The sequence below is a fragment of the Corvus moneduloides genome, chromosome 1 (assembly GCF_009650955.1).
Source record: "Corvus moneduloides isolate bCorMon1 chromosome 1, bCorMon1.pri, whole genome shotgun sequence".
NCBI classification, from domain to species: Eukaryota; Metazoa; Chordata; class Aves; order Passeriformes; family Corvidae; genus Corvus; species Corvus moneduloides.
The window spans coordinates 113,101,204-113,173,292 of NC_045476.1; the positions used below are offsets into that span (position 1 = coordinate 113,101,204).

Sequence of the window (72,089 nt, forward strand, 5' to 3'; positions counted from 1 at the left end):
CATAGTTTTGCTACATTAAAAGAACATTGCTTTAGGTAACAAAAATGTTAAAGAGAGCACAAAAGCAAAAAACTTCTGAAGAGAAGGAATGTAGTAAAGACTAGTTTGTTACAGAAAACAAAAGGAAGAGCCTGTAAAGATAAAAGAGGACAACAAAAGAAAGCATAAAAACTTCCCACCTGTCAGAAAACTTTTCTAGCTGTCAAATCAAAATTCTGGAGTATGAAAAAAGAACAGAAAACTAGAAGCTTAAATAATGTCATCATTATCATAATATCTGGAACAAAATACTCATAAACAGAACCATAAGATTCACACACTATATTAAGGACAACTGAGTTTTAACTCATTCTGCAAAAATAGCCTAGAATTAGACAATTCAGTTTTTAATTGCAGTCTGTGTTTAGGTGGTCTAACTTGGGTTTTATCGTATATCCTAGGGATCTGTGTTTCATTCAAATATTGTAGAATTAAGGAGCAACTTCCATTATCTATCAGCTGTTAAAATCTTCTAAGCAACTGCAAAATTGTTTTTCTCTTTATATATTTAAATGTCTGAACTCTAAAAACAACACTCCAATACTTCAATGATTTTATTAGGATACACCATCATAAACTATCCAAGACACAAATGCTGGGTTTTATTTATTTTTTTAAACACAAAATTATAGACAGAGTAGATAACAAGATACTACTTTCACATAGCATTGAAAACCTTTCTTCAAAGTATTTAGATCAGAGCTCCCCGTACACTAATTTTACTGTTACTTTCCTGAGGAAGAAAAATAAAACAGCGTCTGTCCAACTGGCCTATCAAGAAGAATACAGACATTTTAGACCATTTTGATGTATCTAACATGAACCAAACCTACAACTGATTATATACACAGCCAGTATTCATCTGATGTCCTACTTAGAGCTTTCTCTGGTACACATATTCAAGAATATGTGAAGCTTCATCTGGGATTACAAGCACCTAAAGACAAAACTTTTTTTCAAACTACTATCTTTCTTTTTCTGGGCTATTTACAAGACTACTTTCTAAGGACTAATCATCTTTTTCAAAGAGGTTTTAATTTTAAAAAGAATTGCTTACTCATGTGAGGGGGGTCTCTGGGCAGTTTCATAGGTAACTAAAGAAGCAGGAGACAGACATTTACATTTAGTCTTGCTAGTGAAACAAAGGCTTGGGGAGGATGTGAACTGTCTGTCATGCATGTGCCCTAAATGCATACATATGCTATGAAATGCACAATCTATACTCTAGAAATGAAAGCATAGCTGTTATCATTTAGGAATCTTGCATGTTTACAAAAACCATAGCAGTATTTCAGTTGTCAGTAACCTCTGCATTTGTGTTATCACTTGCTGTTCCATCTTGATGTTCACTCTGCCTTATTTTAGCAGTTTAACTGTACGCCTGTTTGACTGATGTTCCTGGAAAGTGATTTGATTATAAAGAAGGAATAAAATGCAGTTGTTCCACAGTCGTCCTGTCACACTTGTTTGTAAGCATGTATAAGATATTGAAAGTATGAATGTAAGCAAAGCCTTTTTTTAAGAAAATGCAAATATATTGCTTAATTCGTTAATGTATTTGTATCAATGAAACAAAGAAAGTTCATAAATACTTCCTTACACTTAAAACCAGTTTCAGTGCTAAACACAGGTAGTACCCATCCTTTTAGAAGGCATCATACCAGAGCTTCCAAAATGCAAAATTTTCATCTTCACCTTTCTAGTAATTAGAGACTTTCAGCCTTCTTTTTATAACTGTCTAGGATGCTGGTCAAGTCTGACAATAGATCTTCAGACATGAATTCTTCATAATCTCTGTAAATTTTCACATTCTGTTCATCAAGGTATTTCTAGAAAAGAGGTATAGAAAGCTCTATTAGCTCTATCATGGTCTGTATTGTACTGATTCTGCTAAAGCATTTTAACCATTCATTGCACAGGTTAACTGATTTCAGTTAAACACTTTCCTGAAAGACATCTACCAGAAGCAGGTTTAACCTGACAGGATGTTACTGCTGAAACTTAATGATCAGTTCTAATTATTTATACCAAAGGTTTTGTCAACAAATTTAACTAGAATCTATGGATTCAGTGCAGCAGCTAAATAACTGATACTTCCTTAGAAAGAGTAAGTTCTAATTTCCAACTGCAAACGTCTCTAGAGAGATTTAACTCTGAATATGAAATTTTAGCTTACCGCTATGGATGCTATATGAGTAGCAATCGTTTCTATAAGACGACTCAAGTTACCACCAACTTTTCTGTTCTCTTCTGTTGTTGCTTGCAAAACAACTTGATATCTAAAAGGTAAAGATACTCAGAAGATCATATCCATAATTAGAGAATTCCTGGCATTTAAAACAATCACCTAAAGTCTGATTTATCATCATGTTTGCCATACTTTTTTCTCTATAAGTATTAATTTGAACCAAGTTAAAGTATATTAATATTCAACTTAAAAAAAAAAAGACAGTGTTGTGCTAACTGATAAGAAACAATGCATCTTAGAGTCAGAATACTCTTTCCAGACTTTGAGGTATAAAATGCAGTTGTCATGTAAGTTGGAAACAAACTAATTTTCTTGCTACAACCATATGTATATATTAAAAAAAAAATTACATGGAAAACAGGAGTTCTGATATAGCAGACAAATATTCTGGCAAAATACTGTTGAGGAAAAACATCTTTCAGTTGCTAACTTGTGAAATTAATATGCTGAGACAGATACATGCTGAAACAACTCTATGTTAGGTTCAAGAGAATATCTTTAAAAACCAAAATCAACAGGGCAAACATTGAAGTTGCGAGTCTTACTGTCGTTGGAGATCATGCAATTCATTTGTGGCTTCACTGAGACCTTCGTTGACACCACTCTCAAGTAATTGTTTATGCCTTTTTAAGGATTCCAGTTCATTTGCACATTTTTGCTCTTCCTCTTCTGTCTCCTATAGTCACAAGGAAAGAGGGGGAAAAAGTTGCATAGCTCAGGAATAGTTTGGATTTTTTTTCTTCTTTCTATTACCTGATTACATCCTAATGCTTAAATTCAAAATTAACACAAGTAACTCCAAGTTCAGAACTGAATAAAAAATCCCCAAGGACATCCCTCCCAAACTTAAAGTTTAAGGTATTTTCTGTATCATCTCCCTCCCTGAATAAGCCTAACCTTCTCTTTATGCCTTCAACCATATTTAAAGGCCTGTGTTGCAGGTATTTTCCCTTCAAAGTTAAACTCAAAAAGTATTCTTTAGATAACCTAAATAGCTTAGAAATGGCACATCACGAACAACTGTTTCTAGATTAAAAAAATAAAATCCCATTTGAGTAAGAACACAGCTTTTCCTTTTTGTGTCAGAGAGTAAAATTCTAAGTAATTATCTCTTCAAGGAGAATGACACTATTGATGCTATACAATCCACAAAGCCAAACAAATTCTGCCATCAGTTCAACATGCAATTCTGGTAGATTACTGAAACATCATCCTTCAAAAGTAATTTTAATACTTAAGACTTACAAACAGCATTTTAAAAATTACAAGAGGAATTACATGACTATGTCTTATTATAAACATCTGGTGGCAACTGTGTATTTTACGAGCTTATTTTTAGAGCAAGGTACATGCAAGAGCACAGATCAAAAGCTAAATTTCATGTGATTTGAAAAAACTAAACTAAATTAATTGCCTTTAGCCAACCCAGCAGGTATTAGCAGTGAAATAACCCTGTTTCATGGCTATAGCACAGGACTTTGGATTTACAAGAGCATTTATGGTAAACACTATTTTAGTTCAAAGAACATTTTTCTGCAGGGCACCACAGCCCCACCAAAGCTGTGCTGTCAGAAAAGTTGGGAGGTACCAAAATAGCCACTCAGTTTTTAACTGAGAGGGCTACGTTTTGTTGCTAAACTACAAGTGAGGAAAATGATAGGGACTGCTCCTGTGCTAGGAAAGGAATCTAAAGCAAGAAACAGTTTCAGAACATTAAAATATTTAACATGCTTTTGGTCAATCAATATTTTCCTTAGTTTTTACAGAAGCTGATTTAACATGCTTACTAAAAACTGTAGATGTATTTATTATATATAAATCGATTAGACAAGGCAGATTCTGTTAATCCTAAAATCTCCTTCAAGCACATGCTCTGAGATATCTTGAGGTCAGATGATTGCTGCTGCTTTTATTACTAGATGCAGTAATTTATGATTTACAGGATCTGCTATAGTATGATGCCAGATTCTCTTACAAGAAAGTGAAAACTGATTCAATTAAGGTAGCAGTCAAATTGGTTTCCTGAAAAGAATGAAAAAATCCTGTAAGAGGAAGGGAAGAAGGCAAAGGCAGAGGCCCAAACAAAAATGCAAACCAAAAACTTATCTATAAATACAAAGATTAAGGATAAGGATATCACTAAAGATAAGCTGTCATCAACCTGTAAGAAATTCTACCTTAAGCTTCTGATGATAAAGATCATCCAGCTTTTCAGCTTCTTCTGTCAGCATTTTCACACTGCGTTTCTTGTCCTCTACCATTACGTTCACCTAGGATGAAAACATAAACAAGGAAATACAGTTCAAAAAGAATTCCAACATACAAATCCATGCCATCAGAAACAAAATCTGGTAGCTCAGAAAAAAAAATTAAACCAGGCTATGTGGGATATGCCCAGCCCCTGCCCTGGAGAGAGGTCTGCTGATAATGAGGTTGCACAACCTCCCAGCAGAATCCCCTTGGAAAAAGCAGCACTCTTCAGTTACGGCAAGAGAGGACACAGACCCATGATCCTCTGGGAGACCCTATGTAGATCCTTTGTAATCCATTGGCTTTTACCCTCTCACACCCACCTCTGTATCCCCATAAAAGAAGCCTGGCTAGCTCAGTCGGGAGACTTCCGCGGGTGCAAGACAATAAAGCCACCTATGCGGGAATACCACACGGGCCTCTCGTCTCTCTCCTCCTGGTCTGGCCTGGAGACTGCCTGGCAGAGCAAGAGCTGAAATTACCAGCTGAAAATCACTAAAGAGCTGTTAGCTTCTCTGCAAAGGCACTCCAGTGGCTGAGGGAAAGCTGCACAGGCCTCGGGACGACAGTTCCTCGCGGGGCCGTCTCTCTGGACCGGTTACAGCTTCCTGGGTCTGAGCTACAGACCCCACAACCAGCCGCCTCAAGGCTAGGCTGGGATGGCATTAACTGTCTTCATAGCAGTCTGTACTGTTCTTTGTTTGGCTAAAACAGTGTTGGTAACACCAGTGTTTTGGCTATTGCTGAATAGTGCTTGCACAGCATTCCAAGGCTTTCTATCCCTCCCAGGGCCCCTCACTGAGTAGCGCAGGGATAGGCAAGAAATTGGGAAGGCGCACAGCCAGATCAGCCAGCCAAAAGGACATTCCATACCACACAACATCACGCTCAGCAATAAAATCCAAGGTAAAGGTAGAAGAATGGGGAAATAAAATTCTCCCACTTTCAATCCGTCCCGAACCCATGTTGCTAAAAATCTTCCTGACAACAATTTGTCAGTGATGGTAAGCCACACAATCAACTGGAATGGGCAACTTATTAAAAACAAGTATTTCCAATGTTTATGGTCAATTATGTAAGCTACATGAACTTTAATTCAGGGAATACACAATATTTAAACAAACAAAGACACCAATTCTTGGAAAAACTTCTAGGTCTCATCACAATTAAAGCAGTTTTCTCACAGCTTCTCCCCCTCTACTTGTCCTCAGAAAAACCCCAACCAATCCAACAAACCAACCCAAACAAAAACCAGCCCACCACACCACTCTTCACCCCCGCAAAAGGTTGAATGAAAGCAGCACATAAGGTTTTAGGGTTGGTATCATAGCCCTAATCTTCATTAACCAACACACCTGTTCTAAAGTATCTTCCAAAGTAATTTTCTGTTGAGTGGCTTTACTAATTTCTTCCTCAGTCTGGTTGATGATCTCCATGAGGGGAGCCTGTAAAATATGCATACAAGAAGATTTGGTTAATGCAATTTGCTTATTTGAACCAAGATGCACCCCAGTACATCTTTTCCTTCTATTTTTATTTAGGCTACTGTATTCTCCAATACCAAATTTCTTTCATATACTAAAATGTCATTATGGTGACTCATCACACAAGCTTTTCAATGACATTTCATTGTGAGATTGAGAGACCTTTCCAGCATTTCCAAAGAAACACATTTTTTTTTGTGACTGGTAACCAAAGCCTTTAGTGTTGACTTTACTTACCTTGATCTGAGTCCTGTATTTGACTAGGCAATTTGGTCCTGCCTCAGGATTAAACTGAATCTCAAAGTCGTGGCCTCTGGAATTCTCAGCACTTACTGGAATTAATTTCAGCTTTCGCGCCAGTTTATGATACTCTGCCAGTTGCATTTCAATCTGCTCAGAGGAGAAGAGGGCTTTAATCATAGAAGAGATACAAGTGGAAAGCTTTGCAAGAAGTATTCATATAGTACTTTAAACAAGTTCCTGAGTTGCTCTGTATAGACGTGATTCCTTGTTACACCACAGTATTCAAGAGCTGTATGTAATGCCATTCCAGCAGTTTGCTCAGCAAAGTTTCTCAGTGTATATGGCTGACACTGGATGCTTTCACCTGTGGTTTTCCAAATTCATCTGCCATAATTTTACCTGCCTCAACTTTTTGAGAATTAGCTGATAGGAAAGTAAAAACATGCTGGACAATAATACTAAAACAATCATCCAATTAAACCAATACTAAACCAACCATCATGTCAATGTGCCTTCTCTCATTAGTTTTGACAGGAAATGCCACACAGCCACATATCCTTATAACAAACTAACTTGAGCATGCCTCTAAACAAAGCTTATTAAATGCTCTAATTTCTAATTAATGAGTGCTATTTATATACAAACACTAAAGAACCCTAGTTTTTTTTCCAGTTTTACGTGTTTCTTACTTGCACATAAGGAATTTAAGTTAATACAAGTGCTTGATAAAGGGTAACCTTGCCAAATACCGAATAAATTTGAGGGTATTTTTCTTTAGTTCTCCATCTGGCAAAGCAGCAGCTTTTAAATCCCATCACTTACAGGACTATATCTTATTGTTCTGTTTGAAGCGATTGACCTTGCACCTTGAAAGATGTTACCACTTCGACATAAATAACTAATCTGGCCCTAAATGCATGCAAAGCAATTGATTCAAATTCACTAGTTTTGCCATACTTCCTTGCTATGAAATATTAATATCAGCCTGAAATTTCTTGTGTTATCAAAGCATTGGCATGCTAATGTTATCAAAGGCCTTAATGCTATAGCAGTGAGAGCTGACAGTGCTGCATATTCTAGCTACATCTCTTACGATCCAGAAAAGAAAAGAATACATTTCCAGTAAGCACAAAACAGAAAAAGGGGCGGGGGGGGGGGGGGGGGGGGGGGGGGGGGGGGGGGAGAAAACATTTTTCAGAGATATTATGAACAGAGGCCATTCTTGTCAGTTTTGCCTGGTTAGATACATGTATGGTGTTGTTAGATTATTTAGGAAAGAAGTTAGCAATACTCCAATTTTAAGCTTTCATGATGAAAACTGACAGCCACCTCAGTGTAGTGGGGTTTTCACATACCGCTTCTTTATTCCTAGCATATTTTAGCTCTTCATTCCACAGCTGATGTTCTTCTGCTTCCACTTCCTTAGTCAGCTTGTTAATAGTTTGCTGCAACTCATTTCTCTCATGATTTATTCTCTGAATGTCCGCAACGGAGTACTTTTGGTTATCAAAGATGTGCTGGAGCCGGGCATTCTCCTGCTTCATTGCTTCTACTTCCATTTCTAAGTTCACAAAACATTTGTGAAATGGACATAAAATGCCAGCCTATATACTTCAACCTAACCTCCGTATTTTATGAGTAAATAATATAATTATTTATTACATATCATTATCATTTCACTACTCTAGTGTACTAACAGCTATTAGACAAGAAAAATCTTGATTAGCAATTCATTCTGGAAAGTTTATTTGTAGCATCATCATACTCCAAGTATCTCGCTCTGTCCTCAAGCTAAGAATTAGAATTATTTTAAGACTATTTCTAGCTTCACTGTCCTGGCTGTGATCAAGGCCTTCTTACCCGTTGTCTCAACTTCATCATTAACACTTTCCATTTTTTGATCAAGGATGGCTATATGAGATTCCAGATTAGCCAAATAAGCCTGGTATTTCTGGACATCAGCTTGAAGAGATGATTTCACGTTTCGTAGCGTTACTCTACGATCCTAGGAAGTGAGTGAAAAGAACAACCACTCTTAGATTAATATAAGCTAATGACTTCACTTTCCAGACAAGACAGTAATTGGTCAATATCAATAGCACAAATATAAAACTAAAGAACTTTAATAATTTTTTATCTCTGACAGCTGAGTCAAGTCAAGCACCTTTAAAATAACAGCATAGAGGTTAAAAAGATTCTTGTATTTCAGCATTAAGTCTCTCATTTGCATTAGATCCTGCATTTAGAAAATTCTTATTACAGGTAGTTCACAACTTAATTATAATAATATACAGAGGGCAGATAAAACTAGGGCATGGAAAGCTGGGAATAAACCCAGCACACATTTTGCTCAGTTGGCAGGAGTCTCAGTTTGCCACCTGCACAGCCACTAACCCATTTTTAAACTCATGATGCATTAAAAGCAGAATCCAGCTTTTCAAGCAAACCATTTTCCCTAAAATATATTGTTACCACTGAATCCCATGCCTCATGCCAACACATTTAGAAAAAATAATTTTGAAATTTATATTAAAAAAAAAAAGTGGTTCAAGTATTTTATTAATATTTCAGTCAATACAAGACCTTATTACCTGGAAATATCTGCACATCATTAAACAAATATCGACTGAAGACTCCACAGAAAATGCCTTGTCTTATAATGGTACAGTCTGTAAAAACCCGTCCTAATTAAAATCTCAAAGCACTGAAAATGCTTTTCCATGTGTTATGTATCATAAGTATCTTCATTCAGAAATGGTCAATAACATAAAATTCAACTCCACCATAAAAACAGAGACATAATTTACTAACCGGCTCGCTTTCCTTTTCTTTTTCTAGTCTTGCAATCTCTTCTTGAAGTCTTTTGTTTTCAGCTGCTAAACTTTCTATCTGGAATTCATCTATATTAAATAAATCCTCTGGGGGAGAGGGGAAAAGAGAGTGGGGTTACAAATTAATCTCACTTAATATCACCACCTGAGTATCTGAACATTAGCTTCAGCACAGTAAATACCCATTATCTGGACAATTCTTTTACACTAAAGAAATAACTAAAAACAACCAAGAAACCCATCAGAAAAACCTTTCATTAAAATGCAACCAGGCAAAAACCCCAAAACAAACAAGAAGAGAAATGGATTTCTCAGTCCTTATGTCAAAAAGACTTCAAAGTCACTCCTGTGAGTTAAGAGTTTCCAAACTCTCATACAGCCCACACCACAGGATAGTATACAAGTCAGACTACCTTGCAAAGCTAGAACAGATCAAACTTATTTAACAACCTCTTTCTTATCCATATACTTCCTTGCCTCTTGAGAAATCTTCTCCCTAACTTCACTTAGCCTTTGCCAAACAATGGGGTGATTATTTTTTCCCACTAATATCCAGTAGCATTGTGGTAGCTTGTTCCCTCTCCAGCTGATGACTCTAGTTTGCAAACAAAGTGTCCTTATTCTGGCTTTTCATAGGAGAGCAAAGAAAGCAAGAAATGTTTTTCTTGCTTGTTCTCAAATTCTGTTTGTATTTCTATAGGTGGTGAAATGAGTGAGTCAAAAAAACCTAACAGTTTTCTACCTCCCTGGAGACAAACACAGGTGCATACTGAATCATAAACAGGAACCCTCACAACACAGTTTGGAGCTCTTGCAGACTGTTTTTAGAGCTTTAAAAGCTGAACTTTCTTTCTTATTAGGTGTGCATCCTCTGACAATATTTTTCTTTTTTTTTACTTGTTAACTTTGTCAGACAGAAACAAGAGTCATCTGCATAGATGGAATTTGCATCTGAAGAATTGTATACTGGTTTTCTGCCACAAAGCCATTAAAAAAACAGGTGACACAGCTACAGCTGAGAGCAGATCATGACCCATCCATCTGTACTGGTAAAAAGTTGAAGTAACTGAAAGGTACTTAGGAATTTAGAGTTCCCTTATCTCAGATCACTTTCACTTGTAAACTGAACAAACTGATGCTAGGAGAAAAGAAACCAGTAACACAATTGAATATTAATTAAAACTTGAAAACTTACTTAATTTTGACTGCACTTCGGCATCCAATTCTTCAAAAGTATCTCTCCCTTTCATGAAAAGCTCGTAGCATTTCACAGAGTAGTCCATGAAAAGCTGCAAACAATTTAAAAATCTTTCATTTCAACAATTCCAAAGCCTGTAAAATATCTGGATAGTCTAAAGCTATTCAATCAGTGGAATTTAAGACACCAAAAATATCTTTCACTCTTTTGATTGTACTTCTGTAAAGTCAACTTTTTTCCTCCCTTTGAACATAGAATGTCAAAAGATTATATTCAAGCAGAAGGAGGCACCTATAATTCACATTAAGAAAGGTCTGGAAATGCTATATTTTTCTGGGATATTTTACAAGGATTGTAGGTACAATATTAAAGAATTTTTTATCTTGACGCATATGATTCTCTCAGGCTAGTTTATGGAAAATGTAGATCTGTTTAACAGACCTCTTCAGGAAATACGACCATTAAAATTCCAATCTGCAGATGTCAAAGAACTAATCTAGAATTAAAGAAAGGTTACCTAAAAAGAATTTGCTAGACACTAAGTTACAGATGTTTCAGAAGCAATTACACCAGTATTGTGAATTTTGTATCAACATATATGCATAAGTGTCAGTGTAGAAGAACATATTTAGTTTAAAAACATTTTTACTTGCCAGCCATCAGGTTGTAACCTTAGTCCAAAATTATGATTTAACTTGATTTTTGCAATTTTCTAATTAAATGTTTTAGCTTATAATGCAACCCCTTCCAAACACCTGTTGTGAATTAACACTGAGTTAAATCTGAGTAGTACTAATAATCTATGATAAATTAAAAAGAAAGCAAGCTATTGGATTTTTAAGTGCCTGAATTACATTGCCACCCTATTTTGTGTCTCAGAAATAAAACTTTACAACCAATTTTTACATAGTAAACTGAGTAGATATTGGCAGAAGCAACTATATTTAGAATTAAGTCACTGTCTTTACACTGCACTGCTATTAACCTCCAAAGTCTTGAGTGCTAAAGCAAAATATACCAGAAACTCTACTAAAACAATAAGCAGCATAATGATTCCCTTTCTCCACAAAGGAGAACTGGAGAATAAGGCATTTCTGTTTAATACTCTGTCTTCATCAATAGACAGGCCATGATGCCTGCTCAGGAAATAGTTCATCAGGCTTTTTATAAAATGCTACTCTACTTCCTAGAAAGCATTGTGAATATAAAAGGGAACAGAATCTATAAATACATGACACAACAATCTAAACTGTATTTAAATTGTGTCGTTACAGCACATGGCAAAGTTCAGTCGAGCAATTCTGATTCTCATTTACTTTTTATGGTACCTTATTATGTACAATTCCATCATCTGTCTCTCCTCCCCAGTTCTGTCCTTCATCAAACGGTGGCGCATTTTCCCTCATGGCAGTGTACAGCTGAAAAGCAGAGGTGGACACACAAAGAGCAAATGTGAAGACATCCATTAGTTTTCATATTGGTTTCATGATAAGAAATTATGGATTAGGATTTCAGCAAGCAGGTTGTTATGAGCCTGTGCTTAGTTGACTAAACACACAGGTAAGGAGGCATGAACTGGACAGTGAACACTGCCAAATTGTCTTGTGTCTTTTCAGCAAAAAAGGACAGGATTTTCATGGGTGCTCAATTCAGCAGCGGAGAACTTCTGTCACAGATTCCAAATTTTGCTCAGACCTGAGCTGGCAGCAACAACAGTTACCACTACTAAAAAAAAAAAAAAGCCCAAACCAAACAAAACCAAAATTAAATAAAAACACCCCACCCAAACACAAAACTTGCCACTCTGTATAAGAATTACAGGACATTTGAGTAATTTAAATTGAAAATTCCATCCTTCGACTTCAAATTTAGGGGAGAATGGCAGATGTCACAACATCTGCACTGAAGATACCAGTTCTATTCAGTGATTATACCCATTAACTTCTCACATTTAATGTATTTATGTCAGCACTTCCCCACCTTTTTTTATACATTAATTTGTCCAGTGCATACATTTAAAGAAAAGAATTATCATAATGTAACAAGAAAAGCTTATTTAAAAGTTACTAAAACATAAGGCTAAGGGTCAGCTCCCAGATGACAGCTAAGAACACCTACCTTTTTCTTTACATATATGTTAAACAAGGAGATTTGTAGAAAATATTTACTGCATCTGTATTGAAACTAACATTCCAGCCTGCAAAGTGGAAATATTTATCTTAAGACAAATGTTACCTTGACACAATCAATTAACCAAACCAGAGCTGCCACAATCTGAGGCCAGGTGTGTGGTGCTCCCACAGTGTACATGGAGCTTTTTGAAAGAGGAAAGGGGTACCTATAAGGCCAAAGAAAATACATTTTTAATAGCTGTGGCAAACAGTGATGGAAACAAACCAGTACATTTTGAGAATAAAGAAGCACAATGTAGATGAAGGCACAAAAGGAAGAGCAAACTCAATTGTACTTTATACTGTACATCAAAGGAAGTAAGTTGAGTTCTTACAGCACTATTTTATTCAATTGTCATGGGTTTCTCATTTTGTGATTCATAGAATATCTTGATTTGAAAGGGACCCTTAAAGATCAACAAGTCCAACTCCCTGCTCCTCATAGCACTGCCTACAACTAAACCATATGATTAGGAGTGTCATCCAGATGCTTCTTGAACTCTCAAAAGACAACTTAAAGTGAGTTGTCAGAATTAGTCATTTTATCCAGAATTACACTCTTAGTGCAGCAGAGTGTAATCCTTTTCAACATTTCAAGCTAGGTCAGCAGTTTCAGATGTTACAGATTAAAACAAAATTTTATTAAAGTGCTGAGAACAAAGTGAAGTGAGCAAAACAGATTTACACCTACATTTACGGAGCCCAGCACTTTCACACCATCATGAGTTCAAATCTACAGGAGTAAAATACACTCCTTTGTTGTTTTTGTTTTATTTTTTTTTTTAAATGAGACTGAAAATACACAATTATCAACAGGCAGAGGATTTTCTTTCTTGGAAAACATTGGGGTGTTAATGATTTCAAACACTGAACAAATTCAGCAATAAACCACTTGGCTACTTAGTTGTTTTTTTCACCTTAACAGTCATTTTTGTTATTTCCACACTCTGCTTTGAAAGCAGAATGAGAAAAATTGCAGGAAAACATATTTTAAACTAAACTAACTTGATCCAAAATTCTGGAAATTTTAGTTCTTAGATTCTAACTGAATGAAAAGAAAGGTCTGTAAAAGAAAATTGTGTCTTGTCTCTAAGTTTTATACAAGTAATCGATTAAATTTTACATTAAAAAGCAAGATTCCAAGAGCTAGTAGTTCTGCAAGTTCAAATATAAAATGTATAGTAGACTCTGAAAGTCAGAGAGTAAACCTAGAGCTAAACAAAAATGAAACAAAACAATCACAACATTGTACTTTTAGAGTCTCATCTGAATGAAGAAACCTCTCCATTCTCCCCAACTATCAATGCAGAATTCTGAGCTTTTAAATTTCTAGCCATAGCATATCTATTTAGCCCAGGAGACTAACAATAATCATCTTACCCAAGCTCTTTAAAAACTTTGGGAATCTCCTCTTCAAATTTTGAGTCAGGCAGTTCATAAGAAGGGCATAGGAATCTATACATAAAGATGAAGATTTTTAAAAAGTCCTTAACTGATGGAGATTGTAGCGATTTCATGGAAACATTAGGGGCATAAGCATTCTCAACGAGGAACTGTGGGAACAAAACATGGAATACCAATCACTAAAAAAAACTTAGGGGTTGAAACCAAGAGAAATAAGCATTTTGATTAGTACATTTTACACCTTGTAACATATGTGAATAGGTTAATATGTTACCTCACAAAGCTTCTTGATACATTGTTGGATGAATGCCTTGTCATGAAGGGGCCTGGGATCCTTTATCTTTTCTGTCCCGAACACATTGTACTGGCTGTTGCGCGACCCTCCAGCCCCACTCGCTCTAAGAGCAGACAATAAATACAGGTCTTGTGACAATACATATAAAGAAGAACTCAACGTTTATGTCACAACAACTGCTATTTTTATGTTTTCCTTTGTTATACAAATGAAGTTTTGTTGAAGGTCTCTTAATTTAAGGTGATTGTTTTTCCAATCAACCTGGAAGCCACAAGTCACATGTACCATAAAGGGCTTACTGCATCCTAGATGAATACTTTCTTCATTTTATTGAAAGAAACAAACTTTTAGAGAGCAGAAAAATACCCCAAAGATGAAGAAAAAAATCATGTTGGTGACTGTAAATAAAGACTAAAATATTTAAGGAATACTTAAAAGAAATAGACCCCTGCAACATTGGGGTCCTATGAAAGGAGATACCCACAACACAGAAAGTCATGAACTAAGAAAGATCATAGATTTTGGGAAGGTTTGTATCTTAGAGAGAAGAAACTAAGGCAGAGTGTATTACAGATGTTGGTCTTCCTTAAACAGGAAAATGTGTTGAGATACTCTTGAGGTCTGCAGTGCACATCGTTCCCAAGAGAAAAAAACCAGCTCCCAAAGCAATTCCTACTCCACAGCATTATTGTTTAGTGATCAAGGACTGGAGGAAGGCAGACCTGAAGGTCAGCTTACCTCAGCTCCATTATTCCCTATAATAAAAATCTGTCAAGAAAGAAAAATACCAAAATTACATAGGACCTTTTTTGTTTTAATTTACAGTGCTGAGAACAAAAGCTATCCATACCCCTTCCCAAAACAGCTGACTTTTCTTTCTGAAGCTCCAGATGTAGGTTTGCTCAGGCTCAGCTTCCCAAAGGTGCTTCTGTCCTTCCTGAGGAATAGAGAGAAGGATTCAAGTGACTATTTCTACCAATTCATGTTTTGCTCATACAAGAGCTATACACACACTCATATATTCCTAAGCACCTTCATCACAGCAACATCCTAGAAAGGTCAACTGATGCACTCAGCCACCTCCTAAGAAACATGTAAGAAAGTGTTACTGTTTGAAATATGACACAGGTACACAAAAAGGTTAAAGGAAGTATTTTTGCAAAACTGGAGCACTTGTGCAAACATCCTTGGCTGCAAGGAGCCTTCTTGTCACTGTTTCCATTTTTTCCCTCAGTTCCTATTCACACACTCAAACACACTATGATAAATCTCTTCAGAATTAGTTTTATATACTTATTTTTAGCAACCTGACCAGCAAGACTTACATCTGAGGTGTTTGAAGACCCATCTTGTTGTTGTCCTGCACTCTCAGTGCCATCATAGATTGCCGACCGCTGTTTCCAGCAATACTTGAGTTTCGCCTCATTGTGACTGAGCTGTAAATCACAATCCCTCAGTATTGGAAAATCCAGGATCTAAGGATATTTTATTTTCTAAAAGCCACAATGATTTTCCAAAGGCTCAGAATAAACAAGTAGACCTGTATATTACATAAAAAAAAAAAAAAAAAAAAAAAAAAAGAAGAAAGAAAAAAGATTGATTATGTTATACTCCAGAAATATAAAGGAGCAGCCACAGTCTTTTAAATCAACTGTTTTATTGATGAAAGTGTCAGTGCTTATTCCAAATCTGCTGTTTTGCCTTTCTTTATATTTGGTGACTTCAGGCCTACAGGTTCCAAAAGCAAAAGAGCTTGAGAAATTTTTCAGTTCAGTCCACTGGGAAGAAGGCCAGACTACCACGAATACTGTTTACAGCACTTCAGCCACACATCAGCTCCCGAGCCGCTAATTCTGAGCCTACCCATTCATTTGCAAATGATCTCCCAGTATCACAGCATAATAACTGGAAAACCTAATCTGAGATAATAATATGGCTCTCTTCAGATTATGCATGCAGAATATAAATCAAACTGGAATATGAATACCATTGTCCCCACAGTGGCATTAGGGGGGAATTGCAAGTAAACAGAATTAATTCAGGAAAATAATGCCAGCTTCTGCCCTCTACAAAGGTTATATTTTATTTGTGGGATGGGCTTAAATGACTGAATTATAACTAATATAAACCTCCTCTACTACGAACATTACCAAAACACATTATTAATACAAACTGTGTTTCATTTTGCTTCCAGTTCCACTGCTCACAAATGACAACAGAAATTTAGCTCAAATCATAGGGCAGTGTATTCATGACCTCACTGTGTCTAGGGAAGAAGCTGCATTATTACATTACTTTAGCTAGGACCAACCACAGAGAGACTGAATTTTCACAAACATAGCAAGTGATCAGCCTCTAGAATCACAGAATCAATTAGGTTGGAAAAGACCTGAGAGATCATCAAGTCCAGCTTACAACCAAACACCACCTTGTAAGTTAGACCATGGCACTAAGTGCTACATCCAGCCTTTCCTTAAACACCTCCAGGGACACTGACTCCACCACCATGCTGGGCAGGTGTGGTGGTTCTTTAAGCAGCCCTAACACACTCATTCACGATAGCAGTCCATTCCAGTGTATAGTTGCCCTTTCTGTAGAGGAATTCCTCCAACTGTCCCACCTAAGCTTGGCGCAGTTTGAGACTGTGTCCTGTCGCTGGTTGCCTGGGAGAAGAGACCGACCCCCAGCTGGCTACACCCTCCTTTCAGGTGGTTCCAGAGTGATAAGGTTTTCCAGAGCCTCCTTTTCTCCAGGCTAAACACTCCCAGCTTCCTCAGCCACTCCTTATAGGACTTGTGGTCCAGCTCCGTTGCCTTTCTCTGGACATGCTCCAGCACCTCAGCGTCCTTCCTGAATTGAGGAGCCCTGAACCGGACACAGTGCTCGAGGTGTGGCCTCACCAGTGCCGAGTACAGGGGGACAATCACTGCCCTGGTCCTGCTGCCCACACTATTGCTGATGTAAGCCAGGACGCTGCAAGAACAGAGTTCAAGCAGAGATTTAAGAGCAGAGTTTGCCAGAGCCAACACGCCAGCAAGAAAATCAAAGGGTAGGAGCGCGGCAGAGCTGGGCGCAGCTCCACCCACTCGCCCTGACAGCGCGTCTAAACCCCACCGAAGGCGACCAGGGCACTCAGCAGCGAGGCCAGCCCGGGACTCACCGCCGCCTCACGGACACCGGCGGCTGAGGGGTGGGGGCGCTGGTGCTGCTGCCCTCCCGCTCCCCGCAGAGCGCTCTCGCTGTCCCCGCCCGGCCGTTACCGTTACCGCCGCCGCGCAGTTTCAAATCCGCCCGCCCAGAGCGTCACGCGGATCTACGTCACACGGAATGCGTCACGCGGAACTGCGTCACGGCGGGGCCGCGGGCTCGGGAGGCGCGGGGAGGCGAGCGGGGGCGGGGCGGGCAGGCAGGCAGGGCGGGGAAGGGAAGTGAGGGGAAGTGAGGGGAAGTGAGGGGAGGCGAGGGGAGGCGGATCCCAGCCCCCGGAAGGGCTCGGGGGAGGGCCTGGCGGCGCTCGGGGTGAGTGTGTCCTAGGCGCTGCCGTGCCACGGCGACCCCCGGGCTTTTTCTGCAGCCGCCGAGAGATTTTCTGGGGAAAAGCCCGAGCTCTCTGTTACTGTGTGCCCGCGGCGGTGGGAGTCGGCGCCTGGCCTCAGCAGCGCTGGCGCCGCGGCTGCCCCTGTGCCTGTGTTACTGTTCCTGGGCGCCGTCATCGTCATCCGTGTCTCTATATGCATATATGGTATATATACGTGTGTGTGTGTAGATACGGTGTATGCGTGTGTAAGTAGTACGTATATGTGCGTATATATTGTGTGTGCACATGTATAGTATGTATATGGAGTTAATATAGCATGTATGCAACATATCTAGAATATACGCGTAGTAGATATACATATATATGTGGTGTACATACAGTGTGTATATATATATATGCATATGTACTAGTCGTATAGTCATAGACATAATCGGTGTGTCGTAGTGCTGCTTTCTGACTTGTTAAAAAGAGCCTGAGCAAGTCCGTACTGTATAAAAGTATATTAAAAAGTTATACAAAATTTGCTTACTATAGAAAAAGAAATGTTATAGGGATGAACCGAATGGGGAAACCAGCTGAAGTCAGAAGTTTCAACAGTGTGTCCTGCATGTGCATGGAAATGTCTGTCAGAAGGTGGGTGCTAATTTATGAAACAGTGATAATTCTGTAAAGTGAATTCTTACAAAAATTCCCACAGGAGGAGGTTGCTCCAGGAAGTGCATATGGTTGGTGAAAGCTACAGTATCAGAGAGTTGATTTTTCTTCTTGAAAAGGGGACTCATGATGTCCGTGGTACATCGTCTGACAGCAGGATGGCTTGTGGATCATCTCTCTTTCATCAACCAGTGTGGCTATGAGATCTGTGACTCCTTTGCACACCCTGGTGGTGTCACTTGCAATACTTCTGTCACATCTACTGAAGACTGTCACAGTACTTCTACTTTTGCTCCCACCCTCTCGTCAAGTGATAGTCCTACTTTTGGTCCTGGAGATGCCATAGAAACAGAAGGTAAACCAGCAAAAACGAGATACGTGTTTCGGGAGGAATTCTTTGATATTTCTAAGCCCCATATAGCTGCAGCTCCTGAGGAGCAGCTGTGTCAGGGATGCCCTGAGGTGAGTCTGACAGAAATAAAGGCTGACAGCAACAGAGAGGAATACCAAGAAGGAGCAAAGAGTGACACTGGAGATTCTGTTGCCACTGCTAGGAAGGTATGTTCTCTATAACACAGTAAATTACAGTAATCCCGTGATAAATAATATACTGCTAACATTGTTTTGCATACCTGAGTCTTTTGAGGTAGTGTAGAAGAGCAGGAACTTCTGAGGATCTTCTTGTGTCCCTTTTGTCAGTAATGTGCTTTCTGTGTCTCATAAGCAGTGGATTGCTCCCAAAATGTCCTGACGCTGGTTGTGGTCAGGTACACAGCCTGAAACTGTGGTAGCTGTTGAGACTGTGCAGATTAGTGAGTTTGGAAGGACAGTATGAATTTACCTTCAGTGTTGTTCAGTACTGTTCCATGTGGATAAAAGAAAGTAAGAGTCGCAGGTCTAAACCAATAAATGTAATCATGAAGACATAGTTAATTTTTTTCTTTTATTGGTAAACTGCACTTGGCACCTGAAACTTTTAGTATGGGCCCAAAGGAGTCACGAGTACAAACTATGACATGTACTAGGTACCTTCAGATCCCAGGACCATGAATAACTTAACACAGCTTTAAGCCTATGAACCTTTGGAATGCCTGCAGCAGCTTAGGTATTTTCAGATCTTTTTGCTTGCTATTTGACTTGTACTTGTGATAGAAAAAGAGATGAAAAATTTCTTCTGCTTTTAAAAGGGTTAATTTGTAATTCAGGTATGTTTGGGGTTATTTTCCTTTTATTTTGTCATGGAAGGATATGGAATTTTTTTGTTGTTTTTGTTTGGTAATTCTGCAGAAACGTAAAAGGAAATGTGTGTTTAACCAAGGTGAACTGGATGCTTTGGAATACCATTCAAAGGTAAGTTGGAAAAAACGTATATTTTGCAAGTACATGATACCTGACTTTGGGCATGTGCAGAGTGGAGGGCATGGTTGCAAACAAGTTCTGTTCTTGCAGCTTGTACCACTGGTGCAAAGAAGGAAAGGGAAGGGAAGATCAATCTCTCCAGTCCTGAGGTGAATAAGTGTTTACAGAGTAGATCTTCTGTGTAGTTACATGTGAAATTGCATCTGAGACATTACAAAGAGCTGGAAGCTGCATTCACGAAGTCATTTTGACTGTTATAGATAACTGAATGTTATATTGTGATGAGTTGAATATTAGGAAGTGATTGATTTGAAATTGGCAACGTAACCTGTTCCGAAGATCAGCTCATCTTTAGTTTTTCAGGACACTGAAGTGCTGAAGTTATTCAAAGCTTTTGTGACCAACTGTGCTTCAAAATATCTTATTCTGGAACTGAGAAAAAAATTTAATCTTTCTCTAACACTTTATATTGCCATACTAAAGCATTATGAATGACTTGGAATTCAAGTCTGTATGCTTATGTCAGTGTTGTACTGGTGAAGATACAATTGAATTACACTGAAGCATATTAGTAAATCACAGAAATACAAACTGTAGGTAACGTTTGATGTATTCTTACTGCTTTCCCAAATAGTGATGTGAACCTGAACTAGGATCTACACTTGCTTTCTTTCCTTCAACAAAGGTGTAAGTCATATTGGGCTCTTTTGCTTAATTCTGTTCCTCTTGAGCTACATTTAGATGACTACACTTTTTTCTTTTACATGGCAACAATCTTGTAGTAAACACGTCCAGTTTGCTGATACACTGTAGAGGTCCTGTGTTATTTTTGTGAATAAGCTATATGTATGCAGAATCACCTTAAAGCAGAGAATTTTGGAAGCTCAGCATCAATATGAGTGTGAAAATGTTTAAGCCAAAATAAAATCATTCAACAGTAGAAATAAGGAAAGAATTGAAGAGAAGTTTGATGTCTCAGAGGCTTGTGTAACTTCAAATGATTTTTGGTGAATATGTGGAAAAGACAGAGTTTGGAAAAATCTGTGACGCCAGTTAGCCTGTTATGTCATTCACAGATTAGAAAGTATTGGGTTTTTACTGTATTTGTGTTGCTAAAGGTTATGGCTCTGCAAGTCAACCCAGAGTATTTTGACACTTACTCCTATCTGTAGACTCATTGTCAAAAAAACCCCAATTTTGTTTCTGCAAGTGAATCCATTTATGAATTTCTGTCAGCGTCAACATAGGCAACAATACAAAATATGCTAAATTCCTTCAGCAGCCATTTGTTAAACTACTGCTTCGATTGCTTGATAGTCAAGAGACTTTGTCCACCTGTGAGTTAACACATGCATGTAAGAAGGTATAATTTCTACAGAATTAATAATCATATCTTTAGAAGCAGTATGAACTTCTCTTATCACAAACCTAGGTACTAAAAATGTATGACTCTGTACTCTCTGATATCTAGAGGTGGCACTACTAAATTATTAAAACAATTTTTTTCTTCCCCTGCCACTAATCTGGCAATTGTAATAAAGAGTATTTTGAAAAACCGTCTTGTAATCTTGAAGATTTCATAATCAGAAGCTTTTGAAACCATAATATGTATTTGAAACCTTTATTAAAGCCACTGTAACTGACTATATTATTATTCTAAATGGACAAACCCACCTCAGTGACAATCAGAACTTCTAAAGGCTTCACGATTTGGAAATAAAATGGGTCACTAAATTTTGTGAAGGGAAGGTGCTGAAGTGAATGACAGTGTATATAGATCCAAGAATCTTGTCATCCTGGACTAACAGGCTATTTGAGAGGTTTGCCACTTAGAAAAGTTGGAAAAATAAAATTCTGATACTTTAATTTATTGATTGTACTTCTGTATTACTGTAAAATGCATAAACTGTTGTTTTATGAAGTGAATTGAAATGTGGAAAATGACTGATTTTTAGATCCCAGTATACATCTCAAATAAAAATATGTTCATGGGCATAGTAATTTGAAATTAGATTAGAATTTTAAACTTCAGATACTTGCTTTGATATTTGTATTTGGTTGAAACAATTCCACCTCTGTTGTCTGAAATGTTTTATTGAGTACTTTCTTACTCTTTCTTTCTCCGGCCTTCTAATTATTGTAACTTTGCCAAAAACCAACAACAGAAGTTAGCGGGGTGTCCTGGTTTTGGCTTGGATAGAGTTAGTTTTCTGCTTGGGAGCTGGACAGCTAACGTAGAAATCTATGATGGAGTGGAAATGCTTAAATAAAAAATAAACCCAAATTTTTAAAAAAGCCTCAGAGTCAACATATTAAAAGCTAAAGGTAGACACGTTGCCCAAATGTCTGCACCCAGCTGCAGCTGGTTTGTCTCTCCCAGTCTGGTCAGGGTAGCTCAGAAAACATCAAAGATTCTCATTTTGGATTTAGTATGAGGGTAACATTCACAGCAACAACTGAAACATCAGTGTGTTAAGTAGTGCTTGCCCTAAGTCAAGGAGTTTTCAGTTTGCCACTCTGCCAGTGAGCAGGTGCACAAAGGAAGCTGGGAGGGAACGTGGCCAGAATGGGTGACCCGAACTGGCCAAAGGGCTATTCCATGCTCACTATATAAACGATGGGAGGTGGTGAGGAGCCATGGATTTGCTACTAAGGGATGGGCTGGACATCAGTGATCGTATTGTGTGTCAGTTGTTTCTCTTGGGTGGTACTTCTCTCTCTTCTCCTATTCTAATAATAAAAATTATGGTAATAATTCATTTTGTTTCAATTTTTAAACTGTTCTTATCTCAGCCCATGAGGTTTGCTTTTTTCCTTAGATTCTTCTCCCCACCAGGGACTGGGAGGCATGGGGTGTGAAAGAATGGCTGTGTGGTACTTGGTTGCCAGCTGGCATTAGACCAAGATACACACCTTCTTATCATGCCTTTTAGCTTTGAGCCAATGATCTCAGTAACTGGCAAGGATCCTTTTCCCTGCCTGCCGATTGAAGATGTTTTGATTTCAGTTGCATTCCCTGGTCAAGTAGATACTTGAAAGATCTTTTTTCCTTTGTTTTTTTGTGACCACACAGGTCAGGAAGCTCATTTGGGAAGGCACTTTGCATTTAGTCCAAGAAGGACTCAAAAGTGGTTTTCTTCATCACACTACCACAAAACTCAATTGCAGGAAGAATAATGTTCCTCAACACATTGTCTGTGGGTTGGCCGAATTATGTGAAATGGCAAAACAGTTTCCAGCTGTGAATGAAAGTGACCATCAAGCTGTACATGTGCTAGAGGATGAAACCTGCCATCCAGAGCAGGACCTGCTCTCATGTGTTATGAAAAACAGCTCAAACTGTGCAAAGATAATTGTGTTAATGGGGCAGAAATACTTGGTACCACCAAAAAGCAGTTTCCTCTTATCCGATATTTCATGTTTGCAGCCCCTGCTGAACTGTAAGTATCCTTAGGTTTTAGAATTTACCCCTTTTCTCCTGCCCAACAAGGGCAGTTAATGTAAAGATGCCTCAATGAACAGGTTTTAACATACAGCATTTCACTGATAGCAAATGCTGCTGGAGGCTTTCAAAGTGATAGTTCTAACTTCGTGCAAATAGGTAAGGACTTTCAAAGGAATCTTGAATGGTTAGGAGATCATGTCATGAGGGGATTATTTGTCTCCAGGAGGCTCCTTTAAAAACCTCAGCCAAAGTACAAGAGTTTGTGGGCGTGTTCTGAGCCACTGTCAGCATAGAAGTCACATAAACACGTTAAACTGGGACTAGCTGTGCTGCTGGGTCCCTATCCCACAGGAGCAGGCTTTAGCACAGGTTGCTGCTGAAGTGGTGGTCCTGCTGTCTTGATTTTTATCTAGATTAGACCATGGGAGAGGGATGAGATAATGCACCCTAAACCAAATGTTCACTTACAGACTCATCTTGTTCAGGGTCTTTTTAGATTGGAATAAACTGGTTGTGGAACAAAGCCCAGTATCTGCCAGGAAAGGTACCAGTTTGAGAGGCTGTTGCACCCAGCTGGAGGGGAGCACCACTTTAGCAAGGCCACAAGTAGCAAGCATGACTTGACTTTTCAGCTGGTAGTTGTCTGTCTCTCTTTACCTCCAGTAGTGCAAAACCATTTTTCTAGGGCTGGCTTGAAGCTCTGCATGTCCCTGTTCACCTGATGAAAAATCAAGGAGGACAGGAATCTTGCATTCAGGGCTGCAGCTTTTCACTCAGCTGGGTACCTCATTATGTAGCTTCTGTTGGGAAACTTGGAGAAATTTTTATTTTTTAAAACTCGCACTCTGCTATCCTTTTTTTCCTGAAAGTCCTAAAGATAGTCAAAATTTCTTGGAGGGATCTGACACAGATCACATAAAAGTCCTTTCCTTAGGTAATCGACCTAAAAATATCTGAATTTTCTGGATATGATTATCTGAATTAAAACAAACAAACAGTCTTTTAACTTCTTATTGGAAAGAACTGAAGAAATTTGCAGTTTTGCTGTATATCTGTTTTATCTCATAGATATTTTTAAAGCTAATTTACTGGTTTTTCTTTTTTTTTTTTTTTAAATTTCACTTGCCAGACAAGAAGAAATATGATGTAATTGTGATCGATCCACCATGGGAGAACAAGTCTGTTAAAAGGAGTAACAGGTATGTTTTACAGTAAAATCAAACAAATTTTGTCATTATAGCTTACAAGGGGCAATTAACATTTTAATATATTGATGCAATCCAAGACCAATATAACTGTGAGACTGTAGGTTAAACTTTTAAGTATTTTGACACATTCTTACCTTCAAGTCTATGGAATGTCTTAGGTATTTCACTGAAATGTCTTGAATACTTGGCATACAAAATATTTGCAAGAGTAGATCTTAAATTAGCTAGCGGGTGAGAGAATGTTAGTCCTTGAGACTTACAAAGAAAGTATGGATTCAGCTGTTTTGTAGTGCCCAGATCATGCAGATACTAGTTTGTAATTAATAGGGTTATTTCAGTAGGCATAAAGCTAGATAAATGTGTAAGTATTTCCAGGACTGAAATCTTGCTCAGAACTTTGAGTGGGTTTTTATTTAATTTGATCTGTAGCTTAAGCTTCAGTCTAATGTTTAGAAGAACGTGATAATGCCACAGTAAAATCTTCTAGTGCAATAGGAACTCTTGAGTGCTGTAGTTTATGAAGTCATTAACTTACATTTTTATGGGCTTCCTTCACTGCTGAGTACCATCATGTTTATGCCAGTGGAGTCCTCTTGATTACCACAGAATTGTATCCATGTGAAAGAAGGGTAGACAGGAAATACGGCTTTACAACTTTCGAAAATAAAGTTCACTGCAGTTTTTGAAGCTTGTTATGAAGACATAGTTTGAAGATGCAAAGACTGATTAGTAGGCTTTCCTTTGAAAGCCCTCCAGAAACCTCTAGAAACTCTTGAGTTGAATTCATTCAAATGTGTTTCTTGAGTATATATGGTACTCAGAGAAGAATTGTAGTTACAAGCATAAATTAGTCACCAAGATCCTCTCTCCCTTATAAAATAAAGGGAAAAAGTGGAGGAGCTATCACTGCTCCTAATTATCTTGTTGGCGGCTAATTGTTGTGTAGCATTTCTCATCTGGGTGAATCTTTTTTCCTCTGGACAGTCTAGTGCAGGAGGTATTTTGGATTTTATCCTTGTTTACTGTTTCTCACTGTAGTATTGTGTAGGATCCTGGGTACCCACGTGGTGGCTGCGGATTTTCATTAGGCCCTGTGCCAATATATTTGGTGCTGCAAAGTGTAGGTTTCACGAGCTACTGTTTATTAATAGCGTAGAATTGCATCATGAAAAAAAATTGTAGAACAGGATGGGATCTGGAAAGCATCCTGGATTCACCGGTGTAGCATTCAGTTAGCTCAGAAAAGTGCAGAATGGTCTTGAATAATGAGAGAAATTCTACCATGGCTGATAATTTAAAAAAATGAACAACTTCTGAAAATAATTGGAGGAATTATTATCTTTTATGACCTCTTAACTTGTCATTCAAAGTAGTGTTGCTCTTGCAAGTGACTCACTTGTCACTGTCATTCTGTAGAGAGTTTATTATGAGAAGTGAATAGTATTACATTGCCTAAGAAGCTACTGGTCACTAAATAGCTTTGTTCTGGCACAAAGATGAGAATATTGAATTACATATGATAGTTCTTAAATGAAACATGAGCCTCTAAACTTCTTCAGAGTCACAACTCATAATGCTTTATTTCGAGGGATAGTGGAAATACATAGTTAAAGGTTCTGCTCAGTAAAACTTAAGTACATACTCTAATGATTTTATATAAAATCCATCAGATTTGTCCACTGGGTGTCAGTCTTGAACTATTTTTATGACTTAGGTTGTCAGGAGATAATTCTTGAAGTGACTGGTCTGTGTAATTTCTTTATCCATTTGTGTTGCTTTGCAATTTTTATAGTTGGTATATGCTAATTTGCTTTCTCACTATATTGGCATAGGTACAGCCACTTGTCTTCATGGCAAATCAAGCAGATTCCTGTACCAGCACTAGCTGCTCCAAATTGTCTTGTAGTCACGTGGGTGACTAATAGACAGAAGCACTTACGTTTTGTTAAGGATGAACTTTATCCTCATTGGTCAGTGAAAACGCTTGCTGAGTGGCACTGGGTAAAAGTAAGTTCTCAATTTGTTTTGTTGTTTTCTTGGAGACTGAGCAGACTTGCACTATGACACCTTCTACTCTTCTAATTTGTCTATTTACTACCATGTGCTTCTGTTTTTGAAAGCTATGATATCATCAGTCTCCTCCATTTTATAAAAGAAAAGGTCTGGGAAAAATATGGGATATTAAAATCTTCTACTGTGTATTTTTAACTCTTTTGTGTCAGATTACTAGAGCTGGAGAATTTGTGTTGCCTTTGGATTCTTTGCACAAAAAACCATATGAAGTTCTTGTACTGGGGAGAGTTCAAGGAGATGTAAAGGAAGCCTTAAGGTATGTCAGAATATTTATGATAAATGTCTTTCTTGCCACTGCTAAGATTCCCTTTGTATGTATCACTTACTCATAATGCAATATAATGTCCCAAAATCTCTTGGCTGATTGCGGACCTAAAGATTATTAAAAAATGCCCTAGGGTATATTACCGTGTCCCGCAGCTGTAAGGAGGAGAGGAGAGAAGATCCAGCAGGCAGGAATTGTGCAGCAAGATTGATTTATTTAATTATTTTGCAAACTCTTTTATAGACTTTTTTCTTCATAGTCTAATTGGACGAGGATCGGCCACCCCTTGGGGTGATTGGCTAAAATCCTAAAACATCCATTGTCAAAATATTTTTCTACTATACCATAAACAAGACTTTTCAAGGCTGCAGGTGTTTCATTGTTTACATAACTCCACTACCTCTTCTGTGAGAGAGAAAAGTCTCCCACGGGCCCAGAAAATAGCAAGAAAATCCTTGCTAGCAGCATTTCTGTATCCACAAAATATAGTCTTACTAGCTTTGGAATAAGAGAGTGCCTTAGTGAGATTTAAGAGTGGAACCCCCTGTCTGTTCCTTACATCTGCTATGTTGAGGAACTGGCTTGGACAAAAGCCTCATGGACAGGGCTTCCTTTGCTGACAGGTACTCTTGGACCATGAGTCCTTGGCGCAGGCTGATGCCATTTTTGGGATGCTGCTGTTGTTCCACACATGAAAATATACAGAACTGCATTGTTTGTTCTTAGTGGCTTTGTATGGCTATTGTTCACCATGTTTTGCCTAAAGCCTCAATGATTTCATAAACTCTCATTTTATATATAACGTCTGAGCAACATTTAACATCCCTTGGACTTCCCTGAAGTTTGTGAATGAATATTCTGTGTTATCTCCCATCTGAAGTAGCTCTGCAAGAGCTGCACCATCACATTGGGTAGCATTCATTCTCATGTTTATTTTCTGATTTGTATGACAGGAAATCAGAAGGCGTTCTTCCAATTCCAGAGCATCAGTTAATTGTCAGCATACCCTGCAGTCTGCATTCACATAAACCTCCTCTTGCTGGTACGTTTTGGGTTTTTTGCCTAATGTTTCTGTAGCGCAGTGGACTTGAACATCTCATTCTGGGACATACCTAGAAATGCCTTCACTTCCCATTTGCCAAGCAATTTTACTCAACAGAACTTAGGGTTCCTCAGCATTTCTAAAAGCTTTCTGAAGCACACAGTCTTGGCCTCTATGAATGAACATGAAAACTAGAACTTCAAGTATTACTGTGTGTAAATTTTGAGTAGATATGTGGAAAAAACCTCGCCTTTTTCAAAATTTATCTTTTAAATACTGCACAAACAGTTTTACAGATACTTCACATATGAAGTGATAACAAATGACGTAAAGTACCTTGTGATGGAGAGAACTTTGGGAATACATAAAAGAGGAAAGCAAAAATCTCTTTCTTTATTATGTCATCCTGAAATAAATGTTTACATATGTCCATGAATTGATTATATGCCTGCAGTACAATTATACCTTTAAATCCAAAAACTTAGTTATTTTAAGACTGCTAATAAGAGGCAACAAATAAGGCATGCCCTGCTTGTTTCTGTGGAGTTGTATTCCACTCACTGAAATTGATGCATTAATTCCAGCCAGCCAGCTAGTGTGGATATAAATTCAGCTTTTTAGAGTTAATCCAAAGAATTGTTCTGGAGCACTTTGACTAATTTCCTCAATAGGAAGTGATACTTCTTTCATCATTATAGCACCTTAGAACATTACAAAGCCATGGTAAGAAATATATTTAATACCTCTCACAAAAACGATTTCATCCTCCTCATGGGGGGAAGCTCACGATGGGCCTGCAAATATTGCAGGTGTTTTGTAATCACATCTGGAAAAGCAGGTAGAAGAAATATTTAATGCTTTTGGAGAGGAGAGATGTCACACTTTGCTTCATTGGTATGCTTTTCGTTTTCTCTTCCCAAGGGGTAGAACAACTTCTATCTGAACAATTATTGTGCATTCAGGGACGCTCTAAAATTTGTGTTCGGGAGCTTGTATTTATTAAATTTACATATATGTATATATATATATACACACGCACCCTCCTGTTAAAAAACTACTGGAAGGGACATACTTTGGTTACCTAAAAATAGAAGAAAAAGAAAGGCAATTCTACGAGAATTTTCTTGCCATCCTGAAGCCACATCTTTATGAATTAGGGCTGCAGCACAAGGTATATGGGTTGATTTAAGCTAATGAACAGTGGGGTGGTAATTTATGAGGCAGTCACCTAGGGCCTCTTTAGCAAGCTGATACTTAGCAGCAAACTTGGACACAAACAGGAAACTTTGAGGTAGCCAAGGGTGCAACACAGCACCCTTATTATAGAAAATTCTAGTGCAACGATGGTCCTGGGAGCAATTCTTTTGTAGGGCAGAATCTAGAAACCATATTGGAGAATGCTTTATAAATTATAACCCCAAGTGGACTTGGAAAGAAATTGTCCTTGCTAATTTCTTGTGTGTATTTCTTGAGTCTTCACTTGTGTGATGGGATTTGATACCATTGTGCAGCATTTATGTTTGTCTTTGAAAAAATGAACTTGCTGTGGAGCAACATCAATGATTTAAAAGGTTTTTGTGGAAATCCATGTCTACCCTACAGTTTTTTGGCAGATCTGGGCAGAATATGGTTATGTAATGAAAAGGTAGACCACAAGGTAAAAGCTGATTGCTGATGCTTTGACTTCTGTGCTGTACAAGGTGTTGCTTTCACGACCAGGCAATAATCTCAAGCAGCCAGTAGAGAGCAGCTGAGTTACATCCTGGAGGGGTTCAGAAGAAATTTGAACAGAAGCAGAGATTTGGCAAGGGGGGGAGAAGGACAATTGATGAGTCACACACATTCTTTATGCTTTGTTTAAGTAGTAACAAAGCCAAAAATATTAATATTTACTGATGCTGTCTGGCACTTTGTTTCTTATTATAACAATAAAGGTTGTATGTTGGTACATATGTAGCCGCTTAATGACCGATTATAACAGTTTATGTCTCTGGGGGAAGAGAAAGATGTAAATTAAAGTAAGCCATCAAAAAGAGATGTTTTTGTTCCTACGGTGCATTTAACCATGAAATTGCAACTGTAGGGGTTTTTGGTGATGCATGTGCTGTGTTCGGTGCTTAGAGCTCTAATATGTCATTGTAAATGTACTTAAGCTGCTTTATGCAAATGTGTTAAAATCAAATTTTATTACTCCAGGTTTTGATTCAAACAAACAGCAGGTTTTCTTCATAATTCAATTCAATGTTGGTCTTAGGGAACACAAAAGATGTTCTGTTACGGAGATGTTTGAAGTTCTACAAAACTTCACATCACCTTTTCTCCTTTTCCTGTATTATAGATTGTTCTTGTTATAGCCATTGCTCTTCCAGTTTTTAAGTATATGCATTTATTGTTAGAAAATAATACTGTTGTGTAGGAGTTTGCCTAAAAGCACTGGAATTAATTCTTGGCTATGTTCTAACCAATTTGCATATCTCCAGCAGAACACTGCAATGAGAAGTCGTGGGAACTCCCTCCTCCTGTAGCAATGATGACTTGTTTAGGCCATGTTATGAAAGGTTTTCTTGGAACTAAAAAAGGAAATGCCTTTTGTTTCCTTATGTGCCTTGTGAGCCCTTACTGTAAGACTAATTGATAGGTACATCAGCATCTAGGTTGAACTTCAAGCTCGGGAAAGCTGCAGTGCTGTAAAGCCATCTTTGAGCTGGATTGCAGATCGTTTTCTGGTCCTACTCTTTTCAGGGTTTAGACAAATTAGGCAACAAGGACCTCGACATTGCAAACTCTTTTGAAGGGTTATTTTAAACTGAAGTAACTGTGTGCTTTGTGCTTTGCATGGCTCACCGATCAGGCAGTGAAAAAGCAGACAGTCATTTTCACTTTAAGTATCCAATTTGTCAATGCAGAACCTGCTTTTTAGGCAGTGGAAGTTCAAAAGATAAGGAGAAACTGTTGCTTGTTTCAAAGATAATTATTTTTTATGCTCATTTAAACATTTTTAGGAGCATGCATCTTCAGTACATGTTTGGGATTAAGAGTACACAAGTATGGCAAGTCTCCTGCTTGACCACTGGATCGTGCTTCGGAATGAAATGGGTTTTCTGGAAGTGTTATGTCTGCCAGCTGGCTTTGTGCTGGCTTCATGTGTCCTGGAGCATTAGGTGCTCAAATATAAGTACCTGAGTTGCTATCATAGTGTTTGTGACACCTGCAAGTGATAAAGAACAGGCTGTTTATCATCTATTTAACCTGTTTCCTCTCTGTGGTATCTGTCAGTGGATAGAAGTAATTGTGTGCTGGGTTTTGTTTTGCAATCTATTCCTGTGGTAGAAAAACTCAGTATTTTATTTTTCTACTGATGTAACTCCTCTAAGCTGTTTTCAGAGAAAAAAACCACAAGGGTTTGCTTGAGGCCTGCAAATCAGATCCATGTGTGTTAAGATAGCCTACTGGGGATGTAAGAGTCTAACAAAGAACCCATAATTTGTAACTTGAACACTGATTTTTCCTATTTTCAGGAAACCAATGTAATGAGATTTTAAGCCAAAAATTCAGTTCTCTTGATATGGTAATTTTTGTTGCAGTGCAAGTTACTGCCTGATGTGATTATGTAAATGCCTACAACCTAGCAATGAAGAATCACATATATAATGTGATCTTGAATTATATCTAATATGTCTCTTTTTTTAAAAAAAAGCCCTCTTGGTTTAAAAAGATGGTCCCTCTGGCAGAAGGAGAGGGGGAGATTCCTGGGACTTCCTTTTTAAATTCTATAACCAAATTGATAGAAAGACTGGCACGTTTCCTGGTTCTGCTGAATTGATCCGTTTCTTGTCTGCCCCTTTTTTTGCTTTCTAGTGAACCAGTCTTTGAGGTTGGTTGAATCACTGAAGTGTGCTTTTCAAATCTGTTCTTTTAGGCATGAAAGTTTTTGGTGCCTGTTAAAACTGCTTTGGATTACTGAACCTAGTGCTATGATGATGTTTTTAACCTATGCATTTTAAGGTCTACCACCTGTCTGGGCAATGTGTTCAGTGTTCAGCACCCTCATTGTAAACAATTGTTTCCTTATATCTAGTCTGAATTGATCCTATTTTAGTTTAAAACCTTTATCCCTTGTCCTATAGCTGCAGGCCCTGCTAAAATAAGTTTGTTCCTTTCTTTCTTATAGACCCCATTTAAGCATTGAAAGGCTACAATAAGGTCTCCCTGGAGCCTTCTCTTCTCCAAGATGAACAACCCAACCCTCAGCTTGTCCTCCTAAGAGGGGTGCTTCAGCCCTCTGATCAAATCGGCAGCAAATTATGCACAAGAAATCCTTATCTTAATGGAGCTGGAAAAAGAACAATACATTTTACCACTTTTTTTATTGTGATGGGTTTGCAAAATGGTATTAAGCAGCTGCTCATAAGTGGTGTCTAATTAGATGAACTCCCATGGCACCAAACAGTGTGTGAGTTTTCTGTCAGAATGTACATTTTCCTCTAAACTTCCCAGACTCTTCTCTGCAAATGCTGGGTTTGCTTAAACATTTTATCTTGCCTCTAAAAGAATCAGGCTTTTGGAATAAGATTCCTTCTGGTAGCAGTATTTTTTAGATTAAAAGCTGCCTTGATGATAACCCATCTGAGACATTCATGTAACATTTGTTAAAGATTGGAAGAAGAAGAACAGATTTTTATGACATGCCAAAATACAATAAAGCCTGGAAACACCCATCACAAAATATTTACAGAAAAGTTTTTAGTATATTGGAGCTTTGGGAAAGGTGATCAGGTAGGTAGGAAATGCATTTGGGGCTGGCTAACACTAGAAAGTAAAGTGGATGCTCATCTTTCTGCAATGGGAGCAAGCCATGACCTGATCAGCTGGAGTCTTACACAGGGAGTCTGTGACTGGCAAACTTGATGCAAAAAGTCAGTACTTGGATTGCTCCAAAAAAATAAGAAAAAGCATTTCCTCTCATACTTTGGTGTATGCTGACTGGATGTGTTTTTGCTTTCTGCAGTGATCATATCTGAAGAGACTTGAGTGAAGCAGCAAAATGTCAGATTTATGAGCTGTGTTTTTAAGTGTCAGAGATTGAGAAATCACTGGCAGATCTGATCTAAAAATGACCAAGATATCCTTTGTAAAGGGGAATGTTTCCATAATTTTTCTTCTTTTATCTTCAGCAACAAAACCAAAAACTTAACATGCAACTTTTAGTAGAGATAAGTTTTTCAGTCTTTCTACCTTCTCTGTGTTGGAACTGTGTGTTGCTCCTTAAAACTTTGCTTTTTTCCTGCATGTTTTTGTACACAATAACTTTGCAGCTATTTCATGAAACCTAGTTAAGGAATTGCTTGAACCAGCCACAGACTAAATGACTCTGTATGACAAGTAACACATTTAACAATAAACTCTTTGCAATAATACTTTTCAAGCAAAATGCAAGATCTTTTTCTGTCACTCCAAGAATACCAGTCATGATCAGTGACACAGTTGATGTTAATGACAGGCATCTTTATATTTAGATTTAGGCAGTAAAAATGCCTAACTGTAAAAGAAAATTGAGATTTATGTTACTGAATAATAGTAACAGAGTTATAGAAATATCTCTTCAGCTGCCAAGTTGATATTGAGGGAAAAAGTAGTTCCTGCCTTTTATAGCTGTTTTAGTGCTATGCTTATTTAACTGGTGTTTGTTATTTTATCTCTTAACAGTTGTCATTACCCCTTTAAGGTACAGAGGAAAAGAGTGTGGTCTTAATTAAGAAAAGGGTTTATTTATTTATTTTTAGAAGTGTTGCCCTCATGTTACTGGAGCTAAGTGAGGCTTTAGGAGGTGTTTGGTTGATATTAGTAAAAAATTCAGAATTCATCTATGTAGAGGCTGAAATAAATCCTCCTTCCCTTTCTCTAAATGAAAACTAATAAATCAAGGCTATTGAAGGCCTTGACAGTATTGTTCAGAATCTCAAGGGCACTTATTTAAAATTACTTTCTCACTATAAATAGTCCAGCTGTTTGATGAAACCTCTGAAATTAATTTGCTCTCTCTTCCTTTTTTAATGAAACATTCATTTTTTCATCTGCTAGCATCACAGGGGAGGTTTTACTTGTTTACTATTCTTATTTGTACCATTGTCATTGTTGTTGTCTTCTTTTTTTTTTTTTTCTCTTGCACAGCAGTTCTGGCAGAGTTTATCAAGCCAGATGTGGAATGCTTGGAGTTGTTTGCTCGCAACCTACAGCCTGGCTGGACCAGCTGGGGAAATGAGGTCTTGAAGTTTCAGCACATTGATTATTTCACTCTTCTGCAGAATGAAAACTGAGCTGGGTCTTAGATATCTATATCTTCTGAAATTCCACACCTTCCCAGGGTGCTCTTGAACTTAACTTTATTACTGATGGTGCACCTAAAGGTAACAGGAATAAAACCAATTGCATTTTAGTTAAAATTCTTTAAATGACAAGATACCTGTTCAATGCTGCCTTCCTTTTCTGCAAGGTGGTCCCTTATTTTGATGATGTGAACATATTTAAATACTGATGTTGTTACCAAAATCTAAAACTCCTTAACAGCAGTGAAGCATTAAGAAGCAGGCATTCTTTATTTGGCTGGATGCATGAGGGAGTATCTCCTCTGAAATATCGTGCATGCTGATTACAGAGAAAGCTCCTGTTTATATACTGTATTTTACATACATATTCATTGACCTTTCTGAATAAACATATAGATGATAATAATTTCCCCCAAATCATTAATATATATGCCCTCCTCTTTGCACACGTGTTCTTCTGTCCCAGGGGTTTCTTTGGCGGTCCCTGGTGGTCAGCCACCCCAAAATCATACTTGACCATCCAGTGAACTGGTGAAAAGTTGGCATAACTGGGCTGGTTACTCTGCAATTTTTCTTCTTGGTCAATGTGTAACATGATCCTAGAGAATAAGCATTGTGTGGTTCTATAGGTTTGTGGTTTTTGAAGAATAATCATATTAACCAACCAGGTGCAAACAATTCTTCATCTGCCAGCCATGTTAGAGTGTAAGTTCATCCCTGTTCTTTTTTAGACCTCAAGAAAAGAAAGATATTTTAAAGTATTCTCACATCCCAACTGCTACATTGTAGCTCTTGTGTTATTTTTAAAGAATTATAATGTATTGTTTTTAAAGAGTGTCAATGGAAGTAAACAGTTCTGAAATTATGCATGTTTTGTTAAAGATTTTTTTTTTGCAAAACAATGGATTTTGAATTAAAATAGTTATGAAGGCAGTGTATCTTCCTACATGTTTGTATCTGTCTGTCTACCTCAGAGAAAATAAAAGGAGCAGTGCTTATGTTTATTGGCACATGAATTCTTGACTGACCACATTCTATGTAAAATTATACTTTTAAAACAGTTGGCAATTCTATCTTTGTGTATATGGTGTTAATTCTTTGAATACATTGTAAATGATCAGTCTCAACATCTTACAAACTCTAACAGATTATATGTATTTTTAAAATTTTCTTTCCTTATGTTCTTGGAACATTATAAAGTCATGCCAGTGAGCTGTATTTTTCAGCTAAGATAAAAATGATCCCTTTTGAAAATTTTTTTTTTTTAAAGAATGGTACACTTTGTGTACCCTTTGCTGTGCTTGGATTGACTTTGAAAAATGCAAAGAAAACGTAATGAGGCCTCTGCCACTTACATACTTGCAGCAGCAGAGGCAGAGGTGCTGGATGAACTGATTTTCCTGATGGCAGACTCCTGAGTTCTGACTGTTTATAATGGAGAACAAAATACATTGCATAACTTCTTTACAGTCATTTCCATTTTGGTAGCCTGGTGAGCTGAGAAGATTTTTTAAAATTAAGCTGTAAATGTTAGCAGATGATTTTTTGATAATTTTGTAATAAAAATGATCATAAAAACTTGTGTCTTACTTTCAGACCCAGTTTCTATATTACTGTTCAATTTCATGTTTTGCCTATTGGAGCAGTGGAGTTAATAAAACAAGGAAAATGCTTTTTTCTCCCTCCCCCAACAGTTAAACATATACTCAAGCAAATAATGTAACAGTGAAAGTAGTTACCCAGGAAAACATTTCTTGCTGCATGATTGTATTTAGTCTGCATTTTAAACTGTCAGTACCGAAGCAATCTTGCCTACAGCTACAAGGGATAGAAGGTTCTTTATTTGCTTTTAGTTTTATAAGACATTCCCTACCTGGGGCTTCTGCATTCCCAGTCAGAATTCCCCTGCCCTCCAAAGATGCTCTCATCTAGTACTAAATGATGTATGAGACTCAGGTGGAGAATAAATCATAGCTGCTGCCCCTATCTTGTTTTCCCTTTGTACTCTACAAAGCAGCACAAGAAATTACAATATTGTCTGTTCCACATCCGCTGCTATGGACAGCTCCAGATTATCTGTGTAATTACAACTAAAAGAAAGATGAACAATCCTAGAGACCAGGAAACCACCTTTCTCCTTTGAGCTAAGCAGTAGAACCCTTCTAAGGGAATGACCTTCTTTAGGCTGTTTAAGAATTGATGACCTTATTAATTTGTCTTTTCTGTGGAGACCCTTTGCAAATAGTAGCTTTCTAGACCTAGAATCATTAAGGTTGGAAAAGACCTCTAAGATCAAGTCCAGCTGTTAACCTAACATCACTGTGTTCACCACTCAACTGAAGCGGCTAAGCAGCTACTTCCAGCACCTGGGAATCCAGCCTCCTAAGTATGGCTTGTATGTAGAGGACTTGTGCAGGCAGACGCTAAGCTTCTCAGGGTAAGTCAAAAGTTGAAGATTGGAACTTATGCCATACCTGATCCTGTCATAAATAGTTACAAAATTGTGCCTTGGACATCTGTTTGCTGTTTTTCCACTGCTCTGGCCATGAAGAAAACCTTGTGAATATGACAGAAGTGGTGCACATCTGCAGCCAACTTGAAACCATTGTGTTTTCTGAGGTGGAGAAAACCTGTTGCTAGCTTGAAAATCTCATGGTGGTATTAGCAGTTGATAGTTTCAGTTGATAGGGTCATCTTTTAAACATAATTATTCACCTGCTATGCTTAATTCATAATTTAAATAGCCTCTTATACTTTTCCAGCTGTCCAAGACCCCAGCTGTTCCTAACCAGCCATCAGATTGTTCAATGTCTGTCAAAAGTTTCTTCTGAGGCACAATCTGCAGCATTCTGAAAAATCAGTGATGAGTGAAACCAGCTAATATAACAGGGCAATTTAAGATCCAGTTTCCTTTTATATTATATATGTCAATTGCTCTATATTACTTTTGTAGTGGAAAAATGCCCTCTGTTGTGTCAAGCCTTGTATTAAAAAGAAAACTTGCTCTGAAGAGTTTACAGAGTTGGTAAGAAATGAAAGAAAAATGGAGAAGATAAGGATGGAGGAAGTCAGGATAGTAATGAGATGCCAAATGGATATTTGATAAGTATCAGCCTAGCTATTATGCACATCTTCAGTGTTCCTAAGAAATTATAAGGTTGTTTCCCCTATTTTAAAAGGGATTTTCTTTTTTTGTATTCTGGTATCACACATTCAAAGAAAAAAATAGATGGAGTGTGTATTTTACTTACAACATTAACAAAATAGAAGGATTTTTTCAGCTATAAATTATTCTTGTGGCAACTTGAAGAAGTGACAACTGTGATTACTCAAGAATTTTCACAAAGTATGTTATTTGGTACATCTATTGTTATTTTAGCAGGACAATGATAAAAGTTTCTTTGGCTAGGTGTTCTCTACTACTTAGCGCCTTTTAAAATTATGTCATATTGCAAAAAAACTCAGTTATATTACAAAAAGAAGTCATTTTAAGCTTTTTCTATATGTAGAGTACATCAAGTGTCATAATCAAACTTACTTTTATGAATCTTCAGGTTTGAGTATGATTTTGAAATGTCAAATTAGCATATGACCTTTACTTGTATTTTTAAACTTCTGTGAAGTAAAAAGAATTATACCAGCAAGATATGTTTTTGGAATAATGATTGCTAGGCATGTACTCCCGTGGAAACAGCAAAACTTCTTTTGCAAGATTAAACATTATTAAAGAAGTGAGTAGGTCATACCTCTTCATAGCATTCAGCTTGGATAGATGTCAGCAGCAGTAAAGGGTTGACTTTTTAAAATAGATTTCCAAACTACATAAACAACTGCAAAGTTACAGGAGATAAATGCTACTCTGCCTTGATAATTGCATTCATTAGCCTCAACATACCATTTAAGACTTGGCTAGTGCTTGTTTTGGGTTGGACATAACAGGAAGAGAATGGAAGGTGGCTAGAGAATAGCCAAGGGATGAGGTATGTTCCAGTTGCTGAAAGAAGTCTTGTGGTGTCCCAGCTGGCAGGTTTTTTCATAGAATCATAGAATAGTTTGATTTGGAAGGGACATTTCCAGGTCATCTCGTCCAGCCTCTCTGCAATGAGCATGGACATCTTCATCTGGATCAGGTTGCCAAGAGCCCTATCCTACCTGACCTTGAATGTTTCCAGGGCTGGGTCTGCCAGTTTTTTGTAGAGAGAATTCTATATGTGCATGTGTGTGCATGCAAAGCTGACCTGTTGGAGTAGTGTAAATCAGTGGTATACAGTGCTTTGAATAACAGTGATATGTGCATTGCTAGAAGTTAATATCACCATATTTTTACTTGTCAGTGTCCTAATGTTACCAGTTTATGGGAAAAACATACTATTTATTTGGTTAGAGATGCCCTAGTACCATACCTGGTTTGAAAGCTTGCCTGGGGCTGTGTGATAGATATGCTTTTGCTTGGTATTCTTCAGAAAGCACAACATTGATACTGATGAGTGAACAGCATAGCAGCTGCCAAGGTGTGTTCCCATGACCTTGGCCACATCTCAAAAGCATGGGAAGCACACAGAAGGTTGGGCAGGTGCATGGTTCCACGGGTTCTTTGGCAGCTTCAGTGTGCCTCCACATCACTAAAATGTCATCAAAGCTGCTCTGATGAGGCTGGGTCACCTTCCTGGGCCCAGCTATGAGGACTTTCATTGCTGGCATAAAGGAGTTGAGGTTATCACCTTGTCAGGGTTGTTCTTTGAGTAGACTGAAAATTTTCTAAAGAAAGTTGCTTTTTACTTGCAAACATTTTTTACTCAACTTGCTGAACACTCTTGGTGTGCTGTAGAGCCTGGACTTTCAGCGCTGGGTCTGAGCCTGCCAAATGGGATTAAAGAGTTATGGGCTGTGCTCTTGAGGGCTGATTCAAAATTCTTCTGGTATTGAGACATCCAGGCATTCTTGGAAGCACTTTGGCTGCCAAACTGCAGGCAGAGCTCTGTAGTGGTCCTCCCTTCCTGCTTTTTGGCTTTTTAGCTACCTGTCAGTCTTACAAAAAGAAGGGCTGGGAGGCACTGTTGACACTGGGGTTTTGACACTGAAATCACTGTGATTTCTTAAGAAATGTGGCATTTTTCATCTTTTCCCTGTGATGACAAAATCTGAAATTTCTATTACTCATTTCAGAGCATTTTTATATTTCAGTTAGTTTACATTTACTTACAACAAAGTAGGTCTGACTTTCCGTAAGCTCCGGTTTTTGCTGCTTAGTTCTTGTTCCTTCCTCCTTTTTAATTTCTCAACTGGTTTGCTTCAATCTAATATCCATTTACACATTAGTAACTTTATTTTGTTATTTATTTGTTATTAGAGGTGCCTTTAGATTTCTTTTAACTGTTGGGAAGGCTTGGCTGTAAAATTGCGTGGTTTGAATTTGTTGGTTACCTGTTCCCACAAACAACTGTGCATAACAGAGTGTGGCATGGGATTGGAGACATGGATCTGGAGGTCAGGGAGGAAAGAGAGGCTGCTTAGTAAATGTCAGCAGGAAGATGGGAAACTGTGGCAATAGCGAAATTCACTGCTGCCACGAGAACATGAAAATGTGAAAGAAAGGTGTGATTTCTCTGTTACGTTGCCTAATTTGTAAGTAAAAAAGTTAAATAGGACAACAGTACCATAGCAAGACTACTTTCCATAAGGGGAATTCTTTTTATCAGTTCTCTGGTGCTACCTGTTTGATAAGAAAATAACAGAGTGAGGCCTCATTGGATGACCTTAATGGAAAGGATAGCAGCTCTGAGTGAGTACAGGAGCCTTTTTTCAGATCAGCTAGGGAGATAGTATTCATGTTTAAAATACTACTACTAAAATGCTGCGAAGGCAAATACTTGAGTAAGATTTTTTACCCCTGATGTTCAATATGCAGTGGCATGTCTTCTTTTTTCCCATGTCAGTAAGTAAATGGTCTTAAAATAAAGTAGCATTATTGCTTATCACTAGTTGGAATATTTGGCACTCTTATTCAATTTTCCTTTTCTTGTGTAAAACCCAAACAATAACTTCTGCTGAGGGAGAGGGAGGTCAGACATTCTCATTTTGTCTGTAACACTGCCTCCATTTGCCTCATATTGTGGAGCCTACAGTCCTCTAAGGACCTGGGATCAATGGAATACTCCTCACTGTGGCCTGTCTTAGACCTCCTCTTTATTCCCTTCTCTGTCCTTCCTTAAAGAGTATTTCTTTAACATGTACTGTCTAACAAAATGAGGGTCTGCAAAGAGGAAGTAACAGATAAAGTGGAAAACAGTGCCCAAAATGCAGTGGAATGATGAGGATTGTAACACTTCACAGCTAGTGCCACTGCAGTGCTCATGGTTCTCTAAACCATTGCTATGGACCAGCTCATACACACGTTTGAGACTTTACAATCTGTAAAGATCCGTCTCTTCTCCTTTTTGGAGATGGAGATATTTTTCAACTCAGAAGAGTGGGTGCAGTTCCCCTGGTCAGCATTTTTAACACAGCAGACATTGCACACTGCTGGTTACAGGTTAATTGCAGAATTGTACAAACATCTGAACTTAATTTCTGGTCTTTTTTTCAGCACAAAGCATAGCCACACACTGGCTACTATGTGGAAAATGAACTGCATCCAAGGTAAAACCAGCACAAAGGCAGAAATAAGTTAGAAATTTAAGAAAAGCTAATTGTGTAATAGGCAAAAAATATCGGCATCATGGGTGATGATTTTACCGGGATCATTAACTGAAGTTTGTAGCTAAATTTTACCAGTTTATTTAATAGCATTGTCTTGTAACAGCTATATGCTATTAATTCAGGAGACAACTTATTGGAAATATTTTTATGACACTGTTACTGCCCTCACACTATTCCGTGTGTGTTTTAAACAATTTTTATCTTTCATTACTCTGTGCACTCCAAAAGTTAGCTGAGTTCAGAAAGAAAGTATGTGTCCTTTTCTGAGGTTCATGGTTCATCTATTGGTTCATATAACTTCAAAAAGATAGTTATGACATAAAAATTACATTTTTCCACATCAAAGTGACCTGTCAAAACTTCTGTTGAAAATTTTATGAGGCCTACGGCCTAACTTATTAAAAAAAACCAAGAGAGTTTAGATTACGAAGAGCTATTTTTGACCAAGTAAACTGGCAGGCAAAGTTATGAGGATTTCTAAATTTCTAATAAGGTCAAGGAAGTGCAGAACATAAGAGGAGTCTAAATATAATTACAATTTTCACTGCATGATGCAACCCACATATATATTATTTTTTTGGTCCTGTGCTCTTCAAGGTTAATTGGGATAACCCTCAAAGTAAAAAATGCCACAGGAATCAACGATGTTAACATTACCTCTAGCATTATAGGAGGAAACTTTCTGGTTTTACAGTGCTGAAAAGCCTCATTTACAGAGACTGGGAACTGTCTCACACAACAATTTCATTTTGTTGATATAATCGTGGCTTTGTATAGCCATTTACATAATGACATTATAGGTCTGTAAGAGAAGTAGGATTATATTATCCCATAACAAAGTTACTGAGGTTTTGGTATAATACAAAGACTCTGCTTTTACATATGAAAATCAATGTTCTTTAAAGGAAATGATTTACCCATTATCATGCTGCTCTTTTTAAGGTCTTAAGTAGACCTGCATAGCCTAGGCCTTTTCCTGACTGCTGGTGAGAGGCGGCAATTTCACTCCAAGTCACTGTGGTGAACAAACTCTTCTTTCACATGAGTAGCTTGTCTATTCCTCTCCTCCGTGTATATTTAGGAGGAGGTGAAGCACAACAAAATTGAGTATGTGGCTTTGTCACACATCTTCCTTTACAGGAGGATTTGCTTAATGTACACAGTGTGTGCAAAAGAGGAAGATCTCTTACAAATTCTGAAAGGAGTCATGGGCAGTGAATAGTGATCGGACAGTGGGATGGTTCCTTTGAAGGGGGGATGCCCTTCCTTGTAGTTGATCTCTCCATAGTGGTGAGTACTCTGATTGGAAAGGTTGCATCAATAACAGGAGATTCATTTAAAAGGAAGATGTTGCCTCAGAGTTTTTAATTCTCAGTCATAAATCTTTTCCAGAAATCTAAATAGCTCTCTCAGTTTTCCAGATCTGTTCACTATGCAAAACCTCTTTGATGATAGTACTAGCAAAAGCAAGGGAAAATAAATCCAAATGCACTGGTAGAGTAAGACTCCCTTTTCAGCCCAAAGATGTGAGACAATATCTGTTATCTTCATCATTTTTTACTGTCTAGCCCTTTATGAAATGCTTACCCACTGAAGATGTAATAGTTTTCATTTAAAATCTTGGTACTAGATATTTAGTTTGAGACCAGCTGTGACACTTAAGTATTTCCTGCTTTGATGAACCAGATGATGAAATAATCTAATTAGTCTCCTCATGAGAAGCAGTCAGAAGTATGATAGCTTTCCTATTTAAGAATCAATATAATGGCAAGATGGTAAAATCTGGCAGGGCATCTGTAATATGAATGCTTTATTATGAAAAAATGAAAGCTTCATACAGATTTGATTACAGAGGATTACTTATCTTCCTTTGCAATAGCCAGGGATTAGCAAGCAGTCCTTATTCTTCTGCATACTCTATGTGTTTGTGAGAGAAAGGAGTATGTGGGTGAGATTTAGAGATAAAAGTATTTAGTTTTATTTCTCTGAGTGGGTACTATAGGTGATTATTTCATTTTTGCAAGACCTTTATTCTTCCATTTCTTCATAGCAGGAGTACACGTGATGGTCCTCAGCTAGTATGAGCTTGGGAATTTTCTTGGAAGTTGATGAAATGGTGGTGCTAGATTACACAAACAAAGCCTTTGCCTGACACCTTCTGGTGTCCACTTTTCTCATCACTGATCATCCATTCTGTGAATTTCTCAGCTTATTCAGATTGTAGAAAACAACAGATAGCTCCCTATAAGGCAGGCGTAGTATTTTCTAAACCATCTGTGACTATTTTTTGACTCATTTTTTCCATGTAATCCCAGCATTTCTACTCACTGCATCAGACAGAGCTCCTTCCATGTCTTACAGGGGTATCAAACCAAACCATAATTGCCAGCTACATGTGTTTTAATTAACTCCTTGCCTTGAAGGAACTGAGATGCTGATATCAGCTAAGGGTATTTGAGTTCCCCATCTTGTGAACATTATGGCCTCGTGTTATAATCCACATTGATAACCCACCTCCTTTAGGAATGAACTACAGCTGCTCTTGACATCTAACATTTTTAACTTCTTTTGTATCTTTTATTGACCCCTAGAAACATCGCAGACCACAATTTTAGAAATATTGAGCTAATTATCTAACAATTCTTACTTATAGGTCACATGGTCTGTTGGAGTTTGATAGCACTTTCATCTGCAGATGTTCCCTTTTTTTCTGCTTGTCCTAGTATAGCATGCTCATGTTGAGATATAAATCTCTTTAGATTGAAAAAGGCAAATAAATCAGGTGTCTTTCTAAAAGCAGCCAGAGCATTTATCTACCTCAGTTGCAAGTATTCCATCTCTACATAGCAGAGCTCTGTGTCTGGGGAGAGCTTAATATCAGATACAGTTTTCCCACTGGATGGGGATCTTTAATGTATCACTTGTGAGTAGTAACTCTCTTTGCTGACATTTACAGTTGCTGTTGATATTTCTTACCTCCTAATGTTTCCAGACACAGCCTTCCAGGAGGGCCTAAGCCGACTCAGGCTGGGGGCACATTTGCCTCCTCTGGGAAGCTGTTCTGCAGTTTTGAATATCTCAGCTATTCATAAAAAAGGCAGTGTGACTTTGCTAGTCCTCAAGAGTACATCTGTCTCACTGACTCACCACAGAGATGCTGAAAACAAATATACTTGCCAGTCCTGATAGTGGTGCTTGGCTTGTTGGCTGTTTCATGCAGTTGGAAGAACACAGCCAAGCCTTCTCAGGAAGGGCTTTGGGCAGACAGGTCAAGATGGCAGAGGCACCCAGCCAGGACAGCAGCTCAATGGGAGTGAGAGCTGTGCTGCTGCATCATCTGGTTCATTAGAGGATGAAGCATTTAATTATCACAGCTGGTGTCATAGTGAATCTCTGGTACCTTGGAGAAGAAAGAGAATTGTTGAGTATGACCAACATGGACTCTAGGAAGAGATGACTGGTAGCATGCAATGAAGGAGCTTTTATGAGGCTATCTAAGACAAGAGTAAAAAGTCTACATAAAGTTGGAATTCCAAAATAATGGGTCAGTATAAAGCTTAGGATTCCAGGTGAAAACTTGTAATGCATGCCAAGGTTATATCAAAAAGGTAGGCTCCAGTACTAACCTTTAAGATATTTCATGAACTTTTGACTTGAAAATTTGACCAATGATGAAGATTCTCTTTAGTTTGAGAGGCCTGATCTAATTTCTGAGTTACTTTCTCTTCCCAGTTTTTGTTTACAGTATGCTTAGCCAAGCATGATGCAAAATGCTTAGCCATGTATAATGTAAAAGATCAGAAAGGCAATTCAGGCCTTTAGCTATTGTTTTTAAAGAACCACCTTTTACATGTTTATTACCTAGTAAGGGACTGAGAGTCATGTGTGCTAAGTCACTTTTCTGGCTTGTTTACTCCATCTTTGGGAGCATGATTGTAGGTGGAGAATGAAAATGGAGAGTTCAGAACCAGATGAGAAAAAGCAGTGACTATTTCAAAGCATGGCAATGAAGAAGAATAATATCTAAAATAATGTCATGATCTCCTATCTTACCTAGCATGTTCTTCTAAAACCCTTTTTTTGTGGCAGGGGTGGCTGTTAACTGAAGAAAAGCAGCAAATTCTGCAAACTACTGATGGTGGCACTAGAGCCCTATCCCTCTATTCTCTTCCCCAGGAAGCTAATAAAGAACATCAAAATTAGATGTTATCAGGCCATCAAGAATTAACAACATGCAGCAGATGGTAACACCTACCCTTTGCTATGCACCTAATTTTAGCCCAGACTATTTACCAGCAAGTTGTGGCAAAGGTTAAGGAATCCAGCGCCGAGCAGTGGGAAGCGAGTAGAGGCAGGAGGGAGCAGAGAGGTTTTCTCTCACTTCTGGCCCTCTTTCAGATTGTCATTTTAATCAGTGGCTTTGCACACCATGACTACCCTCAGTGAAATGAATGGAAGTGTTTCCTTCAGCCTCGAACTATCAACTGGTAAACTGCCAGTTGAAATCTATGACATGCCCCAAAAAATGGAGCTATATTTCATGGCAGAAATTTAGCTATCGCCCTGAAGGTGTTATCATGGGAAATGCAATTACATTATGTAGTGTGAGTGTGGGATGGGCACATGTAAGCACATGGATGCACATATGTATTTCCACTCATCATATTTTGTCCTTACCTCTGCTTTATTTGCTTTTCTTTCCTGACACTAGCAACAGTGTGATTTAGGACAGTGCATTGATGCATGTTGGGTCTTACAATGGAATATCTAGACTGAGAGCATGTCTTCACCACAGGCTTAACTCAGGCTCCCACCTACATTTTAGTACAAATCTCTCTGTCAGCAGCACACTTAAAAGTTTCACCTGGGCTTATGTGAGCTCTGAACAAATGTTTGCTGGCCCAGTGAGGGGCACAGTCTAAAGTCAAGGTCTCTGCTGAAAGGTGACCCAACTCAGCAATGCAGCCTGTCTAGTGCAGGAATGGCTGAAAAGTGCTGGGCGAGAAAGAAAGGAAGACATCAGGATTTCTCCACCTGGAATGAAGGATGCCACAGTCAGGGTTAGCAGACCCTGCACCATATGTCTTTGAGACCAGGTGGTCTGGTTTCTCAGCTGGAGGAGAAGCAAGTGTCACTGCTGGAGGTGTCCACAAGAGATGCTGCAGCCCCCCAGCAAGTGGCAACTGGCATTTAGCAGCCTTATCTCTGTGCCCCTTCCCCTCACTGTTCACCGAAACCAGAGCACACCAACTGTGCAAGAGACTCAGCTCACAGGTGTGCACCCTCACATCCTACAGCACATGACTGTTGCCATGATGCTAAACAGGGGGCTGACTGGATTCCCTGTCCAACCAGCACCCTTTGATGTGTGTTTTCTTGCTCAGTCACTGCTAGGTCTTGTGGCCATAGGCTTAAATTTACCCATGAGTCCATACAGTGAAGACATGGGGAGGGTCTGCAGATCAGAAGAGACCTGAAAACTTCTGAAAGAGGATGTAAGCAACGGGAGAATTTTCCCCAAAGCACTGGCAGACCTTCCTTTGCTCTGCCTTTGAGATGATCATGTATAGATTTAATTTATTTTTGTTGAATTGCCATATCACAAGCTGTGTTTCCTGGTGGGAAGTTCCATACACAAGATGTTTAAAATGTTTTTCTGCTGTGGATGCTTTGTGTAAACAGCATTTCAGTGACAGACAAACTGCCCTGAGTTGCACAAGTGAATAAAAATTACTTGAATCCCTGGTTCTGATATACTGACTAACTGCTGTGAGTTTTCTGTATTTTGTGCCTGGTTTGAAGTGCCTGAAAGTTATTGGAGTTTATATTTATTATTTAACAGACTTCATCTGGGAAGACAGCTCTGACCTCTCTCCACTATGTTTTTCAAGAATAAAAAGCTCACAAACCTTATCATTTTGAAAGTTATATTAATGGAAAAAGGACTGTTGAATTTTTTCTAAGGTTGAGTTTTCACATTTACAGTTTGAAAGCTCATTCATAAGGAATCATTTTTATTTATAGAACTGCTGCCAATTTCACAGGTACAAGCATTAAATTTGTGTATGGAATGCAAATGTCTATTTGTGAGTAGTCAAAATCTGAAATGATGATTGTATTAGTTAGGTAACGTATAATTTGTTACCCCTGAGTGAATATAGTAGCACTGGTCATTACAAAATATGCAAGAAACCCAGTAATGCCAATGATTGTTACATAAATGCTAACCTATGTGAGTATTTAAGAAGGACAGATGATTAATGAAGTAGCATAACTGTGTATCCCAGGATTCCCATAGCTTCAATATCCCTTCAGCTTGTATTTGCAGAACACCAAGCAAAATCAATTTCTGGGCAAATAATGCTATTACAATGGAGCACTGTTTTTTTCTTGTTAGCCGATACAAATAATAGAGAAGAGAAAAACCCCTAACTTTAAGGTTTCTTTTTCCCATACCCCTTTATTTATGATCTCAAGAAGTTAATAACTTCTAATAAATGCTATAAAAAAATCCAGTGATCCTATGGTATTTGATTCCATAGCAAACAAAGATGCATTTTTGCCTTTATCCAGCTGACTACACCATCTTTGGGCAATGAGCAGTGAGCCAGAGTCTGATTCGCTTCCTCAGAGCTGCCTTAAACTGCAATAAGCCTTAAAAAGAGACTTTCTAGCACTAGCAGTGTTGAAATTAAACTTTCAGAGTATTCATTCAAGTTTAAAGTTTGAGTATCTTGACACACAAGAGACAAATGCCCTTTCTCTGAAGGACTTTATTCTGAAGCATGCTCAGGAACTTGCAACAGCCTTGAGTTAATTGAATGTAGTGTATGAGAGAAGTGTAAGGTAGCATCCAGACACAATACAATATATTCAAGTGTTTGTCCATATGTAAGTAGTTAATTGATTGTGCTGCTATGAAGCACAATTCAAGGTTTTTGTATTATCTTTAGTACAAAGCTGTACAATTACAAAATCATACGGGTTGCAAAATACATTTAAGGGCAGGATAGGCTTAACTACTATGTTGGGAATGACAATGAATTATTTTTCCTCTCTTTATCCTACTGTACCCTTCACAGCTCAGGGACATCATCTGGTACTTGGTGAAATGCTAGTTCTATTCAGATTTTCTGCTAGGAGGATTGATGATAAAAGAAATTGTGTGTGGTTTCCAAGGGCATGCATTCATGTTAAATATGTTTCACGTTTAGAGTCTTGATTCTTGACCAGTTCCAATCATTCATGTATTATGCTTTAAGCCTCTCAATAATATGTAGATGTTAAAAAAAACCATACAAAAATTCTATACAGGGCTTAGCATTTCTGTCCTCTCTTTCTAAACCTTTCAAGCACCTTTTCTACATGACCATGAAGTCTAGAAACTTACATAAAAGCTGAAATTCTCCTGGAAATCATTATTAAAGGTCTGGCTAAGTGCTGACATTTCCAGAATTTTAATGAGATTATCAGAGTTGGATTCTCTTTTTTCTTCTGTCCAAGCATCCATCTGGACCTTGTGAAGCTCATGTGAAGATAGAGTTGAAAGTAACATCTTACATTCCCTTTATTTAGGTCAAAAAACCCCATAAAAACCCCACAACAAATTGGAGGGGTCTTGCTGGGCTAGAAATACTGTATTTTTTGGATTGGATTTCCTATTTTTTCTCCGGTTCACCATCCATGCAGCTGCACTAAACGAGGAGCAACCTGAGGCAGCAGGCAGAGGGCAGACAGGACCACAGGGTGTGTGGATACTCTACCAACCTCTGTCACCCTTGTGGTACAGTGGTGAGGAGGGGATGAAGGGATCAAAGAGAAGATTTTTGTACATTCATGAAAAAGCTAAACCTCATTAAAGGCATATGGCATTTCTAGTAGCCAAGCAAATGACATAAGCTTGCTTTACCCTCATTCCTGTGCAAGCACAGATACGCCTCAAAATGTCCAATTTGTGTGTGTGTGTAGCTGGGGGAAATGACATAATGTAAATTTTATAATTGTAGCTATAGCCTAAAATGGTGAGGTAGCTACAAATATTGTCATCCAGTATTTGGCATCTTAATCCCTTGCTATTTAAGGCAGACAAAAATGTTTGTGAAATGTCTCAAAAAGCCATTATTTTTAATAAGTGACAGGCTGAAGCTAAAACATAATGGCCAGGAGCTTTTTAGCAAAATAAATAGCATGATGTTATTAGTATGCATGTTAGATAGGAAATACTTCCCAGGAACAACTATTTGAGGGTATCCCATTGGGAAAGTAAAATTACTGTGAATTTTGAGTAGCTTTGTGAAAGGAATTTCCATGCAGAAGAATTTCGATTACTTTATCTATCTTATCTATTCATTAGAGGTATTCTGTCTGCATAGAACAGAATGTGTATAGATGTATTTATAGAGATACATATATATTTCTGCATATACCAGACTGAAATGCCTTCTGCATGTTCCGTTATGGAGCCTGTATCAGCTAATCTCCCTGAGACTGCCAGTGCCATGGTTTCCTCAATGCATTAAAAAAGAATACAGATTGCATGCCACTGTATGTGTTCTTAGATTTCTCCTTTGAATTTGATAGGAAGTTATGGGTTTTCACGTTAGTGCTGAGACCCTAAAGCACTGTACACATGCTGACAAATGCCTCAGACCTAATGAGACAGGAAATTGAGAAGCTGAAACGGAACAATAAAGGAAGAAAAAACACTGATGCTTGCCTGATCCTGGAAAATGACTGTTATATTCTGTTACAGAAATTAAAATAACTTTGGCAAGGATTGACTACTGAAGAAAAGTAGACATGGGACTAAACCTAGGGTAAAAGAGCAAAACCAAAACATCATGTCAAACAAAAAGCCTTTGGAAGAGAAGAGACACCAATCAAGATACAAATTCAGTTTTAAAAGTATTTTTAATTAAAATGTTTCATTTAATATGGACAATAATACAAGAGAATTATATCTGAACTTCAAAGCAGGAGAGCTTCTAGATGCTGGTTAAGGAATTATGATTTATATTATCCAAAATTAACACAGCTATAAAGATGTCTATCTGTTAGCAGTTTTGAGAATGCATCTACCATTTTGGTGCCTAAGCATAATTTTCTCTTTTTATCTGGTGTAAAAGACAACAACCAAGGATCTGTGGAGAGTTCTCATTTTTTAAGGGTGTTCTGGTCCAAATTGTTTGACACAGCCACCTGCAGTAATTGCCCAGCCTGGCTATTCATTAACCATTTGTTGAATTTTGTTTCCATGACAACTTCCTATATTATACTGTCTCAGAAACTCAGTAGAATACAGACATCAACTTAAAACACCTAAATGTTTCTCTGAGTTGCATCTCTTGTTTCCTTGGCAACTTCCTCTCAAGTCACCCTAGGATATTTCAAGGCACCTAAGACAAATTTCATTGCATTGATCTTTTTAATGAATTTACACTGACCTGCAGTATACACATTGTACCAAACTTAAAATATTAGATGACAGAATCTTTATTGATTTTATTCAAATGCTGCTTCTCAGCCGAAATCCAATTACTTTGCCCAGTGCGTACATTTTCCCGATTAAGGCTGCAAAAACAATGCTGTAAGGCGCTATCTATACGTATGCAGACCAATCTGAAGATTAAAAACAACTTTGTGTACCAAGTACAATATTTCTGACAGAAACAAGGGCGCGTTTTTGCTGCTCTGGAGTAATGTGTGATTATTAAAATAAATTCTAATGAGAAAAGGTAAATGCAGAGGAAATCACAAGAAGTGTTGGCACCCGTGTTATTTTTGGTACATTGCAAACGCAGTAGTTAAAGAAATCATAGCACAAGAAAATCATCCCAGATGCTAAATCCTACCCTTCAGCCCTGAAGAAAAAAAAGCAGCTAACACTGATTCCACGCTGGTCACAAAATTTGGTGACTCAATGGGTCTTCCCTAATTCTGCACATGCTTTTCCTATCTTGGAGCAGTGTAAGAGGCTGAAACAAACAAGATGAGTCTTGTATCTTGATTGCAGTCTCTTCCTCCAAAGTCCCTTAAGGAAAGAATGGCCAGTTCTGAGCAAATACTTCACCTCTACAGTGGGTAAAGACCATTTTCATCTCCCGCTTTTCTCCTTTCACAGTGACTGGTCCCACATTGGTGTCCCGGATTTCTCCTTTCACATTGACAGCCTAAGGTAGTGAAACCAGGATCTGCCATATATGAATGGAAAAGTGGAAACCAGACCAGACCCTGAAAATTAATCTCTTCTGGAGATAAGAAAGGACTGAAAATCTAAGATTCTCACACTAGAGTCTCATCCCTACTTGCATTATTTAATCCTACCATACTTGGTTTCTCCAGTGTAAATCCATATCCTATTATTTTAAATCTGACCCACCTTCTTACATTGGCATCTGCTCTTTGCTGACCTCAACCCTGTGAGACGATGAGCCTAGGGAATAGCTCGGAGGGTGGCACAGCGTCTCGTTGCTCACAGCCCTTGGCAGGCGAGTCACAGCAGCTTCAAGGGAGAAACCCTCACTCTGAGGAGCAAGCTCTAGGCTTAGGTGGTAGAAGTGTCAGCAGAGGTGAAGAAGCAGGAGGGACTCTCCCTATGGGCTCCCCAAGCAGGTTTATTGCAGTCGAAGGGTCCAGGGACAGAAAACCAATTTCACAAGAGGGGCCAGGGATTTTATACTCAGGGAAAGAAAGGCGGGGATAATGGTAACAGCCAATCAGGTAGGGTGATAGGGGAGGGATTAACAAGGAGGTAACCAATGGGGGCAACTCATAGGAGGAGTCAGGAACAGTCTACCAATGGGGCATCGAGTAACACAGAACGTTCTAGAGCTAATACATATTCAACTAAGGAGATAAATATTTATAGACTTATGTTTAAAACTAGGAGGGGAAAGCAATAACCAATCAACTCTTGACAACCAAATTAAAGAAACGAAGGGCTATGGGAACTCACCCTAACCAGTTATCTCAGACATCAGTGCCCGACCTCCAGGTCTCAGATGCTGTTCTTCTCTCTGAGGTCATGCTTGCTACAGCCACTCAGACTGCAACAACCCTTGTTTAGCATCTTCTGATTTATCTCATGGCATCCTTTTACCTGGTTTACTGAGCAGGCCTCACCCTAAAATAGAACTATAACCAAGCAGACAACACAATAACTTCTTCACAAAGGTGCAATAGCTCTTCTTACGTGGCAAGGGCCACTTCCTCCTCTGACCGTGTGTTAGGGAGATGAGTTGGCTCAAGCAAGAGCAATTTTCCAGGTGTGTCTGGATCTGAGGTTTTAATCTGAACCAGTTGGCCTTACCCAGGAAAAGATGTCTGGGGTCTCTTTTGGTGAAGACCATTTAAGTCTAGATCCAGTGTGGTGCACACGAGATCCAAAGGAAGGGAAGAAGCAGTGGAGGACAAGGACCGTGTTTTTACTGCTGTGCAAATTGGCTGTCACGGTGTCAATAAACAACACTATTGGTTTAAAAGAAATAGAATTTCTGCTGACAAAACGATGAATGAAGGATGTTTTAAGAGAGGAAAGAGAGATTTTACTGTTTTGAAGTTAAGCTCAATGCTTAGGAGCAGCCTGAGAGGATACTGACTACTTTAAGCACTCATAAAGCCTAACAAACAGAGCCTTGTATCACAATACTGCTAATTGACAAATGTCCAACACTTGAATATAAACATTTGAGGCATACAGTTATATATAAAAACTAAGCAGCAATGGTTTCATAAGAGGTAACTGGAGATTATTAATTCACACCTTAAAAAAAAGAATTAGTGAGCTGTTTGTCTAAGCCAGAATGATCATCCCTCTACTGTGTGTCTGCTGCTTTCTTCCTTTTGCCTGGCAGGAAATGATCCTTTGAAGACATAACAACTTGTCTAATTTTCTGCATGTTAGAAGTCTCATTAAGTATAATAAATTATTAATTCCAAAGAGATTATGGTGGAGAGAATTTGTTGGATCAGAGCTACAAGTGTTAAGCCCTTCTGCAAAAACACCAGTTTACTGGGACATCAACCTAGACAGCATGATAGCTTTGGGTAGGATAAATAATAACATTTGTAAGGACCAAATTATATGATGTGTGTGTAATTTCAGGCAAACCTAAAGTGCTGGGCAATTTGAATGCTATTAAACTTCCTTGTCTCTTGAGATAAATGATGTATTTTTTTAAAAAAGAATTGTACATGCTCCTTTCAAATTTCAAATGCACTTCATAGTGTTTTGTAGATGACTTGCACTGCCAAGACTTGCTGTAATGCAGAATGCACTTTAATTAAGATTTTAATGGATGTCTTATGTCAACATTCATGGTTGTAATATGCTGTTTTCTCTCGTGTTTTAGCCCAGTGGTAAAAGACTAATATTAAATTTTTAGTAGAAACTGTTCTTTGAAAGTATTTTTTGTTCTCACTTTTATCAGACTAATTGTTCTTTGATGCAGAAATATTTCAGCTTTATTTAGGTGGGAGTATCAATGCAGGATAGAGTGTGATACCTGGAAGGATTAAGACTAAGTTCAGGAAAGACTCTGAATGTCTTTCCAGTGGTTACAGTTAGTTTTGGATCATGCTGAAGCAAACATTTTCAGATACTTTTCTCCAGTTCCACAGGGACACCAGTGTAATAGCAGGTTGTTAGTAAGCCAAGGTATTTTCTTTGTCAAAATATATGATGCCAACATGTATCATTAGAAAGATTTTCTTGAATGAGATTATCCATTAGTTTTGTCATAGTCTAGCTCTGAGTAAGCAATGTAAATATATGTGTGTTTGAAATAAAGGATGTTTGTCGTACATATGGAGTCAGTTTTTGAGATAATATCTTACTACACCACTGCTTTCAAATCACTGACAGAACTGTGGGTATTTTTTAAGAGAAGGAAAAAAAGTAGAGGCTGATTTATTTACCCTGGAGACAGCTAAAAATCCCACAAGGTTAGAGACAGTGTGTTGATCTGTACTTGTACTTTTGGCGTAAAGGAGTGTAAAATATACTGCCTTTGTCTGTTCCATTTTGTTTCATTCCTGACTTAAATTCAGAGGGATTGCCAGAAACAACAAAATGCTGCCTGACACAGTGGTACCTCTTTTGCGGCTGGGCATGTGCCAGTGGCCTGAGGGTTACATCTGCTTTGCATATGAATTTGCACAGTATATTCATGAGAGCCTAATGTGAAGGGTTAGCCTTTATGTATTTGTATGAATTATAAAGAAACTGCATAAAATATGTTTCAAAGGCTGCAGGGGAAAAGGGTATAAAACGGGAAGCTGACACTTCTTGTGTCCATCCTTCTCTTCATGCATTATTTAACATGTCTTCCACTGCCAATATCCATCAGTCTGAAATTCTTTGGGGAAAAAAAAAAGCTAAAGCTTTGTTTGGAAGACAAAGAACCTCACAAGTGAGATGATATTTGTTTGGAAGCTGGAAGCTGGAAGCTGAACATTTACCCACCTAGGTGAAAGCAACATCCCAGTAAAACAAGATGATTTTGGTGCCAGCAGCACTTTCAAGTAATAAAGGAGTTCTTGGAATCTCTTCCAAGACTGCTCAGCCAGTGAAGTGCAGCATTTACACTCATTCCCTATTATTTTTTATTTCCTGAAATGAAGTGTTAATGCAGTGAAGACTTTGGTGTGTAGTTTCCAAACAGTGATGAGCCTCAGGAGATCCAAGTTTTGGCTTCTCTCATGCCTTCAAAACCAGACGGACTTTCCATCAGAAGTTCCTGGTGGCCAAGGATTTTCCCCCTTCTCCCCCCTTACTTTGGAGAGGGTGGTATGAGAGGTGTGTTGAGGAAGAAATGGCAGTGACCATTTCACATTGTGTTTGGGTCACTTGGGGCTTCTGCAAAGATTTGCATAGAGAACTTCCTGTTTCCCTGTAGCATCTCTTGTGGTGTTCAGAATGGGCACTAGGGATACCCCAGGGAGAGTCCATTCTTTGACCAGGAAGCTCAACAACATCAAATCACTTCAGATAATTTCAATTCAGAGACAAAAAATGTAGACGTCCCTTTTGTCTGGGTTGGTTTTGGTTGATTGGTTTTGTGTGGTTGTAAACCAGATCTCCAGCCCAGGTGAGACCTCAGCTTGAGACCAGCACCCCCAACCCCAGGCCCACCATGCTCATGAGGCCTGAAGAAATAGATATATTCATCTCAGCAAAATCTTGCTGCCAGTAAGGCTGCACATGGTATTCCTTTGGGGAAGGCTATCTGAGTTATAACCTTGTCAAATATTTGCCTTTCACTTTGAAAAATTCCATGGCTGTTGTCAGTCAAAGTCTCTTTTTTTTTTCTTTTTTTTTTCTTCTTTTTTTCTTTTTCTCTTTCTTTTTTTCCTTTTTTTTTCTTTTTCTTTTCTTTTTCTTTTTCTTGTTTTTCTTTTTTCTTTTTCTTTTTTCTTTTCTTTTTCTTTTTCTTTCTTTTTCTTTTTATCTTTCTCTTTCTTTTTCTCTTTTTCGCTTTCTCTTTTTCTCTTTTTCTTTTTCTTTTTCTTTGTCTTTTCCTTTTCCTTTTTCTTTTCCTTTTTCTTTTTCTTTTTCTTTTTCTTTTTCTTTTTCTTTTTCTTTTTCTTTTTTCTTTTCCTTTTTCTTTTTCTTTTTCTTTTTCTTTTCCTTTTTCTTTTTCTTTTTCTTTTCCTTTTTCTTTTCCTTTTTCTTTGTCTTTGTCTTTTGGCAAGGGGTTCAAGCTGTGCCAGATCTTCTTTCCTGTGAGGAAATTTACCTCCGCCTAAACCACTCATATTGTTGCAGTGCTAAAAGTAAAGCCTTAGCAATTTAAACAGGAAAGTGCTTTATGATTTGCAACAGACACTAAATCTGGTGGGAACCAAGGGGATTTGTGTTACAGATGTGTGACCCAATAGATGGTGAAAATCCATTTTGATGCATCTACTTGTAAGGGTTTTTACATCACACTTTCAACTCAGATGTTCTTTTTTAGAAGAGAGAAAAGGTCTTTATCTTTTAAACTAGTGATATACCATTATTGAATGAATGTGAGCTCTATTTATGTTTGACTGAAGTGCTTTTGTCGTGGTCTGATCAATCCTTCCTGAGGCTCACAGAAGCCTTCCAGCCAGCTTTGCTGAACTTTGCACTGTCTTTACTGTATGACTGCGGTTTGTAAGGGAAGGCTCCAGAAGGCTTTGCTTACCTTAGATATTATTCCCCCGTTTAGATACCCCAAGAGTTATGAATCCACATGACTGTAATATCATTTTTTTCAAGCCCTTGTGAAGATTATTATTTATTATGGGTAGGGTAATAGGACAATATTTTATAATATAACTAGCAAAATCATTGAAATTGAGTGCCTTATTTTTGCCAATACTTCTGACAGATACTGCTGTGCTTCCTATTCCTTTTATTGCACAAAATAGCAGCATGTAAAATGATGGAGTATATAGTCTAGTGACTCCAAATGAATATTTGCTCAGTCTGGGACTTTAATCCATGTAAAAATATGAGGTTATTATACTGAAAGGTTTCAACTAACTTCTGATTTTTGTCCGTTTCTGTTCCGTGATTGTATTTGGAAATTATCTATCATCCTTGGAACAATTATAAGTGTATAGAAATGAAATTCTATTCTAATGGGTGGTAGCCTGGTGCTGCATCCCCCTTCTCATGTGTCTAACAGCCCCATGCTTAACTTGCAGCAGTATTTTTTCATTTGTCTGTCTGAGGCAGATGTTGATGTGTAACTAATATCACTGAAATACATATGAATGCATTTCCATAATTTGTGTCTTGTGAGGGTAGATTTGGATTTAACGGGAGATTCAAGTCTTTAGTGTCTTGCAAATTGCAATATACTGATTAATACTATCCTCTCAACCAGAACTTAGTTTAACAGCCACCTGTTTCCAAAATATCCAGAAATCCACAACTGGAGTAGCCCAGCAGTAAAATCAGAAAAATAAATGAAGTTAGATGGGCACACTGAAATTTAACTATCCTTGTAAAGGAATATTATTAAAGCTGGGGTTGGTAAACATTTGGAAATAATTTTGAATATTTTTATTCAAGATGTATTCAGCCATTAAAATTGGCCCTCCAGGAAACCTTTCATACAGTACTAATATTATTTCAAAGTGGAAAAGCTGAATAATTAAATGACTTTAGGGCACAATATTTACCAGATATAATCAAACAGAGTTTAAGAATGAAGAACAATCAAGATTTTTCTTTTCTGTATAACTGCTTCCTGCAGTAATCACGCAAGCTTCTAAAACTGAAATCAGAGTACGCATGCTGGGCAGGGAAAGGTTTGCTTTCATTGGCCTTCCTTAATTAAATTCTCCATGTATACTATGCTGAAACCACAGCCACCCCGAAGTAGCAAACCTAGACAAGAAGAAAGTAAGAACACTGGAATTTAATATCATTTCTCCTCTTTCTGTTGTGCTTGCTGTTGCACAGTGTGCTTGGAGCTCCATCTTACACATTTCTTAGGGAGAATCCAGCAGCAATTATCAGAGGGTTACCACTGCTGACAGAGGTATGCAGGAGGGAGAAAAATGAATGGTAGTAGCCAGAGCTTGCTTATTTTTTGCTGTGGGAATGTCAGTCAAATGTCAGTAGCCTGTAACCCTGTAATGAAGCAGCTGCCCAGCTCTCTCACTGTTGCTTTTGCTATGTATCTCTGTGTCTTGGTTTGCTTCTGGATTGGAGATTTTTCTCACCTGTTATTTCACAGTGAGAAGAAAGTCAAAAGAAAATTATTACAGAGATAGTGCCCTGCCAGGCAGTATCCAGTTGATGTATCGATCAGGCTTGTGAGGGCTCCACTGGACCAGAAATTCTTTGATGCCCGGGTTTGCTGCTCTGAGGTCTGGAACAACTTCTACCTGCAGTAGAAGACAACGTTACTCATTTCTTTTAACAAGGTGCTTGCAAACTGACTGGTCTTTGAAAGGCAAGTCAACAAATTTTACCCACATCCTTGGACCAGCACTATGTGGTCTAAAGTGACTGACTGTGAATGACCAAAATTTCAGAAGTAGAAACATGAAGCACTTCCTTTCTTCTGTTTTATTACAAGAGGTCTGAAAACAAAGTCATAGGATTGCATTTAAAAATAGTTTTCTTTCTGAGTGGAGTAAAGAAGCAAGTGTGTTGTGTGTAGAAAGTCTGCAGTAGTTGACTCAGACCTGTGGTTCTCCTTCAGCAGTGACTAAGATCACCCTATCGGGGACTGCAGAGCAGTGATTGTCCTCTTCTTGCAGACAGATGGCCTCCCACATTTTATCTGATTGTCAGGAGAAAAAGAAGAGAAAGAATTGCAAGAGCAAATTACTATTACTTGGATATGGAGATTTTTGTGTCCTTTCACGCATTGTACTTTGCTTATTGCTACACCATCTGTGATCCTGTTGCTAATAATTGCCCATCAAAGTTCATGCATGGTCACAGCTTTCTTGGACAGTGTGTCTCCTCACACTGGGGGATGCCTTCTTCCGGTTTGCTATCAGCCAACATTAGTACAGCCCTGAGACAAATGTGAAGAGAGGGCACACTTTTGGTTTTGTTTCTACTTTTGAAAGGGGCCAGGAATCTCAAGGAGTAAAGCCCTCCTGTGATTCTGCTTGCAGCTCAGAACCCAGGCTTTGTCTCCACAGTACAGAGAAAAAACTCTGCAGGGTCAAGACCAAACCCCATCCTAAGCTGCTTTTCCTGATGAAAACAGAAAAATGCTTCAACAGCTCCTTGGATTTAAGAGGACAATATTACATTTTTTCATGTATAGTCTTAAATAAGTGCATGCAGTTTTGAGTATATATTTTAGAGTGCTGCCAAAAGAGTCACTATATTGCACTAAATGAATGCAATAGCAAAGAACTAAAGCCTATCTCCTTGTGTCAGATAGGACTGCAATTGGCTAAAACCATTCCTGGCACTATTCTGCATCTCTCCACCTCGTTGCTGAGTCTCTGAACTTTGCCTTTGACTCTTCCTCTCTAGTTCTCATACAAGCGTAAAGGAAAAGCACAAACCTAGTTGTTCTTAGGAACATGTCAGGAAAGTACTGTTTTCAAGTAAAATGTTATGCAATCCTTCCCCCACCCCATCCCCTTATATAATACTTTTTTTGGCTTGCATATGATCAGCCAGTGGAATTTCATCCATAGGAAAAGCAATAAATCTGCCAGGAAAGCTCATTAGTTTAATTTATTATGATTAAATACAAGGATTGTTCACTTCCCTGTTTCATCAAGGATTATAATCAAGATTTTAAATGTGGCCAGAAGGGACATTGCAGCTAGTGATTCAGTCTGTAAGACAGAAAGCAGGTCTTGTATAGGAAAACATAGTTAAATATTCAAGCACAGTACGTCTGTGTGTGAATTTGAAATATAATTGCGTAATGATCTTGACATTTAACATGAAACACTTCTAGGAGGGATTCATTTGGGGATGGAGGTTGAATGCCATTATTTTTCCTCTCATTAGTACTATGTTTAACATATAACCTTTTAATAGAAATATGAGCAAAATAAACAGCAAATTATTTGTGATCCAGAACTGTCTGGACAGACAGATGGGTTTTAGGGAAGATTGTTTTGTGTATTTCTCGAATGACCTAAAATATTTCCAAAGCAAGTTAGTGTTTTAAGGGACCTTTCACATTGTACTCCAACTAGCAAAAAATCATCCCTCCTAAAATTACTGCTTATAGTGCCCGTGACTCAGCATGTGTTTTCTAGCAGTGACTCGTGAGAGAAATGATTTATTGGTGGCTGAGGATTGCATCTTTCTTCCTTACTCTGCCTTTAACTGTTCCCTGAACCTGTGGGTTGAATTCACTCATAGTTTTGTCCTATCGTCCTCTTTTTTGTCTTCCTCTTTTCCTTAAAGCTTTCCCAAAGTAATCCCCACCTCCCCTCTGTGTGGGGGAGCTATCAGTGAGGCAGGTGTATGCCAAGGACTGGCGTTTTACCAATTGTTTGTGCGTTTCAGTAGAAAAACAGAGGAAAGTCAGGAACTGCCAGAATGAATCAGACCTGTGATTTCTCTAAACCACCACTCCCTGACATTAGATACATATTCCTCTGAATCATATGAATTTTCTGTGCTGGTTTCTTGTTTCCTCCTCCTTTTTAGAGGTAAATTTAGCACAGTCTGTGGAAGTATGGGAAAAAAAAAAAGATGTAGTAGCAGAATACAATAGGATTTCAGTTGAAGGAGAAACAAATTTCTGGGCTGTTCCATTTTCATAAGGGATTTTTGTTGAAGCCTGAACGGTATAATGACAAGTGCACAACACTCTTTCCACTTTTACATCTAGTTTGGGCACTTCACACCAGTGACTGTGTGAGCACATTTAGGATGTTTTGGGATATCCTGGAAAAAAAAAATTCAGGAAACACAAAGCAAAGGAAGCACAGAAAGCAAGATTGCTATAGGATTTGAGTCAAGAACTTTGACCCATGAAATCCAAAGCTGAAAATCAGATAAACCATGATCAAACAAGAGGATAATATGTGAGAAAGAAATGCAGTTACTTGTTGAATGTCACTTAAGAAGAATTAAGACTGAAAATGAGCAAAACTTGAAGAAAATACCCATATGGAAAGAAAGGATATATTATATTGATTATCAAACGTAGCACATTAAACTTCATTTGTGTTGCAGAGGAGAGTTGACAGAAAAAAATCCAAGAAAATAAGACTTTGCTGGAAAACTTCGGTCTGTGAAAACTTAACTTTGGAGGGTGTAACTTAAGGCCCTGCTTCATCAAAGCCAAAATTTTTGTTCCAAGACCAGCCAATCTCCCCAGATACCTACTAAATTGGTGATTAGGCTACCCCGGGAATGGGACTTCAGATATAAGTCCTTCTGCTGCCTCCCTCAGGGTGGAGGCTTCAGCCCAGTGTGTGACTGTCTGAGGAAACTGTTCCTGTGGAGGTCTGGGACAGGAACGAAGTGGCCAGTGCTGCAGAGATGACTTCTGGGCAGCCAAGAGCAGTGTGACTGCACTGCTGTCCATCTCACCAGACACCTGTGCTGTGCAGCAGCTGTGGAATGGCCTGCCATAGGGCACGGGGACATGCTGCCCATCCTTCTGTATGGCCATCCTTCCAACCAGCTCTGCTTCTGCTTGAACTATGCAACTTTAGCAGCAGGTCCCAGCCATCGGTGTCAGGCCCATAGGGTGGGAAATGTGGTTGCCCTTTTTTGTAGACTTTTTATCAGATGGAGCCAGGTGGCATACATTCTACTGCCATTAAAATGCAATTCTCTTCAATGAATCCTCGCATGTAGGCAGGGACTGCCACATTAGATCATTTGCAAGTCCTGTCACCATGTGGGATTTATGTGGAGTGTTACTCAGATGATATATGGTGCAGCCCCAGGAAAATGATGGCAGTGAAGAGAATGTACATTGAATGCATTCATCGACCCTATTCCATCTGAAGAAATGCAATCATTCCCTGACACAAATTTTCTGCCTAGGAGGAGAAGAAGAATCTGTTAGAGTCTTCTGGTAATAGCGGGGTTTTTTTCTTATAATAATGACTGTTAAAAAATAATTGTGTGCATTAAAGTCAATTTTACAAGAGAGTAAATGTCAGGAATATATTGGTGAAATATTTTTGGGTTTGGGCCCATGTATCTGTCTGATTAAAGAAAGCTTGAGTTTTTCAGGCAGTCTCACATTTGATGAGGTGGTTGTTATGGCAACAATACATTTTTTATGAGTTGTAATAATGACAGAGCAACATCTTTTAAATTATCAGGATTTAAAGTTACAGCTGCTTTGTTTTGCCTTCCATTAACCCCTTAAAATATTGAAATATTTTCTTGGCTCTGTGGTAACTTCTGTATGCTTTTCTTGAGTATGTAAAAATAAAAAGGATCTTTAAGAAGGTGCATACATCAAACGAATAACAACTTCCATTGTGCATCAAGATTATTGCTTTTTCCATCCCCACGGTGATTACTTTTTGCTATTTTTTAAACAAGTATGTTTCTCACAGTGTGATAGTCTTAAGTGTAGCCAAAGTGCTGGAAGGATTCCTAGGTGTTCCCAAAATTAATATTGATGTTGCAGTAACTTTCAGTTAACCTTGAAGGTAATAGATTTTTGGGTGGCTTCTGGGAAGTTCAGGAAGCAATGGAACTTCAGTGATCCTCATGACTTTCCTAGATATCCCTGCAGGAAAAATTTGATTTGATTTGAGGTTTATTCTTCACTACAGCCTGCCAGCATGTGCACCTACTCATGACCACTGCTCACCAAAAGTCCTGATGATACTGCAGGAGTGCAAAGAGAGACTTTTTTCCAAATGAAGGAGGATTTTTGCCTTCTTCAATGGAGAGAGAGCAGGAATTGCATTCACACATAACTTACATTTGTCACTACTCATGTATGAAGCAGAAATATCCAAATATTTCACTCCTAAGGTGTCTCTTAGACCTGGTTGCCTTCAACACATCCAAATCATCCACTTAACCAGACCATCCCATGGCTGTTGGTGACCAGGACAATTTTATTCCTTTGGGTGAGATAGACTATCCTAACGAGAAATCATGAGTAGCTTTAAATAAACTAGGCATGTTTAGGATACTTCTGGAGTCAGTTTCTGAGACTTTATTCTGGAGTGTATTCTGTTCACACACAGGAGCACATGTTTTTGGTCTGCACTAAATGCAGGGCTCCTCTACTGAGGAACAAACTTTTCAGCTCAATAGTCTCCTTTCTACTGATGTTGCTAATACCTGAAAAGGAGTTGTGGAAGAATAGCACAAATATAAGTTATCTGTAGATAAAACCAGACATAGAATTCAAGAAGAATCCACTTGTCCTCACTGTTAAGGAAGCCACACCTTTAAATTATAAAAAAATACAATGTATAGTTTGCTTTTATGTGTCTTGTGCATCTAAAAAATTGTTTTGCTTGTTTCTGAAAGTATTTGAAAGAATATTTGGTCCTCTATTACTGTCAAACTTCTTTACCCCTTAGGCCATTTGTTGACAAGCTTCCATATATCATTGCTTCTAAACACCTAAGAGACCATTTTAAATGTTAAAAAAAACCCGTATCCATCTGTTCTTTGAATAAATTTTAATGAAAAGAAAAAAGGCATTTTTATGTAGAATTTGACCATAAGTGGACTGTGCTTTGTTTAACACTCTTAATCAGCTTTTCTGTCCCCTCCTCCCCTGTTTGAAAATGAGGTCATACTCAGTACTCACACTCCTTCTGCATCTAAAGAAAAGCATTACTCTTTAATTGGATGAGATTGCTTTTACAAAATAAGAAAAATCATCATCAGAATGAAAAAGGTCCATTACATGGATTTATAATTGGAGGTTTTATTTTCCTTATGCTTTCAAACAAATACTACATTAGCATATTCACTGCTTGAAAAATAACCATTTTCTCATTATCTTCAAGGGATGGATTGTTTGATTGAGAAATACCAGGAAAGACTTTATATGTAGTTTGTGGGTAGAACAAAATATGCCTTTGTCTACAAAATCTGCTTTTAGTTTAGTTCTCAGGACTGAATTAGTAAGTATTGCTCTAGCATGCCTGAATAATTAATTTTGTACCTCATATGATATGAATGTCATCTGATATACACATGAAACTTCATCAGTCTGGGATTTTTTTTCCTCCTTCCCAGATTTTTTTGAAGGAAGACTCTTTGGAATGTGAGACTAAGATATGAAAGGACTGCAAAGCTTTATCTTTGGAGGAAGAGTCCTTAAACATAGAAGTTACTAAAGCTGGAGTTCCTAAGGCTTTCAAACTTGTTGAAGGATGGAGGACAGTTTTTTGTCTTTTCTTTTCTTTTCTTTTCTTTTCTTTTCTTTTCTTTTCTTTTCTTTTCTTTTCTTTTCTTTTCTTTTCTTTTCTTTTCTTTTCTTTTCTTTTCTCTTTTCTCTTTTTTCTTTTTTCTTTTTTTCTTTTCTTTTCTTTGGAATGATTTAGAAAGAAGTAGAATGCATTTTAACAAAGAGAAATGCAAACGTAGGTTGGAATAGTCATATACAGGTGCAGAATGGAGAGTAAGAGCAATGCAGGAATGCTGCAGAGGAGGTTATTAGTTACTAAAGTTCACAAGATGAACATGAGTCATGGTGTTGTGGTAAAGCAAATATCACATTATGGTTCATATAAATTAATGCACTACCCCTTAGATATATGAAGTAATAACATCCTGTGGTGGCATAGCCTCCACTGCAGAGCTGTGGCTTGTATGGGTATTAAATTTAGTAAGTGTATGAATGACAAAAAAATTAAAAAAGGATATAAGTAAACCATAGAATCATGTAAGATGTAAGATTGGCCACATAAGGTAATAGAATTTGCTGCATTTTTCTCCTTTTCTACAATCTTCTTTTTTTTTAATCTCTTCTCACAGGTTTCCAATTCAAAACTGCAAAAAAAAGAAAATACGAGAAGGAAGATCAATTCTTTTCCACATCTCTTTCTTTTCTAAGACAGGGAATACTAAGTTGAAGAACTGACTTCAGGATGAGAAATATTCTTTTAACAAAGCAACGAAGTGCCAAAATAAATTGCCAGGAGAATGCTGGAATCTGTCAGATTGCCTTTAAGAACAGGCTGGAGGGAAATCTGTCAGGAAAGACAGTTGATCCTTAAGGTGAAGAAATAACATAAATAATCTCTTTGGCTCTGTTCTATAGATTTCTCTGTGTATTGTGGTGTGCTGTTTTGACTTACAACACAATACCACTCATGGCCTGTACAAAGCTAACCAAGTCTGTGTGTTTTGATTTTCTTACACCTTCCTTTATTTGTGAATGTTCAGGAACAGCTAGTAGATCCTGTAGCTGGTATTCCAGGAGATGGGGTAAGTGAATATGTTTGAAAAAAATGTACTCATTAAATGACACTAAGATTTTGCAATGAGGTGATGCTATAGAACTGGAACAAAATATTCCAATATACAGACACACTACCTTTAATCTATGGAACCTTAGCTACCCAAATTAAGACATTAGGCAAGTGGGTTTTGGTTAATTTAAAGACTCCACCTTTCTTAGCAATTAGGCATGAATAAACACACAAAATCCCATCCTGCAGCTGAAACAGTCAACTGTAATAGGGGTTTCTCTAGGGTGCTGAGGATGTGCTGTAAAAGGTCCTTAAGATGAGTGGAAATACCTTATTTCAATTTCGTCTACAGTGCCTCTCAGATAGGGCCAGTCCTCTGTATCATTTAGTGAATGCTTCACTCACTCTATTTGGTGACCAATTAATCTCTTTCACACTGTTCATTTTAGTAGTAGCACTTCTTTGTCAAGTAGTTCTTCAGTGATTTGGGCAGGTATTGAAAAGATGCGCTTTGGCAGTAACTGGAGTACCAGATACTGATAATTTTTTGCAGCAGAAAAAGCACTTTCTCTCACCATCATCCTTGGGATGTGTGAAATGAGGTGCAATGCAAAAGCAGTGAGTTGACCTCCACTTTTCAGGGCTAGGGAATGAGTGATTGCCCATAGAGAGCTGTGGCAGGTATAGGACGTGTCTGTGCACAGGATATGACACCAAGGTCCCTCTGGGCAAGGCTCAGGCATTGGCTTGCCTGCTTGGCTTCAGCCACATGTTCATAGGCTACACAGATAACTGTAGAGGATGGCAGACAGCTGATTTCCTGGGCTGTAAATGGCAATCCTTCAGGTATCTACAAGGTGGTTATGGCATCAAGTGAGAGCTCCAAAGATTCCCTTCCAAAGCAGAGCTTTGCTCATACATGGTGGGAGTGTGATGAGGACCACCCCCAAGGACTTGGCCCTTTCTTGGAGGGCAAAGAGGGCATAGATGTGCCTGTATCTGGCTGAAGCTCTTTCTGTTTTCTTAACCTATTTTTCATTTATCTGTTACCTGTTTTTCCTCTCCACCTCTCTTTTTATCTACAGAGGTACTTCAGTTCAACTTGGTGTTTGTATTTTCATGAAGATAATCTTTCTGTTTTGATTCGTATCTCTATACTAGATATTATTTATATTTTTTCTCTTTTCACTTTTCTGTTCTTTTTTTCATTACCTCCTGGTATTTAATAAAATCCTAGGAAATTCAGACCGCAGCTTTCAATTCCTGTGGCAAAGCTTTTTTTCCTAGCTTAACTTGAATGGGTTTCAATATTTTTTGTCAGTGCAATGATATAAATACATGATTTTATGGAAACTTGGTTCACCTCAATGCAGATCATGTGGAAATATTGCTTACTATGAAAATACTAGTAAGACACAATTTAAAAATGGTGATACAGATCTGTTCTACAGTGAACACGAAATCCAGATCATCCTGTTACCTGAAAAAAGAGTGCATACAGAACTTACTTCTTGAGTTATCATAGAATCACAGAATAAGCTGAGTTGGAAGGGACCTACAAGGATCATCAAGTTCAGTCCTGGCCCTCCTTCTGGCCCAGGAATCACACCTTGTGCCTGAGAGCATTGTCCAAACGCTTTTTGACCTCTGTCAGGCTGGTGCTGTGACCACTTCCTTGGGGAGCTGTTCCAGTGCCCCACCAACCTCTGAGTGGAAAACCTTTTTCGAATATCTAACCTAAACCTCCCCTGACTCAGATTCATGCTGTTCTGATCTGGATTCTGTCACTGATCACCCTGTTTAAAAAGGGATTAAAATGGACTTGTTCATTATTCCCAGTGCTTAATAGTAAAAAATGTTGGTTTTAGGTTTATCCTTTTTTTAAAACCATAAATAACAAAATTTAGAACTAGATCTCAAAATTGTCTTTCCTTGTAAAAATAAGGATGCCATTTTAGAACAACTTTTCCCAAGAGCCTGAAAAACATTTATATAATCTGATTTTTCTAAAAGATTGTAATTGTCCTAAAAGTTCTGATGTTAATCCTGCTTCTTAAGTACTTTTCTCCTACTTGGGACTGCTTTTTCAAAGCAGCTCCAAAATACTGAGTCAGCCAATTCCATATGATAGCTCACACATATTGAACTTAAAATGTCAAAACAAGATCCATGTTCCTGAAAAACAGCAAAAACAGAATCATTTTTTTTCAAATTGTATAATTTATCAGTCTCTTTTTTTATCCTGTAGGCAAATAATGAAAAATTTAAGTTTTGTGTGCTTCTGCCTGGGAACTGCTTCACATCATCAAGTGATTACATGCAATGGTATGAAAGGCCAAGCTGTTGATTTCATGAGATAATGCTGTGGCTGTTTGAATTGCTGAGCAGAGCCGAGTAGCTTGCTGAGAAGAAATGAGGAAGGGTATTTTCATATTTCCAACTTCCTTAATTAGTTCAGCCAATAGCTGTTTTTGCTTTGCACTACAAGATAACTTTGCACTGTTTTATTTATTCACAGAAGAAACATCCTGGTTTTTGGTTCCTTTGACATGTAGCTAGACCTAAGCCTCAGAAGTCATATTCATGTGTTCCATCATCATAAGAGCAGATGATATTCTATGAAAGAAACAGGAACTGACTTTCAAAGGTGCTGAGTAGAGAATCTGAAAAATCAGGTACTAGCAAGGAATCATGAATATAAAACTACAAAATATAAACCTAAATCAACTGCCATACGAACTGCTTGCACTGAAACTGAAAATATTGTTGTGGTAGTTCCAGCACACTGGAATAATGGAACATTTGAAAACTGCTCTACTGAGACATGACTTGAGGTGTGGGAGCCACAATTATTCCACAGTATTAGCTTTATAAGGATATCTTTGATGATCTGTCAGCTCCTGAAGCTGTGAGCAACCCACAGGACACTTCTTGCTGACACCAGAGGCACAAAAGGGTAATTAATGAAAATCTCCAAGTGCTGAAACAATGAAGCTAATGAGATTTTGAAATTTTGCATGCCTGGGGTCAAGACCGTTCATTTTAACCTTCTCCAGAGAGTTAAGAAGGCAAAAGGGATTAAAGCTGTAGAGAGTGAGAGCACCTGAACTGTGCAGACATGAGAATTTGGCTGCCCATGTCTCCCAGATGATGAAGAAGAAGCAGTATCAGGTTTTAAAAAATGGGGTTTTTTTTGTAAGTTACCCTTACCACGCTTTGCATCAGATCTGGCTGGTGGCTGAAGACCAATTGACACTGAAATAAAAGACCAGGACAGGGCTAGTGATCTCTTACAAGGATCATCAATGCAAATCTCAGGGTGGCTGTGACTCAAAAACTGAGATACTCCACAAAACCTCCATCTCTCCATCTTACCCAAGCAGGAAGGAAGATGGGCAGAATCTGAGAAATGACTGTGATGCTTTGCACAGGCCATAGAGGGATTTGTAAAAGTACGTATTTTGTCAGCCTCCAGTTAATTTCAATATTGGGTCCTTATGCTACAAAATGACAATGATTTGCCTGAATGTTATGGTACAAATATATTATAATCATAAAAAGGACCATAAAACCTGCTTATAATAAAAGAAAAACTCTACAAGAAGGTCAGATAATCACTTACTAGGAAAAAGTGGCAGCCTTAAAGTCAGTTGTTGAAAAAGTAGATGTATTTTAAGAAAATATATTAGTTTGGGCATAATTTGTTGTACAAAGCTTTCAGCCAAAGATAAAGGGTTTATCCACAGCTAAGTGTACCTTCATAACTCAACTAGCAAAATAATTCCAAATGTCTTGGGTTCCAAATATTCGATTAGGACCTTGAATAATAGCTAAAACACATTTTTTATTTCTTACAGAAGTGTATGGCTTCAAGAGAATAACATGACATTGTCACCACAGGCACTGTGGAGTTCTGAAAATCTGAAAGGATTTTGTGGATTCTATTTATGTGTAAGTTGTTTCCAACCCTTCATACCCACTGAGAGCCCTGTACAATACTGAGAACAGCCTGGAATCCCTGACAAATACCTGGCAGTACCAACAGCTGGAGTAGGCAGAATGTGAACTCCCTGAAATGGAAAGTCATCCAAAAACATGCTTCTTGGATCCCAACTCTCCTTTACTTCCTAGTAGCTAATTAAATATTTGCCATCAAAGTGAATTAATAAAAGTAAGTTAAAAATTAATGTTGGTAAAGTGCTTCACATACTCCTCTGTGCAGGGTTTTGTATCTGTCTCTTTATGGGCAAGAATAGCTGAACCAGATATTATTTCCACAGTGATTTTTTATGCATTTTTGTGATGTGACAAATATTTGTTGACAGTTTGTTACAGGTTGCCATTGTGGACTCATGGGCTTTCAGGAGAGACCCTGCAGAGAGAAACAGGACATGTAGAAAATGTAACTTCAGCAGAAAAATGGAATAAACTTGGTTGATTTGCAGAGAAGACTGGGATGGAGATTGTGGCAATCGTCAAGTATATTAAAAGAGTCTGCTAAGAGGAGGAGCATTTTCTGGTACTGAATTTAAACAATGGCCACGGTGGTCCAGTTTGAGCATTGATAAGACATATTTATTAAGTATATTTAGCCTCAACAATAAAATGCTTAGCTGAGCTGGAAAATCTCAATTTGGGGATTTAAGGAATTATTTAGACACAAATTGTCAAGACTTCTGTAGATGACTTGGAGTGGGGGAGGGGATGGACCATCATTTTAATAGAAAGAGAAGCATCTAAGTTATAAGCAAGAGTTTTGCTGTTATGTTTACTCAGGGGGGAAGTGTAGAAAACATAGCATTTCCTCCTTGGGTGAAAAGAGAACAACTTTCTTTGTGTGAATTACTTCTCTCCCCAGCTAGTAATATAAAAAAAAAAAAAATCACAATACCCTCATCATTACATTCACTGAATTCAGTAGAGCTGATGGCTGATTTTAGGTCAATATTACAATTAGTGTAGTATGGTACCTTTTTATTTTAATCTTGTGGAGAGCTGAAGCAAAGGTATATTCAAGGTTGATTAAGCCTGCAAAATTCTTTAATGAAATGCAGAGTAGAAATGCATAATTTTTTTGCAACATATTTCAATTATTTCAATGGGAGGTATGTGTTACAATGTGATTTAGATTAAATATATTCTAAATGTATTGCTATTCATTTTAATAAAGAAAACAATACAGTCAATGAGTAATTTGGATAGTTAATCATGTACAGAACAGGCAGTATAAATGAAGAAAACAATGATACTAGAAAGCTGACTCAACTCTTCTACACTTGATGTGTAAGGAGGTAAGAGTCCATGGTACTCAATCAACATCTCCAGAAAAAAACACGTGGAAGACAGAAGAAAAAGCTCCACTTCTCTGTGATGCTTGTTGAGGACTTGCGCAGATACTTACATCTTATGGAAATGGCTGTCCTTGATTTTCCCAAAGGGGCAGTTCATTCATGTGTCAAATTTTGTGCTCAGCAGATCAAATGTTCTAAGTTCAAAGTGTGTATTAATTATGTACTTAACTATTTGCAAACAGTCCATCACGAATTTTAAATTGCTGGCATACTCTGGGGAAACATGAAACTGTGAAGTTTTCTCCTGGAAAACTGGGGAACATTTCTGTCTCTTCTACTCAAAAACACAACACAGTAGGTTCCTGAGAAATGGTAAACATGACATTGCACTGCTGAACACCCTTTCCTTCCATCACTTGTTACTGGAACTCTGCGTGTTTTGGCAGCCCTGAATGGAATGGATTTATCAGGTTCCAAAAGAAAAGAGGCAAATGAATCCTGCAGATAACTCCATGTTTTTTTAATACCCTATGAATGTTGGTATCTTGAGAAATCCAACTGGTTTTGTTTATTGAATAAAACGTCCAAAAGTGGAATCCCTGGATTTATGCCCCATTTGGATGTAACATATAACCACAATTTACTCCCTGTGGCGTTTAAGTGTTTTGGGTTGTCTTAAAGACCACTGCTGGATTTGTTTGTTTGTTTGTGTGTTTTGGTTGGTTTGTTTTTCATGTTTCTCCCCCTAAGAGCCAGCATTGCATAGTCAAGTTACCGGTGCACTGGACACTTCCACCTGCAGCTTTCAGCATGGGCTGCATCCATTGGAAGTGCACAGTAGCATTACAGAGCAACAATCCCTTCAGACTTGAACGGTTGAAGTCATGCAAAAGATTTTGTCATTTGTCATTATAATCCAATACAGCAAAACAGTTACCTTATAGGGATGGGGATGGGAAAGGCTTTTATATGATTACATCACAAGATGATAAATGAGAGCAATTTGTGCTCATTATGAGAACAGCATCCCAAAGAGAATGTTGTTATAAATTTTGTCCTGCTCTTCCTTCCTCCACCGCAAAACTATCACAGCAGCTTAGAAATAAGCAAGCAGGCTCTGACAACAATCCAGAGAGACGAAAGCAAACCAGCGTAGATTTGTCTGCATATTACTCTAGCAAGAGCATTGAGAATTAGAAAAGTAAAGGAGAAAAACAGAATGATAATTAAGACAAATCCTTAAAATTCCCCCTTTTTATTGAATAAAGAATATTTTTGTTTAGTAAAATGTTCATCTGGTGTGGAAAACAAATAACTCATTTGTGAAGTGGAACAAAATAATATTCTGTAAATCAGACAATGAAAACATTTCATTTGATAAACTGAAACTATTTCAATTTGAATGTAAACCATGAACATTTTAGTGTTTATTACAAATCTGAGAGAAAAATATTTAAAACTTATAATTGTTCTTAAATTTTCTTTTAAGCTAGAGATGTCAGTCTGTCCCCAGAAATTTTGGGTTGACACATTTGCATTTGCAAAAGAAAAAATTTTGGTGGGTACGTTTCCAATCCACTATATAACTGAGTGAGTACTGACGTCAGCAATTAACTAATCCTCTCTTCCTTTTCCCGTATGTATCACTGCAGCAGCAACAACAGACTGGAACAAAATCCTCTGATGTATTTGCTTTCTGTGGCCTGCTAATTGCCAGCTATTCAGCCATGATGCCTTAGTTTGTGTTTCTGTGGTCTGGATTCTAAGATTAAGACCAGGAGCATTCAGTCTTGTATCTTTATGCCCATTTAAAAAGATGTTAGGAGGTCTGCTTTCCTCTTTCCACCCCTATTTTTCTTCTCTACAACATTTTAATAATCTCTCCATCCTCCCTGTATCACCTGTGATATTTACAAGTTGGTCATAGAAAAAGCAATGCAAACACTCTGTGCTGATAGAGAAAAGATCAAGGATGAGCTCAAACACTGTGTCTCCTAAATCCTTATTGATGTGTGCTCTGAAGCTGATTGAAGCCATTACTGGGCAGTGACTTGTCAGTGCAAGTAAAGGGGAAGAGTGTGAATTGAATTGGTACTTTCGTGGGATAGTCAGCATTAATGGTCAAGGGTCTTGTGATGCTCTTGAACTCCTCCAATAGAGGGCTTTTCTGCTAAATCGAAGAGCTTAAAAATAATGCTGA

General features: G+C 38.0%; 2 protein-coding genes across 11 annotated transcripts; one reads left to right on the plus strand and one right to left on the minus strand.

Annotated features, from left to right (window-relative positions):
- Positions 1-575: 575 nt before the first annotated feature.
- On the minus strand, positions 576-17,473 carry NDC80 (NDC80 kinetochore complex component). Of its 2 annotated transcripts, none has more exons than XM_032123005.1 (17): positions 17,324-17,473; positions 15,489-15,703; positions 15,014-15,100; positions 14,143-14,266; positions 13,845-14,017; positions 12,529-12,631; positions 11,622-11,711; positions 10,291-10,384; positions 9,076-9,182; positions 8,125-8,269; positions 7,620-7,825; positions 6,259-6,411; positions 5,893-5,982; positions 4,465-4,557; positions 2,833-2,963; positions 2,216-2,318; positions 576-1,868 (listed from the first exon to the last, which is right to left on the minus strand). In XM_032123005.1, exons 2-17 carry the CDS (start codon positions 15,587-15,589, stop codon positions 1,746-1,748), a joined length of 1,923 nt encoding a protein of 640 aa, XP_031978896.1. In that variant the 5' UTR covers positions 15,590-15,703; positions 17,324-17,473; the 3' UTR covers positions 576-1,745. The 2 variants fall into 2 exon arrangements, with proteins under 2 accessions (XP_031978896.1, XP_031978904.1); XM_032123013.1 differs by lacking the exon at positions 17,324-17,473 and adding an exon at positions 16,784-17,101.
- A 132-nt stretch (positions 17,474-17,605) lies between these two features.
- On the plus strand, positions 17,606-35,662 carry METTL4 (methyltransferase like 4). Of its 9 annotated transcripts, none has more exons than XM_032123059.1 (9): positions 17,606-17,682; positions 18,399-18,913; positions 19,643-19,705; positions 22,788-23,154; positions 24,289-24,358; positions 26,200-26,374; positions 26,590-26,696; positions 27,659-27,747; positions 33,919-35,662. In XM_032123059.1, exons 2-9 carry the CDS (start codon positions 18,482-18,484, stop codon positions 34,062-34,064), a joined length of 1,449 nt encoding a protein of 482 aa, XP_031978950.1. In that variant the 5' UTR covers positions 17,606-17,682; positions 18,399-18,481; the 3' UTR covers positions 34,065-35,662. The 9 variants fall into 9 exon arrangements, with proteins under 9 accessions (XP_031978950.1, XP_031978941.1, XP_031978960.1 ...); XM_032123050.1 differs by having other exon boundaries at positions 17,634-17,946; XM_032123069.1 differs by having other exon boundaries at positions 17,634-17,905.
- The last annotated feature ends 36,427 nt before the right edge of the window (positions 35,663-72,089 follow it).

Coding starts and splice junctions, on each gene's coding strand:
- NDC80 (XM_032123005.1), bottom strand. CDS start 15,589: ATGAGGCGAAACTCAAGTATTGCTGGAAACAGCGGTCGGCAATCTATG. Junction 14,267..15,013: donor GTCAGCTGTTTTGGGAAGGG/GTATGGATAGCT, acceptor GTCTGCTCTTAG/AGCGAGTGGGGCTGGAGGGT. Junction 8,270..9,075: donor AAGAAAAGGAAAGCGAGCCG/GTTAGTAAATTA, acceptor CTCACTTCCTAG/GATCGTAGAGTAACGCTACG.
- METTL4 (XM_032123024.1), top strand. CDS start 18,255: ATGAACCGAATGGGGAAACCAGCTGAAGTCAGAAGTTTCAACAGTGTG. Junction 24,359..26,199: donor TCTGTTAAAAGGAGTAACAG/GTATGTTTTACA, acceptor ATATTGGCATAG/GTACAGCCACTTGTCTTCAT. Junction 26,375..26,589: donor CTGAGTGGCACTGGGTAAAA/GTAAGTTCTCAA, acceptor CTTTTGTGTCAG/ATTACTAGAGCTGGAGAATT.